The following is a 72,089-nucleotide window of genomic DNA, read 5'->3' on the forward strand; positions in this document are numbered from 1 at the left end:
ATAGCCAATTTTTCCTATCTGTAACTCGGTAAATTTTTAGGTTATCTTCATTAATTGTAGCTAAAAATACCTAATTCGTTTTAAATACTTTGTGACATGAATTAGGTATTTTGTGGAGCGAACAATAATAGTAATAATACTACAAATAAAACGACTATTACGATAATGGTGCTGGTGGCTAAATTTACGATACTAGGACATTATTTTAGGTCAGAAATAGATATATAGTTGTGTACAAGTTTATTCTGCATTGGTTACTAAAAGTATATATGACTGTATTTTGTTTATTCCGCATCCTGATGTGTGTCACTCTTTTATCAATAGCCGGCCGTGAACCCGACTACAATGGCGTTGTGGTGATCGAAGACACGTTGCTGGTTATAGACGAGAATGAGGGGAATCTCCATCTTTACAGTTGTAATGGCGGTAAACTTCTGTCTAAATCACACAAACTGGAGTCCGATCCCATGGATGTCTGTCTTATTAGCAAGACGGAAGTCGCTGTGTGTCTGGGTTACAGCAGGAATATTGTAATCCTGTCATTTAAATCTGTAGATGACGTAAAACGGGTCAAAACATTAGATGTATGGACAGGATTTAGTGGATGTGATTCAGTGGCAAAATTGAATTCAGACAAACTCGTTGTTAGCGGTTGGAACTGGGACGGCATGTTGTGTTGGGACGTTGTATCGATTACAGATGGACGTCTTGACTCAACTCACAACATCTGTAAAGGGGACATTGGTAGTCGTACTCACTTGGCCATTAAAGAGAACACAATCTACATGTCGTGTCGGACTGGTGACTCCACAACTAGAGGTGTGTATGCATATGATATGTTTAATCCACACACACACAAGTTTCTGTATCAACACCAGGAATTAAAATATCCCGGGTCGATAATGGCTGACAAGGATTGTGTGTACGTGTGTGACAGGTACTCTAACATAATTCATCAGCTGACAGACTGCGGTCAACTAGTGACCATACACACAGTGTCATCAATGCCACATGGAATATTCTATGATGACCAGCATGGAGTTCTTTACACCACAAGCAGGGAAAGTAATGTGATTACTGTTTACAGACTGAAATATTCACATAAATCAGGTAATTACATTTTATTTTGTATCAGACGAAAAGGAAAACTACGTATGAGTTATAAATGTTTCAGTTACAAATTTATTATCAAGTCAAACAAGTTTTAAATATGTCAGCTAAAATAAAATACACAAATTAATTCAGAGTGGAAGAGCAGCAGAGGGCCAACCGGCTCTAATTGGTTCACTTGTATTTCGTCAAATTAAGCCTTCCTACAAAAACACAAAAAATCGTAAAAAAAAGTGCATATCAAGCATAAAACAACTTCGTTTACCGTTATCGCCGTTTTTTTTTTATCTTTGTATGCGCGATTGTCGGTGACATTTTGGAGGCATGCCCTCCCTGCCGCTTCCTGCGTCCCTTTTCGAAACCCAAGGTCTTTATCTATGTACGAAAAGGATCAACATTTGCGTGTCTGTTGTCATAAATTAAAAATTTAAGTTGACAATAATGACTAACATTGGAGAAGCACATTCCGCTGGATTAGCTCAAGAGCGACTAACGGCGATTAAGAAATATCTTCCCGTGAGAGATTCTGTAAAACAAAAACTTCAAGAACGTCAGCAAGCACAAGTTGAATTTGCAACAGGTGCAGAACAATTATTTAAACCTGTTACAACAGCTACTGAAAAAGCTGCGGTGGTCACTGAAAGAGCTTTATTGGGAGATATTAAGGATGAGGAGGAACGAAGAAAAGGTATTGTTCCAGTGCTAAAACAACCCGCTGAGCAGACTGAAAAAATTGCGAGAAGAACCAAACAAAAAAGATTTTACGAGAACTTCCAACTGATATAGCTGCAGCTCAACCTCCACCGGTCGGCGAAAAAATACTTAAAGGCATTGGACAAATTCGTACTGAAATCGGTGATATAAAAGATCGCACACCAGAAACAGAAACAGAACAATCCAGGGTTAAGGTTGATATAAAGGATAAATTTGTCGAAAAGGGTATTAAAACCATAAATGCGGTTCCAACCATAGATGGTTTAGCTGAGTTTGCCGCGCGAAGTTATGATCAACGAGGCAGAGTTTTAAAATCCGAATATGCCAATGATGCTATAGGTCGTGAAAATTGGTACAAGTGGATATTTCGTATATACTATGATGTTGATCAGGCTAGAAATAGTGATACTAGATATATTACATTTTCTAAAGCAATAGATAATTATTTTACACTACTACAACAATCTCCTCCCCAGCAAGAGGGAAAACAACAACCACAATCTCAAAAGGATGTTTCTGGTGCTACTGGCAGTGGTCTAGGTGGTGGTCTTACTTCTCCTAGCAATATCATCAATGACGTGCAACGGTTAGAAGTTCTCATAGGAGGAAAGCGAGCTGGGAATAACTCACCAGAAATAATTAATGAAGCAGCTGATATTTGTCAGCGATTATTTCAAGACGGTATCATGGATACTAGCATCTACCGAGAACTTATTGATGAACTTGTTGACAGCGATTAGATAGATAACTAATTAAATAAAATGATCGTACACAATTCTCATCGTAGACCAGTCATGGTCAGAGTTGTAAATTCACGAGTACCCGTATACAGGGTGACTTATGGAAAGTAATAAACGAAGCTGCAAATCAAAAGCTAGCAGCGCTGATAAATCAAGGGGCTGAACAAATAAACACAAGTCTGGTGGCGGAAAGCGGTCTTCGTTTTAGACGATAACTTTTATAATAAAGTGTTTAAACGTCAATCCGACACAGCATTCAACACAGACGAACCGGTTCTTAAAAATGAATCAGTGCGCGATTTTCAGTATTATTCTTATGACGCACGAAACCCAAATCAACGAGGACGAATTGAATTACAGGTTCAAGATACAAGTAGATATTTCTTGCCCGCTGAGGCTTTCATTGAAGTAGAAGGTGAAATTAAAAAAATAGATAACACAGACTACGCCGCGGGGGATACAATCGGTTTTGAAAATAACGGAATTATGGCCTTGTTTAGTAGCGCCATATATATGACTGACGGAAGGAATATCGAATCGATTCAGAATGATGTTGATGTTGCCACAACAATAATTGGTCTAGCGAGATATTCTGACGACTTTACAAGATCATCTGGTCCATCAATGATGTTTGCCAAGGACGCTTCTGATCATCCTAACAGTGATCAGTTCATTATTTGACGACCAAAAAATCGCGCCCACCTAATCCTGCTGATATCGACGTGGAAGACATGATCATTAATACTAGTCCCGGATTTAATTTAGGTTTCCATACGCGTAAATTAATGTTGAAAGGGGATAGTAGAACATTTTCTTGTGCGATTCCGCTGTCGCATATCTTTGGATTTTGCAGAGATGTCAGAACGGTAATTTTTCGGAACAAAACATACGGTTGTGCTTGTTAGAAAAAATGATGACAATGATGCTTTATGGAGACCTGCTGGTGACGCTGTTAAAGTATTAATAACAAAACTATCACTGTGGATGCAGGTAATGACTCCGGCAATTACTTAAGAACCACGTCTGCTTTCTTTTATGGATCAAGGTGGTAAATTATTGTTATCGTGGCTTACAACAACCACAGATAGTATTCAAAGTAATAATAATGGTTTATTTACATGACATATAGCATCACAGCAGGGGGTTTCCGCGCCGCGACATATTTTTATTGCTCTTCAGGATGCTACACGAATAAACTCACAAACACGGAGTCATATGATATTTGACAAACTCGGTGTCTCAGAAATTTCCTTAAAAATAAACGGACATCAAGAACCATCTGAGAACATACTGATAATTTGATTTTGATAATAATCATGTTGCACGTGCATGTCAACGCTTGACGAAATATCTAGCGCGTGATATAAATATTGATACTGGTTTGCAAATATCACAATTGGATTTTATATCTCATTATCCAATCTATTACTTTTCACTAGAACTTCTTGATTTAACTAGACAGTCTCTCGTTCATATTCACTTTCGGGCCAATGTAACAAGAGCAGCTATAGCTAATTACAGCGCAATTTCTGTTATACTCAGCGATAAAGCAATGTTACTTGAAGGTGCTGGCGGCCGAATGAGATTCGTTGATGCACCAGTAGAAAGCATGTAATATTTTCCGAAGACAAGTAGAAAATTAGATCAATCTCATATTAAATAAAATGTCATACAGTCACGTTAATGTCACTCTGACTCCTGGTCAGGCAAAACAATTATAATCGAAAAACGCGAGTGCATGTGGTGCAACGATAACACTTAAAAACGATCAAATCGCTAATGGTGGTCCAAACAAGTTATCGCTGACTAAAACCCAACTAAAACATTTCAATAAAGCGAAGCAAGCGAAAACTGGAACTCAACTTGATTTCGCTCCAAAAGCCATCAAGGATATGGTTAAAACCGGTGGTATATTTCCTCTTCTCGCAGCAATACCAGCACTGATAGCTGCTGCCGCCCCAGCTGTAGCTAAGGCCGCCGCGTTAGGAGCTGTTGGAACCGCTGCTGAAATGGCATTAAAGAAAGCCACAGGGAAAGGATACAAAAAAAGGACGCGGGTTAAGACTTCCAGGAACTCCACTATCATGGTACCAAAACGGTTCTAGATTTTCTAACCATGTCAAATTTTGATTTACTCGATGCCGCTAAACAATTAAATATAAAAAATTTCAGAGGCGTCTTCATGCGAGATCAATTACCAGCAAAACCGAATAATCCAGAAACCGGAATTATTAATCTCGATAACAGTAACGGTTCAGGAACTCATTAGGTTGCTTACGCGATACATCCACGTGGAATTATCTATTTTGATTCGTATGGGTTAGCGCCGCCAGTTGAATTTCTCAAATATACAAAAGACATTCCATCAAAAGTTTCATTTCCAAGTACATGACTTCATTTCTAGGTATTTACTTCCTTGACTTCACTGGTAACTTCGTTACTCATACAAATTGTCTTACAAGTATTAAATTTATCACCTTTCTTGTTTCATATTCTTGGGCTAATTCCAACCTATTTTTTTTCAATTGCACGAGACAACGAAACAAATTCATATATTTGTGCTTCTTCTACTGTAACCAGCGATTTATATAATTTCTGGATCATCTTTATAAATCTCTACTGAGCAGGCAAAATATAGTATTTCAAAATCAGACATGATTTTTTCATGATTTAGTTCATCAGATATATTAAATCCGCGCTCTTCTAATTTTTTAATAGCAACAATCACATCAATTATATTTTCGTAATTCATTTATATAATATATATTTAAAAGAAAAAGAAATAAACAGTGACATGATGAGCAGTTATCAATGGGCACCTGCACTGACCTATGTGTTTCCACGGGGTCCTTTCAGACTTTTTCAAGATTTTATCTTGGAGATTTTTTATCTCAGAGATTTTTTTATGTCAGTCTTACAGAGACCTTTCTTGTGGCTTCTCGGCAATCCCCGTGATCGTATCTTTTTGGTCGCATTCTTTCTCAATGTTTTATTTTTACCCATATGACTTACAGCTTACATCCGCCACTACTTTGGGGGGCTCCACACAACGAAATGTTAAAGCTGTCTGTTGTACATACCCCCAAGATCAAAATCCCAGGGGTGAAAAACACAACCCCACGATTCGACGTGGATTAGTTATGTACACGAGGGCCCTGCTGGAGGCTCCCAATTTTATTATAAAGCCCCTAAATTGGGACCGTCGACAGTATGTCCGTGACGAGACTCGAACCGCTGGCATTTGATAGAGTCGGGACGAGAGTCAAACGCTTTACAACTGATCCACGGATTTGTCTAATAATACAGGATTTAAAAATTACAGTTAACAAGTTCTGAACTGGATTTTAAATATTACTGCTAAATTTAAGTTCTGAACTGGATTTTAAACATTACTGCTAAATTTAAGTTCTGAACTGGTTTTGTGAAAAATAACACTTACCTGTACTGACAATATCAGACGCGGAAGTGTTAATGCGAAAATAGACTGTGGCGCAGAAGTGTATACATTTAGCTGTAAAAAAAACAACTGTGTACAGTTCTGTCGCGCTGGATAAATTTAACCGTAATGACATATAATGCACAATCTCAAGGAGTGTTGCAAATCTCCCTAACAAAGTCACCTTGACGAAATCACCTTGACAAAGTCAAGGGGAGATAATTGTATCATTGACTTTTACACAGTCGCTGTAGAGTTATCTCCGTTATCTGCATCTACATAAGAAATATATGATCCAGCTTTCAAACTTGTATGAAAACGATGATTTGATTACATTTTCTGCAACACGTTGGACCGAACGCGGGTTAATACCGAAATACTTGCCAGCCACGGCCATTGACTGAAATATTTTCTCTTCACGGGTACTTATATTGAAAGATTTGACAGCTTTCCTTGCAGCGCTCTTAAATTTACCGGTACTACCTCGTGCAGAATTCTCGCCCGGCGTGATGGCTTGTAGATTAGATAATTTATTATTAAGTGTTTGCCCATCAATGTGATCGATCACAAGACCGTCTTTGATCTTCCCAAAGAAACATTCAAATGCCAATCTGTGATTGAGATAACATTCCCCTCCAGCAGTAAACCTTAGATGACCAGCTTTAGTAACAACACCAACTGGTTTTTTCAACCTGCAATGTCTGACTATTCCCTCACGATTCGCTTCGTAATTCTTGACGATGGGGTGTGGGACAAATTCTTGATTCATTTTATATAATAATGTATTTGTCTAATTTATAATTTGCCTGAAAACTTAGTTATATAATCGCGCTCACATTTTAGCGCATCATTGTTAATTTTTTTGTTATAATATCTTTTAAGTTCCCGGTATCTTTTTCCCCCGCAGCTTGTACATAACTGTATTTTACTCCTGACCCCAACACCACATCGCAGACACGGTATTTGTCCTAAACTCCCCTTTCGGATTCTTTGGGAATGTTCCCCGCAGAATTCTTTTCTGCAGGATTTATTACAGGCGGTTATAGATCCAAGTTTAAACCACTTACACTGATTTAAATGTTTGTCTTAAATATAATATGGAGGAGTTTGAAAGATTATCTACAATCAAGCCCTGGAAAGCTTCTAGAGTTGATCTTGACAGACTAACCCCTGACTCGCGGAGACGAGCCCTGGCTGATCTGTTTGATATTATCAGGAATGCCAAAAAGGAATTTCGTAATGATAGAGCATCTCACGTATGGTCCACTTTCAAAATTATACGCGACGTTGACGAAGTCAGCATTGACGAAGTCATTGATGCTGTAATGAATGACGCACAAGCGAAAACGACTATCGATTATCTCCCCCTTGATAATCAGAAATATCATTTCAGAATAAAGTTTATTGTGAGTTCGGATGATGATCGGTGGATTATCCTTGACAAACGTGACCCTGTCCTTGCTAATGGAAAAACCGCTTTGTTAAGTAAAGATTCCAAACCAGGAATGTTAACTGGGATTGATAAACCATATTACGCTCGAGCGTATCCTGTAACAGCGGTCATTTATGGAATCTATCCGATAAAAAAACCAAATATCAATAAACTTGCCCCAATGAGATTCTCAAAGCTGAATTGTGTAGCCGAGCGAGTAATGGAACATTTCAAAAACGCAAAACGTGGAAACGGTTTAACAGATCTGCGACGTGAAAAAATAAACAAATGGGCTGAATCGGTTAAGGATGCAGGAGCGTCAATAAACGATGTCGCTGAATTATCAAGTAAATTAAAGTTTCCAATGATAGTAAAAACATTAACCGGAGAGGTATTATATGAATTAGCGAATAAGTCAATGGGAGCGCCTATTGAAATTATTGACCATAACGCTCACGCTTGGACTAAGGCAGTAACAATGTTTCCACGAGATCGTGTTGTAAAATATTATTCGTCGGAATGGAACCTTGCCCGTGGAATGTTTGATGTTATCAGTCAAATAAGTAAAAACGAAGCAGTGTCAGTGTGGTTATTTAAAAGTTCCGAAGATGGTGAGTATGATCAATTTGTAAGACCTAACGGCGAATTATACCGGACGGAATCTCTGCATGAAGAAATGAAAAAACTCGCAGAAAAATATTCAAAAAACACTGATCAGTTATTAACTAATTGTTGTACAGTTCCATTAGTTGCTGCCCACGCCGCCAGAGAAGTAAATTAGTGGTCGCCGACACGCGCTGAGTTCCTTGAAGATGTTCAGTTAAGTTGTATCGAATACGGACACGGCGGTTTGTGGAATACTAAATATGACTACAACGATATGATATCAGTGGACATGACTGCATGTTATCCTGGAAGCTTTCTCGGGATGGGCCAATGTAATAAATATTTTGTGAGATTTGGCCATCCTGGACATGAGATGACCCGAGTATCAATTAATGGTCCTTTGCCTGATTTTTACCTGACAGGATTTGCTCGCGTAACGTCGTTTGAACTCGCTAAAGGTCTTCATCCGTGTTGTTATGTTTGGTTTGGTAGAAACTTCTCGGAGAAACTTTGGGCACCAATAGTGTTATTACGATATATGCTTGACAGCCGAATACTGATATCGTTGACGGTCAGTGAAGCGATTATATCATATCGGAAACAGATTGAGGTTTGGTTACCAACACGGGATAATATCATTCGCGAAAAAGTCATCGAAGAATATAAACGAGATTATCCAAATACTCCTGCTGATGTCATTATTAATAACGCTCCTAATATTCTTAAGATTAAACTCAGCACAGTGAAGACGCAGCAAAATATCTAGGCAGAAGAATAATCGGTAAATTTACTCAAGGTGGTGCGTATGATCATAAACGACATCACTCCCGATTGATTATCGACGACGCTGAAATAAAATTTATAATTGCTGATGCAGCTGAGAAAAATATACTTGTAAATCGGAAAGGCGCATACTTGTTGTCTGACGGAACACGGTTGGGCACAGTTGTTAGTGACATCAGTGGTGAGTCACCTCAGTACACACATCTAAGATCTTCGATGCTGGCTTATGTTTCTATAAATTTGCTATCAATGATAAATCGATTTCCTGATACTGCAGTTAGAGTTGCAAGGGATTCATGTTATATCGATATTCAGAATTACTGGCTCGTTTTACAAGCAATGATGAATTATGGAGTTCATGGAGAATAAAAAATGAAATGTTACATTATTATTGTGAATCCGCTGATGTCGAGATCAAAGATAATTATCATTATGGATCAATATCGGAAATGTCGTTGGCACCGTCTGTGTATGATCCAGTATGCAGACATAAGACTGTTTATTTGAACGGACCGGGTGAATCTGGTAAGACAACTCGAGCAATATAATTATTTCGAAATTCAGATTTAATTGTGCTAACACCAACACACAGACTCGCCAGGGAGATGAAACAACGAGGAGTCAATTCTTGTACTTAACACAGCTTTTTCAAATACAGCGGTGGTGTGTGGACTCCAGATCGAATGGGAGAGAAATATATTCCGCGGAATATTGTTTGGGATGAAATAGGCACTGTGTCATTAGATATATTAAAAATATTTCTTGATTGGCTGCTAACAAAAAATACTGCAGTGGTTATGTGTGGTGATCACGATCAGCCACCTCCGTTTGTTGGACCATCTCCGCATTTGTTGTTAAACGATTTTGTTGATTGTTATGAAGAAGTGTCTGATGATTACAGATCTCTTGATGCAACGTTGAAGGAATTTAAAACATTAATCAGACTACAACCGAATAAATTTCAATGTGAAATTATGCGCAAGGTGATTTCAGAGACTTCAATGAGCGACTTTCTGCAAACGTGGAAACCAAATGATTTGATGGTGGCAAGTAGAAAGATAGAGACACACTTCAACAAAGGTTGCTTCAGTTACAGCGGGAGAAGTTTCCAGTGTTGCCAGTGCCGTTGTGTTATAGACCAACTGATACACGGTTGCAGAATATCTACGTTGATATTCCTGGGAAAACAGAGAAACAGAATTTAGTATTAAATGATTTTGTCACAGGTGATGTTAATGTTGTTGAAGATGCACTAAAAATGAACAAATCCCCGTGGACGCTAGGATACGCAATGACGATTCATTCATCTCAAGGACTAACTATTTCTGATACAGTTGTTTGGATCGTTGATGATCGCATCGAGTGGTCAAACTTAGTTTATTTACCAGTGTCCAGAGTCAGAAGAATATCTCAGCTGCGGAGAATTGTTTAGGACGAGTCAATGGCTGATGAAATTAATAATGAAAACAACAGTGATATAATAAGAAAAAAAATTAGCCGGTTACAAACAGAATGACAAAAAAAAAATATTCCAGAATTTGACCTCGATGTTGAATTTATCATGACCCTGAAGCAACAGCAGAATAATCACTGTGCGAGCTGTAATTGTATTATGTTGTGGCAGTATTCGAGTACTAATCCAAGACAATTCACCGTAGATAGAAAAGATAATAATCGCGGTCACACACGAGAAAATGTGATGCTGACATGTTTTAAGTGTAATCGACTTCGTGGTGCTGGCACCCTTGGTGCTAGTTAAGTGATCTGGGCGGTAATTGTGTATCTTCGGGAATTACTTGTAATTGTTCACGTGTGAATCCACGTTGAGGAGCAGTTGAATCCAGCCTGTAGATTTCTGGTCTACCAGTGGATATAGTTATGTTAGATATCTTGTGTGTGGTGATGTTCTTTTTTTACCACCTTCAAGTTCACCTGGTTCATATAAATATCTCACAGTGACATTGTCCAGTATTGGTTGTGCTGAAAAATCACGTCGTACGGGTATATTTTTTTTGGGGGGTAATTGCATTAATAGGTTTCATGTTGGTTGTTCGAATTATTTCATTATTTAATGCAGTTATCATGCTTGGTAATCTTGCAACCCATTCGCGAGATCTTATGTCCTGAACGAATTCCTTCGCGTATTGATATCCAAATAACCGCTCAGCAAGTGTTCGATTAAATCGTTCAAAAATTGCCTGATCACGATGAATCTCAGTATGCCCTCTTCTGATGTTGACATTATGTTGCTTCATCAGCGATGATACTAGACCCTGAAATTCTTTGCCAGGATCAACTTGTAAGAGATGTGGCCATCGCAGCCCACCCCGTTGATAAATTCGGTCAAAAGCAGAAGCAACCTGAGACGCTGTTTTAGTCATTAACGGTTCTGCTTCTTTATATCGACTTGCAATATCAACGACAGTTAACGCGTATTTATATGTTCGAAGACGAACCGTATCATGTGGAAGAAATAATATATCAGCTTGGTGAACTTCATTAGGGACACTAACATCAAAATGTGCAAAATTAATTTTCTTAGGACGCGGTAGATAAATTTGCCATATTGCCTGTTTGGATAACCAATTCTTAGCAGTATCACGTGTGACTTTTGCTGCACTGGCAAGTTTTCTAATTGCTGCGCTACCCCTCCAGTATCCTCTTGGGGAATAATAAATCGACTCCATTATAATTAATTACCAGCACCTAATACAAGCTTAGATTTCATCGCAGATTTTATTAACCAACTAGCTAACCTTTCCTTGAAAGATTTATCAGTGATGGAATTTAGCGCGAGAATTAATTTCACATCCGCGAGATGTCGCTGTTGCAAATCCTTACTTCGGTAAGCTACATCATGAACATGACATGCTTTATCTATATCATTTATTGGTTCTTCTGCAGGTTTTGGTCGCTCTTGGTTATCAAATCTGATATCAAGTCGGGTCCCAGGACCACAATAATTATATCATGGAAGATGTTTTCCTCCTGGATATTTCGCCCACGGAGCTCCGGGTAGTTTTCCTAACTTGGCTGCGATATCACCTCCTTTATTTTTACTTGGAGCTGACTTTGGTTTTGACTTTGGCGCTGACTTTGGTTTTGGCGCTGACTTTGGATTTGGCGCTGGCTGTGTTGACTTGCCACCTGACGACGTCAGGGAAATAAATTTAAATTTCTTTGTACCGCATCGTTCACACTTACCCGTAACCGCAGATCTATTATTTTTTGTTGTAATGGTTGTTAGATCACTTGTTGGAGTGCGCGCCCTGCATTTCACACAATATAAATCCATATTTATTTATATATTACTTTAATGGAAATCACCGACTTTTCTGCAACAAGGAAACGAGAACCAGTTAAGCATCACGCAGCGCTACCAAATTCTGTTCGTATGATTATAATTGGACTATCTGGGAGCGGTAAGACACAGTTGTTACTTAATTTAATAATGAAGTGGATAAAGTGGGACAAGTTGAATTTGGTAGCTCCATCTGTGGACGATCAACGATGCTACGAAGTGTTAAAAGATTTTAATGAAAGTGCAAAATCGTTAAATGAAAACGATGATGATGTTGTTGAATTTATAACTGACATTAATGAGGAGCCAAGTATTGATGATATTGATGGATTTATTAATAATTTAGTCGTGTATGATGATGTGATGTTGGATAAACTATCAAATCCTGCCAGGATATTTTCCAGAGGCAGGCACAAAAACACAGATGTGATTTATGTAACCCAAAGATACACCCAAATACCAAAAGTGATCAGAGATAACTGTAATATTCTTGCTGTGTTTAACGGAGTTGATACACACACGTTACGAAATATTCATCAGACTTGGTGCAGTGGCGATATGGATATAGATAAGTTTAGAAATTTATTTAGTCAGGCTCAGTCAAAACCGCACGGATTTATAACAATAAATTTACATGAATCTCGAACACGGTATCGAGTCGGGTTAGATACAATTTTTGGATAATAGCAGCAAGTAGGGCATGCCTCCAAATTGTCACCGACAATAGAGCATACTTTCCTTTTTGCGACAAGGAAAAAACAATATACCGGCGATAACGGTAAACTAAGTTGTTTTACGCTAGATACGCACTTTTTTTACGATTTTTTGTGTTTTTGTAGGAAGGCTTAATTTGCCGAAATACAGCTGAACCAATTAAAGCCGGTTGGCCCTCTCTGCTGCTGGAAGAAAAATTGAAATTTTAATTTCTGTGTATATAGTCATGTATTGACTTTAAATAGTATTTGTTTAATTTTAAAATTTAATACTGATGTATTTTAAAATTTCACACTAATGTAGTTGTACCCAAGTCCTTTCATTACCGATTGTTAATTGATTTATGTATTAGTTGTCATCAGAAAACTTTGACACGAAATTTGTCATTTGTGATGGACTTTCACAATGGCGGCTGACTACAAAACTTAGGTAAGTGTAGCGTGATACACTTTTTCCTAGTAGGCGGGGCTTTCATAGTGACGTCATAGCACGCGACATTCCTCAATCCAGTTTACACTACAGGTGCTCGAATCGAGCTTGATGTTAAGAAAAAAAGAATCATCTAAAGGAAAAAATCATACAGAGTGACAAAAATACCTTAGATTACCCCGATGACCCGTTCTGACATAGGACCCTCTCTATCATAATATATAAGAGAGAAGGTACGGAACTTCCAAATGCTTCGCTCCACCCATGACCCTCAATTTCCTTCTGCTATTTCCGTCTTTAAAGGCACACGACCATATTATATGGCTTGTTTTAATTCTGAGATATTTTTCCATCCATCAAGCCATCATTTAGGTATTTTTGTCACTCTGTATGATTTTTTCCTTTAGATGATTCTTTTTTTTTAAAATCAAGCTCGCGTCGAGCACCTGTGGTTTACACTAGATCACACCACTTAATTCGTAGAGTCAAAAGCTGTCAGGAAATTTTTAAAACTGATTTTTGTGCATCACACCTCGATTGTCACCATCTTCAAATTTCTACGTTATTTATTATTTCTTAGACCGGTTTAATAATGATACTACAAGAGATATTTACCGAGGAACAATCACAATAAATTGCATAATCAACGTGTAAAAATATGTGTAATCAAACAAAAAACAAATTATATGATAGTAAGCCAAACCTTGGACAGGCATTTGTATATACTTCAGCTAGACATCGGTACAAAATTTATTATCAAATTATTTATTAACATAGCTTTGGGACTTAAACCAGACATACTGGTTAGATACCAATTCTCCCCGCATACCAATTGTCGCCATAGTAATAATAACTCGTAACCGCACACGAAGATTTCGTTCCTATTTAGAAAATAAGAAGATTGAATTAATCCGACAAGCTCGGGAAAAAAATAAACATTCGGTAAATCCATTTAGTAAAGAAAATAACCAAAATCCCCACTTTGTCCCCTTACTCCTCCATTTACTGACATGGGGAGTCACGTGGTACAATTAGCATACATGGGTCAACAATAACTATGTCATAAAACAATACCTTAATGTAGGCTCCCGCTTTCATAGCAGACGCTGTAAAGGAGAATTACAACATTTCCAAAATAAAGCATCCTCAATTAAGAAGTAGACATTAATGTAACCTTTACATGTTACATAATGTGTTAAAAAGTCCCGGTTTGTTCAACCGGTGATTAAGTAAAATTTCATGCATTCCTATCATAAATCATAACTGGTAAATAATATTAATTTGAATTACAAAGCAACACAAATTAAAAATTAATTAATCAGAAATAACGAAATTTTCTTTTAATGAAAGAAAAAATATAATCCAATAACCATGTGTGAGAAGATCATTAATTTTCAACATGTGGCGATAAATGGTACTGTCTCTCCCGTAAAGTTCAGAGGTATAATAGCAACTCATTTCTGGCGATCAGCCTAGAGCGATCAGCCTTAGCTAGATTTGTCTCGCGAGTTCTCGTTTTGGCTGAGGGACCGATCATTCTAGCTTAGTAATCTGCATAGATAAGAAGCTTCTTTTGAGATAACTAATATACACAATGCACCGGCGAACGTACTAAGGAAACGGAAGTATAATAAGAAGAAGAATGCATTTGTAACAATGAGTAAACAATTATTTACAACTATCCCAACATGATACAACAAGAAACATATACTGAATTACCACTTAACATTACTTTTTTTCTTGTAACGTTACATCAGTATCACTATGTATCATGATATCACTTTCTTTCTTTAAATTTAATTAGTAAACTAAAATAATTATATGACATTAATAATTAATATGCAGACATATATCAAGAATCAAGTTAAAAATTATTTGCAATCAACTTGAAATTAAATATTTACATTCATTTAAACATGCACAATTTTAATAATTTTAAATTGTAGACTGATATAAAATAAGTTGACTTACTTGTGTGCGATTTGTCTCACAAGATAACATTCAATGATAACAAAAGAGTAAGTATTAACATTGCATTACTCATTAAAAAGTCCTAAAGCAATATTTATTATTTTGTACATGATGAGGTTACTGTACTTAAAAGGTTGCATGAAGAAACAACATGGGAATTTCATAAGGTGCACACATGTAACATGTCTAATTAATATGAGTGAAGACATTTATATAATCTTTATTATCACTTGTTTATAAATAAAATTATCATGCTTTAAACATGAAACAATTATTCCTCTTTTTAATCCACTTTAATTGAATTTGTTTGCTTTTGATGTCAGGACAAGTAGGATTAATTATGAAATATATAACTAAAATCACTGGTTATGAATAAATACCCATAACGTATTTGTAGTATAAATTATATATTTTTTTAATGAAATTCTGTTATTATTAATTAATTAATTAATTAATTAATTAATTAATTAATTAATTAATTAATTAACTAAAACATATGAGATTAGTTAGGATTGGATTAATTAAATCTAGAATGAATTGCCCACTGAACTTAGACACAAAGTCACTGTGATCCCATTCAAGAGTGCTCTTAAAACTCACTTGTTTCGACTGCAAGAACGAACTTAAAGACCTAATAATGTTTCCTACTTTAAATATTCTCAGCATGGTTTTTTAATATTTTCTAATTTCACAGTGTTTGTTTTTGTGATCATATCATTATATGTTTTTTATCTTATAGTTGTTGTCTAATGTTGTAAAGCGCTTACAGCTTCTAAAGATTATGCGCTATACAAAGTCCTCATTATTATTATTATTATTATTATTATTATTATTATTATTATTACTGAATATAATCACTTGGGATAATGGAGAAATTCAGTCATTAAATATTCATTTATACAAATATGCAAATGAATTTGGTTGAAACTTTTGTTTTAATTGGACATTGTGGTTTTTCAAAAATAACGTTGACATTGAGACTTGTGCATCTAGAAATTTAGTATTATGTTATCAGACCGGTAGTGTATATACTTTAACCGTTACTAATAATTCCATTGTAGGTTTCATTTCAACGCTGGTTATTACATTTTATTTTGTTTACTGTTACAATTTTTAAAGTACTATTTGAAATTAGACCGTCATTGGTGGCGTTATCAATTTTCGTGGATTGGTTGAATTGCAAGGTTATTTCGCTAGTAGTTTTATTATAATTATTATATATTATTATAACCGTATCTATGAATTCTTTGTATGTTTATATTTTTTAATAGACACGTTTTTAAATTAGAATTGAAATTAAACGATACATCATTATACGCCTCATACCCATTTATTACCGTTATCAGTTTTCGTGGTTTATTAATAAGATCGCATTATTTTATCTGCACGGCAGTACTCGTAATAGTATCTATACTGACACCGTTCCTAAGATATAAGTTACATTTTATTTGGGTGCTAGCAATTACATTTCTTTCCGATTAATCCACTTTAATTTTATTACCGTTATTAGTTTTCGAGGACTGGTATAAAAAAAGAAGTCATTGAAAAACTCGCAGGGGCTCGTATCATTACTTACAATTGACCTGTCATACATGTGCTATATAGTAGTTATTATATAGTACATTAGTCCGAATTTCCTCTAACCATTGCCACCCCATTTTTGATATTTGGACAATTATATTGGAGTGTAAGGTCCCTACACCCCATCATAAATATCCAAATATCAAAAATGGGGTGACTAGGGTCAGAGTTAATTCTGACTAATAGTACATGTATGACAGGTCAGTTGTAAGCAGCGATACGACCCCCTGTGGAAAAACCAATATGGTGTGGCCTAGCTTCCGACGATATTGGTTCTATGGTATCTCGATATTTGAACTTTTCGGTAGGTATTTATTTCATCTATTGCACCACATAGCATGTACTTATATATACTACGTGACCATAGCCTAGGTTACTAGTTCTGCATCACCAGTTTATTTTGGAAAAATGTCAGGATTGCTGACGAGTACACTATTTTATAAATACATCCATGAATTTTATTGTTTCTAAATGATATCCTTAACCTATGTTTTTAGATAGAATCAAAATCTTCTTAAAATTGATATCACTGTAACAAATTGTTTAGCCAGTTTGTTGTCTGATAATGTCCAATGATGTTATGCAAGAGTTAGATCACTTGATTACTGTGATGGTCAAGGACTAGGAGATCGAATCTATGGTAGCATATAAAAGTCAAAATGTGAACCACGTTATTGTCGTATTTTGGTGGCTTTCGCAGTTAACAGGTGTTGACTTGAAAGCTGCATTGTACACGATTTATTACTTTTCACTGGAACACCGGTTGTTGTTCAAACAGTCTTTGGTTGATATGTACTTTCATGCTCATGTTGAATGTTCGTTCTCAGCAACAATCCCAGAGCAACTCCAATCATCATGGGTGGTTATTTGCAAATGCATTTCTTTAATTCTTTTTTATAAGTTTATGTTGCTGTATGGCACAGGTGGCATAATGAGTGCCATATAATTAGCATCCATATATATGCGATATCCCCTTTCATAACTTAGGATTGTACATAACATCTGTTTATTGTTTGTTTCCCACAGTTATCTGATTTATAGTGGAAAATAAGTTCATTTTGATACAAACAACAACAAACAGACTTAAATTCTATCTTGAGGGTCATTGTTTTTATTAACTTATTTGCTGATTGCAGACTTCATGACCTGAAATATCATAGCATTCATGATAGTAGTTAACAGAAAATCAAAACAAAATGAAAGAAATAATTCAAATTTTGAATCATTTAAATCAAAAACAATTGACTGATTCTCATAAATTCTGTGACATAACTACACAAGTTTTAAGACCTGTTTTGGTCGGCTTAAATGGCAAATAATAAAAAAAATATGCATTATTCATCTACATCACTCAACTGTGTGTTACGGTAGTAGTTGTAAAAACTTTGCAAGATCTATATAGAGGTCCAAATCTTCCCATATCCTATATGTACCAAAATCCATCAAAACATCTCCTAAAACAAATATTTTACAACCTTGATGGTAACTGTATTGATATTTTACAGTCAGCTGATCATTCTCATCAGAAGTCTGTTCAGCGGATCCATTAAGTTGAATGATAACTTTATCAGTGCTCATCCATATCTGGTGACAGTAACAATCAGTACTGTTCTAGTTTTACGAATAACAAGTAAATATAAATGTACATTTGCCTGTATATTATAGTATGTGTTTTAGATTTTTAACATAGCTTTAACAATTTTTAAGTCATATCGCTACGATGTCTGCAGTGGCAGTTTATAGTGATGTCTAACACTGGTGCATCATTCCCCAGACATGTAGCATCATCTCCCACCAAGTCACATTATCCTGACACCAGGCTGACCAGTTCTAACACTAACCTCTTGATGTTGAGCGCCAAGCGAGGCTGCTGTTAGTACCATATTTTAAAGTCTTTGGTATGACTCAGTCGGGGTTTGAAGCCACGACCTTCCACATCCGATGCGGACGCTCTAATCACTAGGTCAACAGAGTGGTCACCTGTATAATATATAATAATGTATGCACTGGTAAATCTTGTGATAATGACATGATTAGTCGCATTATTTTTTTCTGTGTCACTAATAGGTCGTGCATAAAGTATGTATTCATTGAGTGGAGGTGGGGGTTGTTGAAAAAATTCAAAAAGCATTAGCCTGTGTATGTGGCAGTGTGACTGCCTAGTATGTTCTGCAGCGGAAGGGGTCAATATTACTTGATAACTGTGATGTTTATGAAGGGTAGTCAAGTCAGAAACATAACTAGCAGATGAGTTAGATGCAAAGTGGCTGGTATACCATGTCAGGCAGAGACAGTATCTGCTTAAAATTATGAAGTGTGATATGTTGTAGCTTTATTACCCATGGTGCACTTTGTGGAAGACATATTTTCTTCTTCATTTTCTGCATGACAAGTTATTTTATCTCATGATTCCGACAGATTATGCATTCCAGACCCTGATGCCTCATGCGAATTTGTGAAGCCATACCTTACCAGACTGGGACAGTATTGTACTTGGATAGACACATGGATTGCCTTTTTGACACCTATTGTCCTTTACTTTTATAAGAGTGAGATTCAGAAGCATGTCTTAAATTTATTACTCATCCTAGGCCAATATGAAATGTCACGTGATCGCACACACCTTACAAAAATTGTCACCTGAGAAAAGAACTGTTATTTTTCCTGATTTGGATGATATTGAAGCTGATGATAAAAATTTTAGGTCCAATCATTCCAAATGATGATAAGGTTGATAATATTCTAATTTTCCACTGTTGATATCAAAATTTTAGTTACCGGCCGATACTTGACTATTAAAGTTAAGGTCTACTAAATATTAGCTGTTGTCACTTGTTTAAAACTATTATTAGAGATATATATTTACATTTTCCTTAGAAAAGCATTGGTTATGATTTCTGTAAAATTCAAGCTATGTATCACTATTATTGTTGATGTTAATACTTTCCTACTTTCATTTTCAAAGTTTGTTTTACATGGTATTAATTTAAACCTCTGCTTATTTTTAATGACTGTACTAATAACTTCATCTGTTAAAATTCAATTGTCCCAGCTATTCTTGGAAAGGGGGTGGTGACTCAGCAGTGTACATACACAAGGGTGGGATACAAAAATGTGTGCTTTGCAATTAATTAACGGGAAATGGGGTAAAAAATCACCGATTGTTTGCATATGTGCTTTATGGACAAACCATAACATCATTATCAGAATATTATTACTGCTAGTGTAACTGTTCTTGGGTAAAGTTATTGGATCGATTAAATGTTTTAACAGCTGACCATAATGTCATTATATTTCATTTGTGCATGAAATATCATTCTACATTATAACTATTTTCTCTTCTTTTTGTTAACTTTGTTTGCAGATTAGTGTAGATTTCTGCTGATTTTGGTAATTATATGGAATTTTACAAATGGGCCTTGTTACCTGATAGTCAAAAAGATGTTAACATGACCATTCCTCTGATAAAGGTGTGTAGATGAGTCAGCGGCTAAGGACAAGCTGAAAAATGTGATGCTGCAAAGGTATATTTTCCATTTGATATATCATAGATGACTCATATCAGCATCCATACTAGAAGTATGTGTGTGACTGACAATCCCATATTCTGCATGAAACAGAAAAAGCTATCTAACGTTGTCTGCCATATCTCGTAACATATATGCTATACAATAGAGTGGGAACATTTTAATTTGTCATAAAAAATGGTACATTTTCCTTAAGCTATGGATCGGCATTTTGAATTATGTATTATTTTCAACATTAACATGAAACATTTGCAACATTTTTATGATTGCTCCAATATACTAAATCGTTTAACCTTCTATAAGCAACAGTTATTAATTTTCCTACAAACACTAAAGGCATCATTGTTGGCATCCGTTAGTCTCGAGAGACAATGGAACTGCGCCCATCAGAGATGTCCCGGTTGGTGGTTGTGCAGCGTCTGCTGTGGCTAAGTAGTCCAATGCGGGAGTGGCAGTCCCTGCTGCACTTGCTGCACTTGAAGGTTGTGTTAGGTGTTGGTTGAAGCTGCTTCTTCTTCCTCTGCGATCGTCTTTCATCAGCTAGCAAGCGTTGCTTGTCCTCTCCGGTTTTCAGACCAGTGATCAGAGCACGTCTCCAGCCTGATCTGTCTAGAGCGAGCTCTTCCCAGGTGTTGACATCAATATCAAGGACTTTCATGTCATGCTTACAGACATCCTTGAAGCGGAGATGTGGCCGTCCTATCGACCTTTTGCCAGAGGCGAGTTCCGAATAAAGAATGTCTTTGGGCATCCGTCCGTCAACCATCCGACGTACATGGCCCAGCCATCTTATGCGGCTTTGGCGGAGGAGTGTGATCATGCTGAGAATCTTTGGCACGCTCGAGCACCTCGTTGTTTGTTACTCGATCGCTCCAGGTGATCCCGAGTATGCGTCGGAGGCATCGAATGTGAAAGGCGCTCAGTCTTTTCTCTTGTGAGGCGTACAGAGTCCAGGTTTCAATGGCATACACGAGAGTGCTTAGCACGCATGCAAGTACACGGTGATCTTAGTGTTCATGGTCAGCATGCTGTTGTTCCACACTCTCTGCGACAACCTGGAGAGAGTTTTTGATGCCTTTCCGATCCGCTTGTTGAGCTCAGCATCGAGCGAGAGGTTGTTGGTGATGGTAGAGCCGAGATACATGAACTGACTCACCACCTCAAGTTCATAGTTGTTGATGACGGTGCTTGGGGGGTCCGCGTCCTGAACCATAACGTTTGTTTTCTTTAGGCTTATGGTTAACCCAAACTCATCACATGCTTTAGCAAAGCGGGCCATCAGGCGCTGAAGCTCAGCTTCTTTGTGGGTTGCTAGAGCAGCATCGTCTGCGAAGAGCATGTCCCTGATGGTTACTTCACGCACTTTGCTCTTTGCCTTCAGTCGTGCCAGGTTAAACAGTCTGCCGTCTGATTGTGTGTGCAGGTAAATCCCTTCTGTGGACGTCCCAAAGGCATGCTTGAGCAGGACTGCGAAGAAGATGCCAAAGAGCGTGGGGGCAAGGCCTGTTTAACTCCACTGCGGATGTCAAAGGGGTCGGATGTTTAGCCATCGTACTGCACTGTGCCTTTCATGTCATCGTGGAAGGACTGGATCATGCTTAGCAGCTTTGCAGGACAATCAATTTTCGCCAGGATTGTGAAGAGCCCGTCTCTGCTGACCTGATCGAATGCCTTGGTGAGGTCTATAATGGCCAGGAAGAGGGGTCTGTGTTGTCCTGCATTTTTGCTGCAGTTGCCTGACAGAGAAGATCATGTCGATTGTGGACCTCTCTGCGCGGAACCCGCACTGCGACTCTGGGTAAACTCTGTCAGCAAGCGTCTGCAGTCTGTTCAGGATGACGCGTGCGAAAACTTTACCCACGATGCTGAGAAGTGATATGCCCCTGTAGTTGTTGCAGTCGCTTCTGTCGCCCTTGTTCTTGTACAGGGTTATGATGTTAGCATCTCTCATGTCCTGAGGCACTGCCCCTTCGTCCCAGCACTGGCAGAGGAGGTCGTGCAGGTGTGTGAGAAGCACGCTACATCCACACTTGATGAGTTCTGCTATGATTCCATCCTTCCCTGGGGCTTTACCTAAGGACAGTTTCTCTAAGGCCTTCTTTAGTTCGTTTACAGTGGGTTTCTCGTCCAGTTCGGCCATGAGAGGGAGGTTTTCAATGGCGTTGAGGGCATCATTGTTCACGTGATTCTCTTTGGAGCTCAGTTCGGAGTAGTATTCCACCCAACGCTTCACCTGCTTGAACTTGTTGTGGATGGTATCGCCTGTGGCAGACTTCACTGGTGCTGTCAGTTTCTTCGTGGGACGCATTGCTTTCTTTATGCCATCGTACATGCCTCTGATGTTTCCAATATCTGCTGCTGACTCGATACTATGACAAAGCTGAAGCAAGTATTCATTGGCACACTGTCGTGCTAATCTCTGCACTTTGCTTCTGGTAGACCTGTATGCCTGTAGTGTCTTCTGACAGGGGAATCGTTTGTATTGCAGCTGAGCACTGCGACGCTCTTCTATGGCTGGCATGAGTGTGGCAGAGTTAGCCTCAAACCAGTCATTGTTCTTTGATTGCTTCTTACCAAAGATCCGTGTGGCTGTGCTGTATACAGTCTCTCTGATGTAATCCCATCTTTCTTTGGCACTGCCGTTATGGGTTCTGAGTCAAACTTCTTGGAAAGAGCATATGTGAATTCCTCAGCCTTGTCTGGGTATGATGTCTTGCTCACATCAATGCGTGGTTGACCCTCTTGACTAGAGCGGTGGATCTTCTTTGGCTGAAGCTTCATTTTTCAGCACACCAGCGAGTGGTCGCTGTCTCAGTCAGCACTGTGGAAGGTACGGGTAAGAAGCACACTCTTCATGGCTGACCGTCTTGTAATGATCAAGTCCAGCTGGTGCCAGTGTTTAGACCGGGGATGCCTCCAAGACACTTTGTGCTGTGGCTTTGTCTGAAAGAATGAATTGGTGATGCTGAGTTCGTGGTACGAGCACATCTCTAGAAGGCGCTGCCCATTCTTATTCATCTTCCCAACGCCAAACTTGCCAAGACAAGAGGGCCAAGAGTCATGATCGGCACCCACCCTAGCATTAAAGTCGCCCAGCAAAATCAAGTTCTCTTCTTGGGAATTTTGTCAATGAGCGACTTTAACTGATCATAAAACTCATCCTTGGTATCTGTGGCGGATCTTAGTGTGGGAGGGTAAACACTGATCAGGTTGACAGGCCCGTTTGTGGCGTGGATGCGGAGGGATAGCAGTCTTTCATTTCCTCGTTGGTAGGGTTCTATCATTCAGAGCAGAGTGTTCCTGACAACGAATCCATCACCAAACTCTCTGGCTTCATCTGCACTCTTTCCTTGCCAGAAGAATGTGTAGTTCTTTTCTCTGAGGGACCCAGAATCTGGTAGTCGTGTCTCCTGTAGTGAGGCGATGTCGACCTGGAGCCTTGCAAGTTCGTCGTTGATGACTGAAGTCTTACGAACATAACTGATTGTCTGGAGATCATCTGAAAGCCCAGTCAGCATGGTTCAGACATTCCAGGTACCTAGCTTGAGGATTGAAGTCTTCTTTTTTATTTTTATTCTGTTATTTCTTGGTGCAGTAGTTGCAGTCCGCTTGTCAGTTACTCGCGTACCTTAAGCCTTACGCACCCAGCAAGGCAGGCGAACTGTGGCGGGACGGCACCTTATTGGCTGGGGGCTGCCCAGTTTGAGGCCGGCGGTAGCTGTCCAGTGAAACATGTTAGTCTCTCCCACCGTCGGAAGCAACCCCTGGCGTCTGGCTCTACGCCAATCGAGCGGTGACTTATAACCGGTAAACTGCTGCTTCCCATGTTGAGTCGACGCTATGGAGCGAAGCTGGAGTGTCCTCTCCACGACGCAAGCCTTGGCAGGGTGATATGGAGAATCAACTGTTGCCCATGCAGCTGATCCCCCCTCTCCACGCAGCTGATGGATCCAAGGGAAAGGACAAGCCGATACGTCATGGCACCAGCTGCGTCGCAGGAGTTGCCGAGATGACACTGAAATCAATGCCATGTCGCCTTAGGGACTCCGACTTCGGATTTTCTATTGTGGTTTACTCCCTTAGCCTTTCCCCTGAGAGGGTATAGTCGCAAGGCAGCGAAGGTGTGAAATCGGAGTTTACCTTCTCCTAGATGGGCGACCACCCAAGGTTAACGAGCCCCATCTGCCCGAAAAATCTGGTTTTGAGGTTCCAGAAGCTCGCCTGTCATCCCTTCTCCACTCAGTTTAAACAGGTTCCGCCACTCGTGAAGGCCTGGAGCTGGATTTGGTTGTCAGAGGCTCTATCAGACGCAAGCCATTGAAAGATTTCCAAGGGAAGTGGGTGCTTATCTCCCACAACCGCCCCCGGCGATGACAACCCTTGAAACCCAACTAAAGGCAAACTAAAGGCATCACATGCTGCATTTCTGGATTAAACACATTAATTCCATTTTGTCTTATATATTTCACTTTGAATTGTTTACATGTAAATATAAGTTATTGCACACTTATTGTATTATTATGTGCAGTATTAATTTTAATCTTTATTGGGGGCGTATTCATAGTGATGATTTAGTATCATTTAATGTTGAGCTTTACATGCTGGATATGCAGATGAGTTTGAATGTTTATAAACCGCTGTTGTTTTTAATTACTGGTGTTTTAGTATGTTGATAGCCTCTGTATCACAAGTAGAGCAAACGTTTACCTAAGGTTTGGAGTGAAAGCAATTTTTTATTGTAGGTAATAAGTACAGAGAGAGAGAGAGAGAGAGAGAGAGAGAGAGAGAGAGAGAGATAGTTCACAGGCACTTTACTGAGAAAAAAACTTAGTATCATGTATCCCAAAAGATTACAGTCTACCAAAGAATCTTACAATTGCCAGTCACGAAAATATATCATGTGTTAATTCTACCAGAGACAAAGAACTATTTCGTCCTGTGTCCAAAAAGCTTAGAAATAGACAGTATTATAATAAGTCCCAAATGAAATCAAAGCACAAAGTCCTGTGATAAAACTTCATGTAGCAACAGTTTTGATTCAAAAAGATGATATGTCACTGACTGTGCACAGCATCTAACTTACAGACAACTGTACCAAAGTGACACTGTTAGGAAGAGTAACTAAAATATCTTCCAATCAATAAACAAACAATATGAGTACTCTATTGGGTCAGCAGGAGGGGGTATTTGTTAAGAAAGGTAGGGACTAAATTCTGAGTACTGACTTAATGTTAACTCAGATGTAAATATTAATCACCTAAATTTTCTGATAGTTACAAATAGACTTGGTACCTCTTTATGCAATTAAATGTGACCTCTGCTTTATGTTGGTGAAATAAATTATGTAAGATGGGTATGTTTTGATTCCTTTTTGTTTCCACCAACGGTATGCAAGGTGTTCAGACATATACACACATTCAGCGCACATAGGGAAACTAGTTTGCTTCCATTTGACCAGTATTCACAGAAAGTTTGGAAATAAAATGAAAAAAGTGACATAATGTAGTACTTCGTGCATGGGCATCGATGATTCATGGTCACTTAGATGATTTGGAGAAAATAAAATCATTTGATGAATTTGTGAAGGCCAGAAGAGAAGATGATTTTGCGAACAATAAGATCATTAACATGGATGAAATTCCAGTGTGCTTTGATCTCATTCCGAGATGGACTGTCAATAAAATGGTGGTTGAAAGTGTGAGAATTAGCATGATTGGTGCAGATCTTAAATACAATGACTTTAGTCCATGCAGTTTCTGCTTAAGGAGATGTGTTGCCTCAAACAATAAATTTTCACTGTATGACAAAGCTAAAAAGATATTCATGCACTGAAAGAATGGATCATATATGTGCAGGAGAAGGGTTAGGTTAATGAGATGATGCTGCAATGGATTTAAAAAAGTACACAGATTTATATTCTTTTAAATAAAAATTAAAGTTCGAGTGCATTTTCCTTCATGTAATTTTCAAATGATTTAAAATGTGCTCACAGCTTAAGACTGGAAAAGAAACTATGTGTCCCAGAATATAATATACATTCAGAATTGAATTATGTTGTCTCAGCATAAACAGTATATATAACCTTTAATGAATAACAAATTTTTGATTGAGTTGCATAGCTAAATGTAAGTGAAATTGCCATAATGCTTCCATGCTCTTACTTTCAAATATCAATACTATTGCCACTGTATGAATTGTTTGCTAGTCATTTAAAGAGTGATATATTTATTTCATGATCTTTATATTATTATTTTGCAGCATAAAATTGATTTTTCAACACACTTTGATGCAGTTCACTAGGCTCTATAACTGTTAAAAATTTCACCAAAATGTTTCCAAAAGTGAAGAAAAAAAGTTGCTGCAATTATACTGCAGAAAAAGTGTTTTTCCTTTTCTTGATGAAATCCACACTAAAATCTATTAACATACAAATTCCTAATAGTAACATTTCATCTGAAATGTTAATTGTCATAACTTTTTCCATTTATTATGATATTTTTAAAAAGAAAACTGTTCAGGAATGATTTGAAAAAGTCTTTTAAATTGATTCATTCCTTCATAGAAATTCAGGAAAAAGAAATTCATTTTCTGTTTGCTGAATAAAATAATTCTTACTTCGATCACATTAGTTTCACCCATCTGTTCCTCTTTTCTGGGAAATAGATATAAAATATATGTTATGGTTTTAACCGTGACAAGTAAATCCCAGTCCAGGGGTTACATTATTTGTCTCCCCACACGGCTTGCTGAGTGGGGAGACATATAATGTAACCCCGCAACTGGGATTTCCTTGTCTCGGTCCAAACCCCAATGTAGATTATTTTTCTCACCCAATATTTTCTTTTAAAAAGAACTCTTCATTAGTGTAATATAGTTCATGTGCAAATGTTTACATGTGGCTCATTAATATAAATATGTTAATGAAGGGTGTGGTGTGACCAATGCATCCAAAGTACAGTTCATGCGGATGTTATGTGAAATTGACAATAAATAATTAATATTTCTTACAAGAAACTTTCATTTTCATCAGTTTCAACTTTGAAAAGTTATATTGTAAATAATGAAAGGATATTGGCTTCTCAGCTCGACTGTAGTTATACTTAGTACAAGCTGTAATGAAGAGTAACATCTTGCTTTAGATTATTCATGGGCAATTAGAGATCTGTGTCACTATCGTATATAACTCTCCTTTTCTTTGGAGGAGGTGAAACTGTTTGCGACATGTGTTCTGCTTAGTATTGATTGTATAATTACCCCAGGTGAAACTGTTTGACATGTGTTGTTCTTAGTATTGATTGTAAAATTACCCCATGTATAAAAAACCCTCCAAAACTTTCAAGTTCACAGATTCTTTGAAAATTTATTCTTGTCTTGGAAATATGGCAAGTGATACAGTAAATCTGCTTATGAATTAATGATTTCTTCTGGCTGCTAAGTGCATTATTTGTCATCAAATATTTAGGTTTATCTTTCAGATCCAGTGCTGAATGTCATTCTCATGGTTGAGAGGAACAAAGTTATTCTCCATTGAAATCCATGTACCTGCTACAGATTGCAGATTTACACAGAGAATGTGACCTCTACTTTGTCTGTCAGAGCACAAGCAGAATTCTAAAGTCTTCAACAGCACAGATTTCCAAGAATCACCCATTATTGGTACTAAACATGTTATTTGTATTGCTAATTCAATATACAGTAATACTGAAAGGAATGTACATTTCTGACCACACTTTCTGTTGTTCCCATGATTTCACTCTTCACAAAGCAGTACTGGTTTTTACTCATGTTATAATGTTGCTCTTTTGCAAGAGCAATTAATAGAGCTCCATTTTTCATTATTGTTTACCTTTCTTGTTTAGCAAAGGCATCTGCTCCAACTGTATTTGACATGATTGTGTTATTGAATAATGGTTAAGATGTTGCTCATTATTTCAGCTTGGTAAAGAAAGTAAAGGAAATATAAAAACATATTACAGATTGCTTTTGATTGCTGATTAAACTTAAATGATGGCAGCCAGATTAACAACTATTCCATTAAAACATACATGGGACCCAGAAAGGCACTTTCAAAGTGGGATTCTCACCCATTGATGCAGTTTAGAATTTTCTTATCATTTAAATATGAAGTCTGTGAAATCAATGTACATATATTTTGTTTTAAACTGCCTTTCCTGTGTACGATGTATGTTTAAATGGAACAGCCCTAAAAGCAAACCTTACAAATATGGAACAAATAGTGAATAAGCTAAATTTGAAAGAATCTGGGGGGAGCTCCATTATTTAAATAATTAGATTATTTTATGTGCATGCTTTATATCTTGTACTTGTGTCAGTAATTGGTTTAAAGCACTAAATATGTATATATGTTCATAGATATATGAAACATGAACAGGCATCAAACCACGGGCAATAATTGTTTGTCCAAAGAGTATTCAGATAAAATATTTTGGTGGCTATCTGGGTAGAAAGTAGTTGCCTATGGGCACAAAACAGTGGGTAGTGGATGTGTTCCTCCTGTCAAGTAACAAAGTGAACAATATGTACATGCATGATAGAATGTTGCCTTTGCAACAGTAAACCACTTTTGGATACCATAAATTTCATTTATTGATTTTATAGAAAAATGCATGACATATCTGTCCTTTAGGTCTACAACAGTGATCTATATGAATGGCAAGTTGTACTGTGTTCTTCATAATTTCCTACCATTTCATTCAGTATATGCTTTAATAATGTTTTCAAGGAGATAAGATGCTGTACATGAAAGATGTCCTAATTTTCAAAAACTTTTTACCAGTCTTCCACCTCCATTGACCGCCATTGTGTCCCAAATCTTATTCAATAATTTACACACCTGGACAGCCTCTGACGAGCGTATGAGTTATATTGTGATTTGTAAACACCATTTTTTTCATTGTAACCATAATTAAAATGTATATACTAAGAAGTTGCATTTTTGGTGCTTGAGCTTTTGCATTTAAATAAAGACTTGTTTCACATGCTACGAGGTCTTGTAATAAGTATTAAGAAAAAAAATGAAAAAATAGCAAATAGCTATGTCTGTCTTAGTTATATTTGAAATCTTTTTAATTGCATGATATCAAATTCATTTTGTATTCTGATGTTGTGGTCTTTAATGTTTCTGTAGGAAATTAAAAAAAAATTTAGTAAAACATTTAACATCATACTATATTTCTTTATTACTTGCTTGTTCATACGACCATACTTATAAGCCACACATTGTCATAAATCTAAGCATCCACAATATGTTTCTTCAGATAGGGAAATAACTGAATCAAAAGAAATTATTTTCTTTGAATTATCTGTTTCCATTCTAGCTTGTATATCTACTATCTTCTTACAATTACCTTCTCACTATTATCAAATGTATTTTTATCATCAGAATTAAAATAAGTATTAGTCATTATAGTGCACAGGCCAAGAAATAAAATTACTAATGGGAAATGATAATTAAGGCAAAATAATTTACTTTCGTTAAATTATTTTCCATTTCAGGAGATGTGTGTATGTATGAATGTATGTATGTATATGTATGTATGTATGTATGTATGTATGTATGTATGTATGTATGTATGTATGTATGTATGTATGTATGTTTGTGTTTGTGTGTGTGTGTGTGTGTAACAGGACTGCTATTTTCTCAGTGTCAGGATAATGTGACTGTGATGCCCCAGTGCTTGAGACCACTATAAACAGGTCCCTGGTGGCTGATTGCTTGAAGACGTCACCATACAAGTTTATACACTCTCATTAATATTACCAACACGTAAAGCCTATAAAGCTACAGAAACCCTAATAACTCACAAAAACCCGGGTAACTCTGTAATTATATTCCATCAGTATTCAATTCCTACCTTTGTATCATAGGAATTACGGTAAATAAAGGGTTCTGAATTATTGGAGTGAGATCCTCCTCTGATTTCTTGACCTTCTCGCATATCATTCTACCATTATTGTTTCTATTCCCGAACCCACCCCAACTGGCACTTCATAGAAAGCCTTTTGACAAAATAATTTCTTGCATTATGTTGGATTGGTAATCGGCATGCATGACTATAAAAAAAAATTCTCATGCTAAATTCAAAGACAATAACTGGATTTGTTTTTACCTCGCCAGTTACAAATGTAGAAATGGCTACAAGAACAGCACACTCCTTTCCCAACCACAACCCCCAAGCTGTAACTTCAAAACCTTAACTGTCTAATCTCCCAAGTGCAGGTCATGTATTGAGGAAAATACGTTGTCTATTTCAGCAGCTTCATACAATGTATATATGCTGTCTTACTTTCATGGTGAGAACAGGAGAATTGACTAAGTGAATGACATTAATATCAGTCAAATAGAACAAACAATTGTGGTTATTTGTTAACTGAAAAAGGCTTGACGATTTATTCAACAAACTAAATGTTTCATAGAACTAACGCCATGTTTTTTTGTAACACTCAAGTTTGGCTTATATATACTTATGTATGTATATATATATATATATATATATATATATATATATATATATATATATATATATATATATATATATATATATATATATTTATATATATATCCTGAATTTTAAGTTCAACTCCATGCGTATTTTGATGTAACACATCTAATGGAAAAAAGTTGCCATAAACGCATAAACGTCCACATGATTCGGGGACGACAGATTCTTTAATATTTCTTACAACATCTGCGTAAAACGTTAATATTTAACTGGGACACATGCGGCCAAAGTTCAGTCCCATCCGTGTTTACATTGACTTAAAGAAGAAGGCTTACATCTTTCTTTCAAAACACGTAATACACTAAATGGTGAGCTACCTTTGTACTAATAATGACATTAGTGGTTAAGCAGAGGAGAGGTTTTGAAAGGATACATAAATCATCTTCCAATTATAAAGATCTCTTTTAATCTAAATAGACTTTTAACATAACCAAGATGACATTTAGTTCCATTAAGATCTTGTTAAATAAGCACAAAATATTACATTATACACAAAATAAGATAACAGTGTAACATGTAAAAGACACGTACACTGCAAAGCAGAAAGGTAAGTATTATACACAATTACTACTACTACTACTAATAATAAAAATATAATAATAATTGAAATCCAAGTATTAGTATAGTCTGGATAAATGTATCAATGGAAAATTCCACATACTGAGACAGAAATGCTTAAGAAAAGAATACAGGTGAAAAATAGCTCAAGTTAATTCATTGCAGAAAAGGTGAGTTTTCTGAGCTTTCATGAATCGTGTTGCAGTTACATTATGATTAAGCTCAAGAGGCAGACTATTCCAGAATGCTGGGCCCTGGTAATCTAAAGGATGCTTTCCGATGTATTTTAATCTAACATTGGGAATAATGATGATATGAATACAGGAGATGAGTGCAATTGTCTGGAAAGTTTGTATACACGATGAACTCAACAATGTACTTGGGGTTTGACATATTAAAAATGTTGTAACAAAGAAGTCACTTTTTATTTAATCCTTGATATAACCAGAAGCCTGTCAAGGATTCTACACATATAAAATAAGTACTCGCTGATAGAAATTCATTGACAAAACAAGGATCATTTTACACCTTTTCATATTTATTTTTTTACTATGTACAGGGGTAAAAGCAGAGAGACTGGAATCGAAATAATCAAGTATAGAATTTATAATGTAAAGATGCATCTTGTGGAGACAAATCTAATGATACCTCGTTGATAAAAATCAGTTGAGGCATTTGTGAGAAAATTGTGTTCTTGTGCAGGGTTAGGGTTATGGTTCTCCGAACAGGTAGTGCCATTTTGGATACCGTATTCACTGAAATACTTGTCTCATGGAGTCCGATAGAAAGGTATTTCGTTCATGAAAATTGGTCTAGTGGCTTATGAGAAACTGAATTCTTGTGATTTCCCCTACATTTATATAGGTTATTGTTAGGGTTACGGTTTACTGGTATAACGTACGAATGGACCCGGCAATTCTGATGCGCTTTTTGCTGCAGTACGTGTGTCATAGAGCCCAATAGATAGGTATTTCTTTCATGAAAATCGGTCAAGTGCTTTGGGAGAAAACTGGATTCTAATGATTTCCTTATGTTTATCATAGGTTAGGGTTAGTGTTGCAGTTTTATGGTAATACGTAAGAATGGACCCTGAGATTTTTATGGTCTTTTCACTGCAACGTGTCTTATGGAGCCCGATAGATAGGTTCTTGGTTCATGAAAATCGGTCGAGAGATTTTGAAGCAAAATTTTTTTTTGTCATGTTGTGTTAGGAATTAGGGTTACCCATGAAGTAACTATTTTCTCAAGATCTTGGGAATTTTTCATGCGGTGTGCTTTGCTTGATCTGCCTTGGGTAAACCTATGTAAAGATGGTGCGTATGTCTTTCTGCGACCTGCAGCACCCATTATAATGCGAAATGAGTGTTTGGTATTATAGTGAGCAGACGGATCATCGGAGTTTTATGATACCTGTATCCAAATACGGATCTTAAGGAGATAAATCTATTGATACTTTGTTGAGATAGAGAGCTTGATTTTTTTGCTAAGTTACAGCCTTTCTAATAAAATTTTGACTGAGTCGTTTTAAGATGAATTTGGTCTTTTTCGGTGAATATCTTGGTAACCCCTTTGAATTGCTTGCTGACATTGACCCTACCAAATGAGCCCTGTAAAGACGCATTCTGAGACACCTTTGCCTATGAAGGTAGCTTGAGGGTTTATGGAGTTACTTGGATTCGAGTGACAAACAGACCCTGTACGACATAAATTTGAATAAAGCCCGTCTTCCAAATTAGCACCATAAGAGTCTGCTTGACGTAAATTGGTCAAGTTGCCACATCACTATTTTCTGAATATCTCGATACCGCCTTGGAATATTGACATGCGGTTTGCTTTGATAGATCGGCCTTGGTGAGACAAACATAAGGATGGTTCGTACGCCTGTCTGCGACCTACAATGCCCCCATAATAAAAAATGAGTGTTTTTTACTAAGGTACCGGACGGATTGTCAAAATTCTATAATACTTACGTCCAAAGATGCGTCTTCATGAGAGTAACAAAAAATACCTCGTTGGTGAGAACCGGTCGATGCATTCGTTAGAAAATCGGATTCTTGTGACTTAGGGTTAGGGTTTAGGGTTAGGGTTATGTGCTTCTGGTAATAACACAAGAACAGACACTACGATTTGAATACGCTTTTTACAGCAATACGTGTCTCATGGAGCCCGAAAGATCAGTACATTGTTCACTACAATTGGTTTTAGTAGTTTGGGAGATATTCAGATTGCTTTGATTTCCCACAGATGTAGCATTTTTCTGTTGCATGGGTGAGAAAAATAAATAATAGCCGTTTGAAACTTTTATTATGTATTCCCAACCATGGGGAGACAAATAATATAACCCCTTGAATGGGACTTCCTTATCTCGGTGCAAAACCCACCATAGATTCTATATGTCTTTTTCTCACTCTGTCTCCATATGTAACATCAATAGAGCTGTTCAAATACAAATATTGAAAATAAAGTTTTACAAATGTTCATCTCATGAAGACGTTTGATGAGTTTCACTGAAAACCGATACAATAGATGACAGCTGATAACATGAAAAAGAAACAGTGGGTCAATATTTGAAGGGCAAATAGCTCTGGTCAATTTCACGTGGACATCATATAACATAGCAAAATCAAGACCCATTTATTGATGTGATTGAAATGTACATAATAGTTTGAGGTTAACAAAAGAATTACTATATATCATGATGAAAGGAGGGGAATAAAACCTAATACTGTGTAGACTACCTGCAGTTTAAGGAGCCGAGCAGTGAGACCCATTAACTATGTCATCATGTCCAGTAGGAACTGACATGCAGTCACTCTAGAGTTAGTACTGAAGACAATAATAAATAAAAGGAAATCAAACTGTCCAATATACGGAAATATTCTGAACTGGAACAACTATCAAATCTATTACATCATAAGAAATGAAAAGATTTCCGACTCTCTATTAAGATTTTTGTTGATTAATACCACAACTGTTGTGTCAGTTAACAATCATGAAAATAAATGAAAACAAGATATTAAGTGTAAGTGTTTTAGATTTTTAGCGCATCATTAACAATTTTTCAGTCATATCGCTATAATATCTGCAGTGTGATATTTTCTAGCGATATCAAGCACTGGGGCATGATGCCGCAGATATGAAGCATCATGCCCCACCCAGTCACATTATCCTGTCACCAGGCCGATCAGTCCTAACACTAACCTCTTAATACTAAGCGCCAAGCGAGGCAGCTGCTAGTACCATTTTTATAAGTCTCTGATATGACTTGGTCAAATGTCATTCGTTCTTACCAGCATGTACAATAACAGAGCATTGTCTATTTACTGAAATGTATTGATTAGGGCTGAAAGCAGCCACATGTTTTGCAGATACAAACAATGGAAGCAGACAGTGCTGTTTTACACAAGAACAAATTTCACTGACTGGAGGATAGGGTTTCCCCCAAGGAATCTGCTGTTTTGAACCAGTCAATTGATTCCTTGAAACCATTTTATGTGCGACTATGATGGCTTTTCCACAGAATGCATCTGGATGGATTGTTTTCTTATAAAGCCTGTGCAAGATGAAGAAAAGTTGAATAAAATGTTATATTAAAAAAGGCTTGAAACTAAACCTGACTTTAACATGGAATATGATAAATAAAGAAATGGAACTCCAAAGATTCTTGGCTGCAGAAGTTTCTGTGGGACGATGCCAACAAAGATCAAACAATTGCACCTTGTAATGCATATAAGAGATGGCCCTGATACCAACAAAAACCAGTGTATTATTTGCAGGACAGGTTATCACAAGGAAATATGCACTGTTTACAAATCAAAAAGTGCAAAGCACAATACATGTCAATTAAAATGTTTCAGCGAAAAGGTCAAATCTGATAAAGATGTTGTGGGAGATTTTTAGATTGAGTGATCAATAAATACAATGTGAGCCAAACTGAGTTTTAAAAGAATCTGTTCAATTAATTAAAAAAAATGCACAAATGAATTAGTTAAGTAGGGTTTTCAGTAAAAATAGGAAAGTAGTGAAGTAGTACAAGTTTTCCTCATTCAAAACTGGTGATGACAGTCATAACCCAAGGACCCAAAATAAATATTTTGAGTTCACATTTTTATGTAACACATATATATAATACATAATACATTGATATTGTATTGTTTCAAAATTAATAATTCACATTTTCACATTCTATTCAAAAAAGTTTATATGGAGGAAACAAAGAGCTGATTAGTTCTTTAAGAAAAAAAAATACATTTGTACTTATACTCAAAAATGCAACCAATAAAACTTTGTATCACAGAAAACACCAAATGTATAATACAATAAAATTCTAATGCATTTATGGTGCCCAGAAGAAGAAAATTAATTGGGCTAATTTTGAACAGTTACAGACTTGTTTACCCATACATTTTCTTGTCAGTATTTTAAGCAGTGTCTGTCAGTATTTTCATTCAGTGTTTCTAGCATCTTAGCATATATCACCTATGAAACAGGGCACACACTGTAGACACTATAAATACACTATAATTACCATTATGTAGTATTGTACGACATACTGATGATACACTATGTTGTTGTTGTTGTAGGGTTTAACGCCATTTTTCAACACACGATAGGCTATACATGGTGGCCAGTATATATGGTGGAGGAAGAACCCGGAAAAACCCAGGAAAGAACCACCGACCCACGAGAAGCTACTGGCAAGCTTTCTCGCATACACACATTGGCTGAATCCGAGACTCAAACCCACGCAGACACAGGTAAGATGGCAGTGATCCTTAACGGAGTTCGCTTTAGACCACTCGGCGCCCCACACTATTCTGTAAATAACTCCTAGTTTGTAAAGACATTGATATTCAAGCACCCCTGTGTTCTAAGCAAAATCTGCAGATATTGACCACTGACTTAATCATGTTTATATTACAGTCATAAAAACCCACAAAGGAATACCTCCACACACCCAAATTCATGGTGTTTTTTTTACCTCTGTTACATTCTCTAGAAAATCTTTATTCTCAGCTTTATACATATCCATAACAATTAAAATAAAGCCAAATCTCTAGATTTTACATGGTTAAGGAAGACTTAATACAAAACATTATGACATAAATTGTTGCCACCACCCATCCTCTCTGAAAATAATAAGTTCATCTAGATATGTAAAGGCAATCTTATTTATTTCATAAAATCTGATATCAGCTTTGTTAACATTTACAGTACTGGATTGCTCCTAAATACCTTGTGCAATTTTGGAATTTGGAAACATATTTGTCATTGCTTCTGTTAACTTGTCAGCTGTGCTCAATGACAAATTCATATTTATGATCAACTCACAGAGAATCTCATCAGCCCGTGTTATTTGCTTTTAAAATATGTGATGATCACTGACTTCCTTTCCCTTCATCATTGACAAATGATTCCAATTTTGCATGATTTTCTGATTCAACATGCCGTGAACAGTCATTCCATCCACCATGTGCACATGAAAAGTCTAAGTTCTCTTTCAGACGATGGTTTAAGGCATGGCCACAGAGTATTATATACTGGTAAAAAATGCTGCTTTCTATTTTTAGACTTTCTAATTTCATGCTAAAACTTTCTTATCATCAACAATTTTCTTTGTTTAAAAAATCGGATGCGGAGAATGTTAAAATCAATGATGTGGCACAAACTTCAGACACAGACGCGGATTGAAGAGATGATATAACAAAACAAAATGGAATAAAACCATTTACAAATTAATTCAAAAATATTAATAATAAATGCATCCTCAAATCGTATTTTCCGATCAATGACCATACCGAGGGACTTTATTCTGTACAAATACGATAAAATATGGACGGGTAAACAGGTCTGCAGTTATTTCAGATTTTGCAATAAATGCTTGAAGAAACATACAAATCATCTCCATTTTCATTCTATAAGGAACATGTCTGCGCAATTAATGGTTCAAAATAAAGTCTTCCTCAGTGAATTTCACAGGACAACCAGGACAGCAGAATACCTACAATGAAAGAACAGTTTCAACAGTTATAATGTTACTGCAAAAGGAAAAGTGTATACATGTTACCCATGCTGCATTTAAAAAATATAATAGCTTATTATTTATAATAATTCTAGCATAGTGATGGAAAAATTGATCAAATCTAAATATCAGATTTTACATTCACTGGTCAACTGTAAAAGCAGTAGTTACAAACATGGTTCCCATGCTTTTCAAAAGATAAATGTTCAGGTCATTTCCAGGACGAAATTACTTTGTTCAAGATTCACATATGACGATTAATGAATGGAATTAAAGAACATTTTGGATTATAAAACATGCATTTTCTAAATCTAAAGCTGTTTATCATTCAAGACGCTCCAAATAGTCAGAAAAGATGAGCATGTGCAAAACCATGAAATGTATCACAGAGAACAAGTTTGACTATTCTCGTATAAATTGGCATGTAAAGTCATTTCAACGTACAGAATACAAATTCTAATTTTACCATGCTGACCTGCACAATGTTATGTGGAAACAACATGATGAACATATGCATGTTATACAATATAAAAATTTCCTATCACAGTAGGAAAATAAAAGCTAAGTATTAGAATGTTTTCTTGAAACGAAAACAGTTTAACTTTAAATTTACCTGTGCCAAAAACCCAAACAAAATTTTTCAAAGGACCTAAACTCATTAAGATGATCTAGTATAACATCAGTCATTTAAAACATTTACGAAAAGCCTTGATTTAAATTTTGAAAAAAAAGCTTTTAGAATGACAACTGCTGGTTAAACAACTGAATTTCTTTAAAATCAAATTGTCTTCTTGTGATTGATAAACCAGTCCCCAAACCTGTACTGATACAGTGGCTCGCATTGTTTTTGAATATATAATATAAGGGATGACAATTTTCCATTTCTCCTGTGTTTTATTTAAGATCTGAAACCAATGCTTCAAGCTACATGTCACTGTGTAATAGTTTCGCACCAAAGTTCAGATAAGCAATTCAAAATTTTGGACAACAAAGTTTGGCTTAGAATGAAAAGCAGTCCGTTTTCTAATCCGAATTTCCTATGAATATACAAATCCTATTTTTTACATTTGGTTTTCTAGGTTCAGGTGTGAGGTCCGAGCAATTGCATAAAAAATATAGGAATTTGCTGCCACTGTGTGGTAGCGGCACATGGTAGCCACTTACCAGCAGGCCTAGCAAATTTAAACTATGTTATATAATCGATAAGAAAATGATTTATTTTCTTAAAAATGGCAAATATAGCAAGTATTATAATCATTATGTCTTTAATCCGCTGACAGACTAGACAAAACTACACCATAGATGAAACATGACCCGGTACTTGCCATTTGTGTTACTAGTCAGATGAATTCAGCCATTTGAGTTACTTGTTAGATGACTTCACAACTCCACCAACGATATCAGAAGTCCAATAATCATCTGATATCAACAACAAACTTCTTTTTAATGTTGTTGTACAAGTATTAAATAATATTAAATGAAAGACAGATACAGAAAGAACATATAATTCTCAACATATTTAATTCAAGAACAATGACAAGAAACCCATCAGCAATCAGGCCAGTCTTAAAAGTGAAAATTTTCATGAATTGCGCAGAAAAAACGTCTTACTTTAGTCTTTGCTGTTTCCACTTCAGGAGATGAGTTGTCACCAGTGGTAATTTTCAACAGCATGAGGAAGCTAAAAAACATTCATGCATCGAAAGCATGGATCGAATGTGTACAGGAGAATGGTTGGGTTGATGAGAAGATGCTGCAGTGGATAAAAGTGTTTTATCTCAAGAACACACTTTAATACATTTTAAATTTGAGTGCGTTCACTGACATGTACTTTTTGAATGATTTAAAAGTTGTCCCACAACCTAAAACTCATAAAAACAAACAGTTCACCAAAACATTATTTTAAAAATTAATTTAAGTTGTCCCAATGTATACTGTAAATATGTTATATTCAATGTTTTTAAAAAGAATAAGAAAAGGAAATAAAACTATCATTTTAATAAAGTGAGATCCATCAGCATCAAAATAAAATTGTTGTTGATAGGTTTTTCACTAACCTGCCATGACAGATCTTTAAATCCACTTGCAGATTCAGCACAATGGTGGACACTGTCAGCCCAGGGGATATTCTCCCAAAACAAACTGCCAGTGTTCATCTAAATAAAAACAAATTGTAATACATAAACATCGTGATCATTAATGGAGACAAAAGATACATACATTGTCCATCTTATAGTTAAATCAATGTATGGCCACAATATTGAAGCCATGACTGATATCTGGATAGGTTGACAAAGGAATGTAGAACTAATATTGTTTTATTATATATATATATATATATATATATATATATATATATATATATATATATATATATATATATATATATATATATATATATATATATATATATATATATATATATATATATATTTACTCACCAAGGCTATTCAATAGTTCCTTTTCAATTTAATTGGAAAAGACAATTCACGCCTCATTTAGAAAGTCTATTGAACTGGCCACCAAGTATATAACTTACGTAAAGCTATCTGTATGGCTACCACATACCTGAACTGCGAAATATACTAATTGTTGCAAATGATTACATTTTACAGCAACTCTTTTCCTTATCTGAGAAATCCCTTTTTATAATCATAATATACAAGAGTTCTGTTTCTATCTCTAAATGTTTGCACAAAGACGTACAGTAATACTGCAGGACACACACTTTGAAGTTTAACAGGAAACATGATTATCATATCTATAATTAACATTAGATTTTGTATAAATAAAAAGAACATGCATTAAAATGGCCAACTGATTTGAAAGAACAGAGACCTCTGGTAAGACAATGCTGTTACACCTTGCTAATGAAAAAAGGCAGGCTTAATAAGTAGTTTTTCTAGCATGATTATTTAAGTAATGTGATTATCCAAATGCTAAATGCTAAATTCGGACCTATCTTAGCTTTTGCCCACTACATCTGGATGATCATGAAACCGGCTTAATTGCTTAAGCATGTTAGTCTTTCAGGTTTATGCAGGTAACTGTTTTTAAAACTTGCACAATGTTACAGGCCTTTATCTCCTCCAGAAACAGACATTTTAAAATAGATATTGAGTAAATATAATTGGTAACAAATCCAGTCGATGATCTTTTTCTGTTCTTCACTCAAAACAAACAAATCTTTTTACGTTATGTTCAAACTAGTTGGCAAAAAACTATTAGAAGTTTGAAAGTGGATTTCTTACATAATGTTACCTGTTTACTGTTTATTTCCTGCATTGTTTTGTGTACATCTGCACAGTATCATCGACTGTATTAACTTGCACCAGCTTTTGATTTGTTACCCATGTCTCTCGCAACCTTACATCCCTGTTTCAAAATCATTATGTCACCAACTGAATCAACACCTTTTTTAATACTTATAGCAAGTGCTGATTAAGAAATATTTGACAAAATAAAATATAAATATGTACCACGATTACAATAATAGAAACGAAAATGGAAATGTCCAGTTTAACTAATGCCAAATTTGCAACTAGTTTGTTATTTGGAGCGAATATTAAAAGGCATCAAAAATAAAAAAAATGCACAGAACGTAGTCATTTCATTCATTGATTTATAATTTTAATCTGATCGTCAATAGGGGTTCCCAAAAAGTCAACTTATTGGCATTTTCAATCACCGCTCTGGTGGCCTAGTGGTTATAGCGTCCGCCTCCGATGCAGGAGGTCGTGGGTTCGATTCCCGGCGAGTCATACCAAAGACTTAAAAAATGGTACCAACAGTTGCCTCGCTTGGCGCTCAGAATTAAGAGGTTTGTGTTTGGACTGGTCGGCCTGGTGTCAGGATAAAGTGACTGGGTGCGATATCATGCTACATGTCTGCGGCATGATGCCCCAGTGCTAGACATCACTATAAACTGTCACACTGCAGATATCGTAGCGATATGACTGAAAAACTGTTAAAGCTACGTTAAAAATCCAAATCACACGCATTTTGATTTTGAATCTATAGCAACATGGTCACCATATCTCCATAGGCCAGTCAATGTTCACAAGCAATGTATGTGATGTAGTTCATCCTCTTTGAAATCAAATAATTCCGTAAATTTTGGATTTACATCTCTTTGAACAAATGTATACAAGAGTTCTTCCTATTTATGTGTTCAATTTGTTTTAGAGATATTAAGACTGGAAATTGCAAATATTGGATATAGACAGTTTTGGCTGAAATAGAATATTCTAGAAATAGAAATGGACACCGAGCAGTCTGCTTGTTTACATCAGAAGCTCCTGTTTGCATTGAAATACCGATAATCGGACAGTGTTAGGGGACCCCTTGGTGTCAATCAGGTTAGAAATTATAAAACATTGAATGAAATGACAAACTTCTGTGAATTTTTTATATTCTTGATGCTTTTTGTTTTTAAAATTGGTAGAAGTTACAAACAAATGGGTAAAGATGCTAACAGGCACACAGGTATTCACCCATTGATAATAATCCAGGTAAAATAATGTACAACCGGGTAACCATTAAAAAAGAAAGTTTTCCAAGTTCAAATCGTGACACAGAAACATGATTTCAGTTTGAAGATTGTGTTGTGTGCTCATTTATTCATCATCAAAGGGGCTCGTATGGTTCCTTACAATTTACTTATGATACATGTATTATATAACAATACACTTCTCTCCTTTCTCATGCGACCTATTTAAGAATCAACGCTGATATTTCAGATTGTGTGCCATTTTTCTCACGACCTAAATGCACCTGTTTTGAGTTCCAGATGATATCAACTCGTCAATACCTCTCGTCAACAGCAACAGTAAGTACTGATTAAGAAATATTTGATGAAATAAATTAAAATACATTAGTACTATGCAAATAAAAGGAAGCACAATAGATATGCCCAGTTTAACTAAATGCCATTATTGCTTCAAGTTTGTGGCCCTGGAGTGAGTGTTAGCTGTTCAAGTCAGGGACACTGCTCATATGTTTACTGTGGGTTTTTTTAATACCAGGAAACCTAAGTCAGATTGTTTTTTGTCACGGCAAATGTAACACAAAAATGTGGTTACCATAACATACACTTATTATATCATGGTAGGAAAAATTGAACAAACTATACAGAATGAAATTTTTCACTGAAATGTTTAAAATTAAGGGTAAAAAATTCTGTTATCTTATAACACTGAGAAAAAAATTCAAATAAAAATTCACATGTGTAAATGCGTAATTTTGCGTGATTTTTTAAATATGAAACAGTTCCAAGAAAACAGACGGGTTTCTCATATCGAAACAACTTGTCAGATTCATTCTATTTTTATACTACATACATAGTGAACCAGTCTAGATTGAAAATAAATGGTGCCAGACATTAATAATAATAATAATAATAATAATAATAATAATAATCTAATCTTTAGAAGCTCTAAGCGCTTTACAACATTAGACAACACCTATAAGATAACAAAAACATACAATAATATTATTACAAAAACAAATACCATGAAATTAGAAAAAAATAAAAAATAAAAAACATGCTGAAAATATTTCAGGTAGGAAACATTATTAGGTCTTTAAGATTGTTCTTGCAGTGAAAATAGGTGAGTTTTGAGAGCCCTCTTGCATGTGATCACTGTGTCTTTGTGTCTAAAGTTCAGTGGGCAATTCATTCCACGTTGCTGGGCCCTGGTATGCAAAAGAACGCTATCCATATGACTTTATTTTCATAGTGGGAATAATGAGTATATGATTATCAGAAGAGGAGCATAAGTATCTTGCTGGTGTGTACACATGGGTGAGATCGGATAGGTATGTTGGACTAGAGTCAGACAGTGAAACGTAGCACAGAGAACAAATTTTGTGTTTGATTCTGGATCGAATGGATAGCCAATGTAGGGTACAGAGCAGCGGGGAGGTGTGCTCTGATCGGGGTACTCTAAGTATGATCCAAGCAGCTGTGGTTTGAAGTCTCTGGAGTAGATATTGAGATGAACCAGACAGAACTGAGTTACAATAGTCCAGTCTTGAAAGTACTAATGAACACACAAGTGTTTTAGTGGCAATAAAATAAAGCCCCAAACTGGGATGACTAGATGTGACTGATGGATGTTATACGACTGAAAAATGTTAGGAGAGGGATTTTATTAAACTTAAAAACATGTTGCACTGGACTGCCGTTGAGGGACGAACCATGGCAGGTCGAGTATAATACAACAGTCATCATTTGGACTTTACAACTATTTACGAAAGTTATTGTAGACATGTAGACTAGTTAAAGTGAGTGTTACGCATAAATAATCTATCAATTTCTTTTGTCCCTACTATTCTACTACGGTATTTACAGTATGTTTTCAGACGGCAACAAATAATTACATTTTTTTTGTCGTCCAAAGACATTAAATTGTTTAATTAGGTGTCTCAAAACATACAGTGGAATATAAATTTGTGCCCCCCCCCCCCCACATCCATAACGAAATTACCGTTAGCTCACATGATGACATGCTGCCATAAAGAAAAATAAGTATTTTGTCCAAAACCATGGAAAGGATAATGAATGAAAAACAGATGTGTGTGTGTGTGTGTGTGATTTAGCTTTTTAACGCAGCTTTAAACAAATATTAAGTCATATCATTACGATGTCTGCAGTGTGACAGTTTAATAGCAATGTCTAGCAAAGGGGCATCATGCCACTGACAGGTAGCATGATGTCCCAACCAGTCACATTATCCTGACACCAGGCCGACCAGTCCTAACACTAACCTCTTAATTCTGAGCGCCAAGCGAGGTAGCTGTTAGCATAAGACGTAGAAAAAATTATACTGGAGCAAGATCCGAAAATTGCAAAGCATATAAATGCTATATTTGCCCCCCCCCCCCGTCCGAAATGGTATCCAAAAACAAACTGTAAATACAGTGTAACTACTAATCCAAATGAATTTAGACGATATGAGACAAACTTTTAACCGCTGATCCAGGTAAGTAGCAGACCCGCTTATGACATGGGGTCAGTTGTAGAGCCCATTTTATTTTACTAGAAAGTACCAAAAAATCTGACCTGTATTTGTTGAACAGAGGAAATCGTGATCAAAGTTGTTAATTGAAATCTGTTGGAATTGTTATCGATCTCTCAGTAGTTGGGCATCTTGACTATAAAGGTCATTTTTACATCAAAGCAGATAACTTAATTAGACAAAGCACTTTATTGACAGTTATTGCCAATTAGATTTTAAAATGAGTATTCAGCCATTAAACAGACCAGCTAGCCCTACCCCCTTAGAGGCTTTCACAGTGTCAAGCAAGGATGGCATCATTTCATATAGTTATGTAGGTCCCTTGATAATTACACCCTTTCCTATAGCGCAGTCTGTTTTTGGACCTGTGGTGAACGAGTCATCAAGGGAGTGGTGTATATTGCTCTTTTTATGCTCAGATTATGCTTTTTGCTGCTTATATTAGTAATAATTATGCTTATACCTTTATGGGGGTTAGCACATGTGAACCTACAACAAGGCAGTTCAGGTTAACATTTAATACAATTTTCATTTGATTGGGTACCCAGGTAACTGATTGTTAGGACTGACAGGTACGTGGTAGAAATTTCCCAAAATTTTGACATCTCTACATTTGGGCGGAGATGCAAATAGTTTTGGAATACTTACTCTAATTGAAAACCATACATAATGAAATCTTTCATTTAAATATTTTAATCTAAGGGGAAAACAGCTCTGTTGTAACATAAAAAAATCTGTAAAAAACTTCTTTAAGTATTGTATTGTAATTTTTTGGGGATAATTTTTGTAATTATAAGTGTATTATTGCAGATAATATGTGTTTGAAAGAAATAAAATATATTAAAGATGCTAATATTAATACTACAGGGACATCAAAAACGATCCATTTATATACCCTGGACTAAATGTCGCATCTTATGTCATGTGGCATGTATTTGGCGAAAGAAGAACACTTGCCAATGGAGAACTCGCTTAGGGAAAACTAGCCCTAGGTTGGTTGATGAATTCACTCCAGGCTGACTGAAGAGAGAGAGGTAGAGTTAGAGAGCTTCTCTGGAGAAGTGAGAGATCTTACTTGTATACTGATTAAGACCGTAAAATGTATACCTTAAGTGTTCACAAAGAAATCAATCAGTTATCATTAATAATATCGATTCTCAAAGAAGATGAAATTGTTAACAAATGCTGGCATAGTTATCACCAATTTGCTTCATGTACCAGTTGCATAAGCTCCAGCAGGTGAAGCTTAAAACGTAGGTAACATTGCATGTAGAAATAAAAAAGCGCTGCATTTTACACCTCAAAAGCATCTTACATAGTTGATTGAGGGGGTAGGGGTGCTGATGCACATCTGTGAAGTTAGTGGACAAACAGATGGAGTGAAGCTTTCAAATACTTATATTCTAAGCCAGGTTTGTTCTACAAAAAAGGGTATTTGGTGATATAATTTCGTTATTACTAAAAATATGAGGCAAATATTAAATTCCAATGAAAATATTTGGGATCATTTAAAATAAATAGTTAAAGAGACAGTTACAATGTTTTTTGGGGATGGAGACAAAGCTTATGAGGTTAATTATCAGATATATACTGAAATAAATGAGGCTGCACTTAAGTTGTTACTAACTAGGATACCACAAAGATTATTATGTTATCTTGTTTTTGGTAAGTTTCAAACAAACAAGTCAGATATGATGATATAACACCACACAATGGTGGCATCACTATAGTACAAGTCACATGGGTGAAACATGCGCATTTACTCATTTTTAATTAAATATAAATTCTTTTAAAATTTAACACTAATTTTATTTAACCAAAGTCTATTCTATCCTAATTACTGAATGCTCTGCACCTTAACTGTCTCCATGAATCTTCCAGACACATATCTATCGCAATGGACTTTTACAATGGTGGCCATGTACTGAACTTGGGTCAAAATAAGAGCATGTCCAGTGTAATCATCACAATCGAGGGTAGTACGAATTTGTTTATCAATATGTGTAGCTTTCATTGTGACATCATAGTGCGCACCTTTCAATCCAGATTATACTGGATCACACCTTTAAGTTCATTTTGTCAAAATATATACGTACTTTAATATTGATTTTTCCGCTGGGACCTCTTGGGGCATCGAAATAATGTCCTTCCAAAGGAATATGGATGTATAAGAATCTAAATGAAGTGAATACTTGCTACTCAAAGGTATGTAGAATCAAAGTATAAAAAATGGCACCAATTACTGAAATAGTTGGTGCTGAATGCCTACATGTCCTATGTGACTTGTACTAAATAAACAAAATCAACAACTGCAAAAGGTTATTCTGGAATGACCGGCAATAGTAGTCCAACATAAACAGGGCATAAGTAAACACTTGCTATAGAAATGAACAGGTGTGTGTGTGTGTGTGTGTGTGTGTGTGTGGGTATATCTGAATTTAATCGTGATTAAGTCCTAAATTATGTATGTATGTGTATATGATATGTCTGCATGTGGCAGTTTATAGTGATGTCTAGCACTGGAGCATCATGCCTCAGACATGTAGCATGATGTATCTCGGTTATTCGGTAACTGAACAATTCAAGAGGCGATCATATAAAGCGGTATCCATCATTGGGCGATACCTCTAAATTAGTATCTATGATCTTCGGGGCGACTTTTCCTGACACCTGGAATGATGATTTCTCCAAGGGACAGGTTCTCCATGGAGCTAGTCCTACATGTAAGACCATGACGCTGATATTTATGTTTGGGGCGTCAGCACTAGCACTAAAACAAAACCAACTTGTACAGTGTCTTACATTGTAGGACTATTCATAGGGCGAGTAATCCCAAGGCGAGTTCTCGACTATTCCAGTAGCACGAACCATTTAAAGTTGAAACTCGGGTCAAAGCTAGGATTTGAACTCAGCCTATCAATTATTGCTTCAAAATACGATACGTTCATACACCATGCTCCTGAATATGCGCTCTATTTGGTTAAATTCGAATGTCTTCTCTTGTCGTCTAAGCCCCAGCAAGTAACAATATTTATCTTATAAGTTACTATCTATCTTATTCGGTAATACATTCAAATTCTACAATTGATCATAGACGACAGACGCTTATAAAACATGACATTACAATGACAGGCCCCTAGCTGGAGAACCTGATAATAAATTTGATAAATAGCTTTTACATTTGATTAAAAAAAAATATTTTTATCATTAATCCTTTTATGTGACTTATTTACATCAGTTTGTACATACTAGTTGTCGTATTCAATGGATTTTTTGAGTTTAATTAAGCAAGGCTGATAACCAAGGATGATCGCCGTTTTCTGAATGCTATTGTACGTGAAGTTCAACACCGTTTTAATTAACGGTTCCCACTTAACCGTTAATGTTGCTGATTTCACATTTAACACGACGAAAAAAATTGTTAAAGGCCCTGCTTTTATGTATTCTACTGCCAAGGAGCATGTTCATGTCGGTAGTGGATGATTGAAAAAAAAAAAAAAAAAAAACAGGAAAAAGTGGCGAGAATTGGTCTCCAACCAGTAGGTTTTATTGGTACAACTAATGGAAGTAGACAGTACTGTTTAAGCAATAGCTTTCGTGACGAATTGCATTGCCTGGATGACACGGATTCCCCGAGGAATCAGTTGTTTTGAACCAAATTACTTCAAACCACTATGAGATATTTCGATGAATTTTTCCGGTAATGCATCTGTTCATATCGGTTTCTTACAACACTTGGGTCGAACGATGGAAAGTTGAATGAAAAGTCAACAAAACTGGCTAAAACAAAATTTGACTAAGACAGGAAAAACGATAGAACAAGAAAAAGTGAGTTTACAGATTTTAGATGCAGGAGATTCTTTGATTGGATGTCAACGAAGATCGAACAATCCACACAGCATGGCCAATTTCGTCTTTCAGATACCATGGGATAGTGTTTGCAACTCGGTAAATTTGCCGGTCAACAAAATTTAAATGTAGAAAAGTATTTTAAACTAATTAGGTATTTTTAGCTATATATAATGAGACTGACTGGAAAATTAGCTGAATTACACTGCAGTCTGGCATTTCTGCGCACCTAGGGTTTTCGTTTCCAATATTGAGGCAAAGCGCATACCGAATTCGAGCGATTGACAAAACTAAAATACAGCAATGCTAGCCATTTGAAAAGATGCAATTGTCACCAGAATATTCTGTTCAAAATAATTTTAATTTTGGACACAGAGGATACCACCCCACCCCCACCCCCACCCCCCGTTTTCCTGACTCGCAATATGTCGGCCTATTCTGCGCATAGCTTCGAAAAGATGTAATGTTTATCCATCGGGCTACGGCGATCTGATATATTACATTGGACTGTTTCTGTCAGCAGTTCAGTCGAGTAATTAGGTCAGGTTTATAGCTAGTTTGACAAAATTCAACGTAAAAATGCTAATAAATGGCAAGAAATATTAAGCAAACTAAACCGATCTTGTAAAAAAGTTAGTAAAGTTAACATTTCATGAAAAATAAGCTATTACTGGAAGAGAAACAACAATGAATAGGATGTAATGTGTTTACAACGTCTTGTTGATGGGAAAAATTACTACAGAAGTTAGAAACAGACTATACTGGGGAATTTGTTGAGAATATATGTTCTAGCGGCAAGTATACACGTGGGGTAGCAGACGATTTTGTACGTGTGGGACAACTTCTTGCAAAATTGGAAACTTGGATTAAAATACAGTTTTGTTTTAAGGTACACGTTTCCATCTTTTATATAATGGATTTATTTGTAGGATTCTAAAAGATGCATAGCAAATCGAATTTTATGCGTTACAGGTTCAAGAAGGTCATGAAGCAGGTCTTTACGTTGTCATTTAGAAATCACATTTTTATGTGCATTTCGAGTCTAAATGTGGGATATTTTTGTACACTTTATGAATATCACTTTTCTTAATTAATGTACGATTGTTCTTTCCGGATACAAAATGGATTTTTGACCCAAAATAGCACGTGATCCAATGTTTACAGAAATGTTGTATCATTGCTCAGAATTGGCCGACATGGCGGTACATTTGTGATAAATGTCGCGATATTGTGTGGAATGAACCATAAAATAAGATACTCAACAGCCGACAAAACCAGCGGATTAAGGAAGGACGGAAGGACATACTGTTACCACACGCACATATACACACACAGCAAAGCACGTCAGTTAAAATGCGATGATGAAATGTACAAATCTGATGACAAAGTTGTGGGTGATTTAGATAAAGTAATCAGTATAATATAGTGCGAGTCAAAATGTGCATTACAAGAAACTGCTTAACAAAGCATATGCCAAAGCAATGCAAAGAATTTTTGTCTGAACATGAATTTCTTTGTGAGATTCAGATGAAAAAATGGAATTGTTCTTACTGATCACATCAGCAGAAATGTATGCATTTATTTCATCAACAGTATAAATAACTTTATACTAAAAATGTCCAGAGTAAAAAATGATGAGCCAAGTCCATACTTATCCTTTTAGATGCTGATACTGAATCATTAGCAACAGACCAAGAATGCATTCTTGCTAGATTTGTAAACCCTGACTATAAACGGACAAAAATAAGACAATTTGAAATATACAGTATATTTTACATGTCACATAGCCACACTGCATGCATTTACATGGTACAAGCTTAATAAAAGTAAAAACATTTGAATAATGCTGACCTCCACTATTCTTTTCAACTACGAAAATTGGGACAAATGGGTCTTTTGTACAGATAAGTAAACTTTTAATAGGCTGTGGACAACGTGATTTTGACAAAATGTATGCACCCCTTATATGTATATATATATATATATATATATATATATATATATATATATATATATATATATATATATATATATCTGTGTGTGCGTGTGTTTGTGTGTGTTCTGAGGATAGTGTAATAAAATCATATGTCTTCAATGAATACATAGTGATTCTGCTTTAAACAGATGAAAATAACGCTTTGAAATATTTTGTAAATCTGCTAATTTGACCATGTTATATGTATGAATTAATACGTTGTCTTCATTAAAACTTATTAGCATTTGATTTCAAATTCAGTCATCCCTGCAGATGTTCTGAAAATGGATACAAGATCCCTTCAAATGTACAAGGAGGCTCTTACTGAGGGAAAGAAAAAGGTTTACAACATCAGGGTCGTGGTGGTAGGGCAATATGGGGTGGGAAAAACAACGTTGACCCAGCGTCTTTTGGGAAACAATGTAAACATATCGGAGAGACATAGCACTGAAGGGATAGATGTTCATGTAGATTGCTGTAAAGTTTCCTTGCCAGCTGGAGAGTGGGCAACAGAACAAAAAATTGGGTCACTTTTTTGTTTGATGGTTCTTGTTCTCATACAGGCACATGTTTTAAATACCATTCATCAAAATATAATTATTCAATCTCTCTTTGAAGTTTTCTGATTCTTTAGGCAGCAGAAAAGTTGCATAATTTATCTATTAGGAATCAACCATTTAGAAATTTAATTACACACGTATGCATACTCTTCATAAACTTGGATAAATGATTTCTCAGTGGTTAGTATGCCAGACTCATGGCCCAATAAACTGCATGTTTGAACACGATCAGACAAGCCTGGCTCAACTAATGGGGGGGGGATGTACTTTGGCAGGTACTTTTTCCAATTGTCTCAGCACTAAATAACCTAATTGTGTTGATGTGCCATAAAATACCAAACACAACCGAAGCCTCACCATTGCTTTTTATTGCTCAATGATTGTGAACAATGTTTCATACATAAATCAATTATCATATATCCTATTATATGACTTTATACAGCTTTACAGTGCTGGTTTGTCATAAAATCCCAATCAATCAACATATCTGCAAGCATACATAATATACATACATACATACATACTTACATACATACATATTTAACTAGGATATTGTTACAGTGTTTGCCTTTATGCACATTTGTGCATCAGGGATGCACGCTGGAGAAAATTAACACACACATTTTTTGCCATGCGTTTATTTTTTTACGCAAAGGATTTGCATAATGCGATCGGGATATATTTAATATTCAATGCATTGGACAAGGGTGGCATCGTGTATACTTCCAGCATAGGCATTAACTGGTTCCCCGCTTTGTTTACTGCCTGCATTGCGCTCCTCTATTCGTAAAGCTTAGTGCAACGCAGGGCAGATACAAAATAAGGAACCAGACTAGTACAGGCAATGTTATGACCGAGTAGTTTCCCCATCTTTCGCGAGCTCTCTCATGATTTCCATCGAGATCAGCAAAATGTTGTCCTTATGTTTAACCTCAATGCTTGTTGCCCTAGAAAGTGACGTCCAGATTAAAACGTCGTGCACTAAGAATCAATAGCAAAGAAGTGAAAGAAGCAGAACACAAAGAGTAACTGTGAATCTGACTTTAATGAAAATGGAGAAAATAATTCCCTTGACTGGAATATGGCACATCCATTAGGATTACCGTTGTGACTTATGATCACATCATTGCAAGGACTGTAAAAGTAAATAATCCTTTTACGACAAGGTTTAAGAATTTTTAAAAATCTGCCTTCATTCACCACAAGATAACTGGAGAACACATTATAACCCAAGACATTCTTTCACAACAAAAGAAATCAGTAAACTTGCCGAGAAAAATGCGTTTATTTGGATTACAAAGTCAGGGGTCAGTGCAGATTTTGTTGGTTTTTAACTTTGCTGCAATAAAATAGAGATCTTAAAGTTCAAGTGTAATTTATTAAGAACAAGATGAATCATTAGCCTCCTTGATTTTTGGATAAACCTGTTCTAAGTCGATGTACAATGAAACCGATGATAGTATACATTTTATGACAGGCAGTAAATCAACTGACATCTGGTTACAAAAGATTTATTAGGCTTTTTGTATTGCCTTGTATGTAATGTGTTGGTCAATAATATTGCTTCAAAAAGATTATAAAGAGACTTTTAAAAGTATAACTTTAGAAGAAAAATGAACTAATAAAATGATTCTTTCAATGGACAATGCATTTGTTTGTTAATTGTGCGTGTTGGTTTATTTGTATGTTTAGAGAGAGAGAGAGAGAGAGAGTATGCTGCGCAAGTTGCATTTTCCTATTTCAAGGTTAAAATAATACGAGTCAGAGGAACATTTGTCAGTACATTTTTGCCCCCCACATTTTTTATTTGACCCCCAGTTCTGACACCAAGTCTTTTTTACCCTCAGTTTTACCCTCTCTGAGGGATACACTGTTGTTAGCTTACATATACTGTCTTTGTCAACCTGGATAATTCTGGCCATAGGGTTAATTTTACTAAGAGCAGTTCCAGGCAGTGGATTAGCCAAATAAAATTGGGATTACTGGATTACTTACCAAAAGTCATTTCATGCATAAGGTTAGTTAATTAAATGTGTGTCAGCAACATCATGTCTAGTGAAGTAACTTGATTTTCCTCCACAAAGGCCATATTACACATGGAATTACTCAACCAAGGCCGTGCTAGGCACAAAGTTTGCTAACAAAAATGTTGATTTAGTTGCTTAAAGGAGTCCATTCTCTGTAATAGTCAACTGAGGTAGTGGAAGGCTAGTGTTCACAGACTTTTTTAAATATAGGCCCAATTCTGGTGACTTTAAAACAATCACATGCCCTGGCTTAAATTCCCATTATCATATGCCCAAATTTGCCCCGTTTTGTTTCTACTAATGTTTGTATTACAACGTTGCAATTGCTGTATTTCAAATATGAAAAGATTAAAGCAAAATCAAAACTGACATATATGCTTAATCAACTCTCAGGCTGTTTCACATAAGACAATGTTTACCTCCAGGTGTTGGGGCAAGATATTGTCGAGTTGCTCTATAGGCGTCCTCACTCATTGGATCACTAGTGTTTTATGTTCAGTTGTATCTCGAGTATGTTTTACTTTATAGTTTTTCTTTTACGTTTGATGTTCTTAGGTACTTCTTAATATGTTTAGCTAGTATTGCATTATTAGTGTAAGTGTGAGCAAGTAACAGCTTAATTATTATGCATTAAACTTTAACTTGGAACATCTTGAAATTGAATAAACCAATAGCAATTAAACAAGACCATAAAAAAATCAAAATTCTTATCCAGTTCTTTCTGCTGAATCATTTTATATTGCCTTTACTTTTTATCAAACTTTTGCCAAAGGATGACTGCATTTTAAGTAAAAACTCAAAAACCACCTCGGACCACTTTTGCTCCTATATTACTTAAAATATCTGAAAAAAATCTAACATTTCTCCTGAATGTTTTAGATAATAAAAGTAAATCAGTTAACAATTTGTTATGTACACACACATGGTAGTTGTAATCACCTTACTTAGCCACACATCATTGCACTGATTGCAATGACTGCTTGAACAGTGTTAGTTCCCACTTGACTAGGTCTGTAATGTACATAAATATCCAGAATGGTAGTTTGTCCTACTTCTGGTTAATCATGTCTATGTCAAAGCCAAGTGAGATCTAATAGTAATGAAGGCAATCTGTTCCCAATTCATAGGCCACATGATTCACTTTGTACAGAATTTATAGCTTTGATAGCAGTGTGATACCTAGATGATCTTCATACATTGGGAGTAATATTAATAATTTACTACTCTTTGAACATCTTAAAAATAAATTTCTTGTTTTTATCAGCATAATCTAAGTTTTCTCATTAAATTAAAAATTGTTCCACAAGACTGAAGGGTATCTTGACTTGGAATTCAGGTGCCCCCTGATCTGAATAGAGGGCCATGGCAATGGGCTTAATTGGATATTTTGTAACACTGAAGGCACATGGTTAGTGAAATTTGCTGCTGTCAGGGGATTGATACCACTATTCAGTACATGATAGGCTATACATGTTTGCCAGTATGACTGTTGGAGGAAGAAAGTGTTAAGTCGCTGGCATGAACCACCAATACCTGGGAAGCTACTGGCAAACTTTCTCATATACATGTACCTACTTGGGCTGATTCTGAGAATGAACGTTTTGGACAGAAGTGAGATGGCAGTGATCAGTAGAACTGAGTGCTTTAGACCACTCAGCAACTGATGGTGCCAGTTATTGAAGTTTGATGTGCTGGGCAATGAAATTTTTGTCGGTGTCAGCTTTGAACTGTGCCAGCCAACTGAATTAGTTCAAATAGTGTTAATCAATTATCTCCAATGAAAAAGCTTATAAAATTAAAATTAAATTTTTCAGTAATTCAAGAAATCATTATATTAAGTGCATTGTTATCTTTGAGCTTAGAATTCAGTAATAGCCACAGAGGTGTCCGGTTTTGTTTCATCGATGTAATTTAAATGGTCTGGGGCTCAATAAACGTTTCTTTGTGTTCTGAGATATTTAGTGTAATGAAATAGTTTTATACAAGTCCAATGTTTGAATGAAACTAAATCAAACCTTAAGATAATAATAATGCCATTGAGTAACCACAGTTTTAGTTATTATTATCTCAAATCAGGAAAGACTTCTTTTTTAATTACTTGTATCATTCAGTTATTGAATTCTTAGAATTTAGATCAACACTTTATTATTTAATATTTGATAGAACAAAAAAGGATTTTGTTGATTTTATTATGTATTCTATAGCAGTATCATTTTTTTGATCTCGTGCAGTCAGTTTGTTGCCTTTAGTATTTTACCATGAACATATCTATAGGAAATGTTCTACAGGTCATGTAATAACATTTGCTCATATTAAATTATAATTTAACTATTCTAAACTTTAAAACAGTTTAATCAAAGCCTATTCAGTCCGGAATGTTAAATGTTCTTTGTCTTAAATGTCATGATCAAAACCAAAAAATTACTGATTGCTATGGACTTTCATAAATATAGCCAGTTACTAAGTGGTGACAAGAAAAGATAATTCCAGATCTATCAAAGTAAATAACAGGGTGGCATAAATTTGTTTTAAATGCTTGCTGCTTTAACTGTGACAGCACAATGTGTAGGATTCAATCTGGTTTGTATTGGATCACAACTTTAAGGCAATCTCCTTCAAAAATGTCCACCTGGCATAGCTTTTGACAACATAATTTATTGGGGTGTGTGCATGTAAATAATGACCTTCCAAAGGAATATGGATATAAACGGATCCAAATAAAGTGAATAATAGCCATGTAAAGGTTTGTGTAATCAAATTCTAACAAATGACACCCATTACCAAAGTAGTCAGTTCTGAACGCTGATATGACCTGCATGACTTTTACTTTATTTAGTCAAGGTTTTTACTATTACTATGAATTCTGTGCAAGATGTACAGCAAATAGCACATGCTGTAGGCGTGGTTGTTGGCTTTCTAGCCTACCTAGGTAATGTAAATATTGTTTTGTAACTGCCTTGTATTTATTTTCATCTCAAGTCTGGCTCTTTTACTTGCTTGTAACCTTTATTCACCTTTTGGCTTTTAGTCACCCTCTGTTGCATGCTAACCTGCTACATAGCGGCATGGTGAGTGGTAGCTGCACTAACACCATATAGGTCATTAACCAGGTAATCTCTGTACAGGAGAGCTTGGAGGTTCAGGTTAGACGGTTTTATATGTGTGTGTTTGGAATTATTTACTTTTTTCTGTATTTCTCATTATCCATATTTGCATTTAACATTTAAACAGCAGTTTATATTCAAGCATAAAATTCTCTTTGTTTTATGTATAATAAATTGAAACCCCTCCAACCCTAAAATGCTTGGGACCAAATTTAATTTTTGATTTTGAGCTGTTTTCCGTTATTGAGTTTTGCAGAAGTGAAAACAATGTCTTTTTATCAGTGCTAATATGATGAGACTGAGAATGAGAGGAAGAGAGAAAATTTAGGTATGAGAAAACATGTGTATATGTGCAAGAGTGCACAAATTAAGAATTCAAAGCTATTTGTTTGTTTTAACATTTAACGAAAAATTAGCCAAGCTGAATAATTGGATGATCCTTCAAAAATCACATCTGGTGCCATAAATAAACTTGGTTTGTTGAATATAGAAATACATACCTCATCTAAAAAAATTTACGGAGGGACATACTTTGATAACTTTACTGTCAAGTCCGTTCAAATTAGAAACAATAAACCATAATGTTCAAATACCCTGTACAGTTTATAATGTTCTGATGACAAAGTTTACTCCAAAGTTCTTCAGCGTAGTCTATGGTAGAGTTTGGTACTCTTTCATGAGACTAATTCTATCCTGTAATTATAGTTCAATCCTATTACTAAGTTGGTTGTTCTGACACTTTGACATGCAAGTAAAGAACAAGACGTTCATACATGCCCTCCAAGCCTACTGAATGATTGATTTTACCCTCTCAATATATTATTAACATTCAATATCACACCTTTCAGTGGTCATTGGCAACTGTTGCATGCACTCATGATTTATTTATGCTTGACTGCATACTGCACTGACCAAGCAAATTAGTGACCAATCAAAACGTATGAAACAAAGGAAAATGGATATGATTAATTGTAGTTTTAAAACCGCACTTGTGGCCTAGTGGTTATAGCGCCCATCTTGGAAGTGGGAGGTCGTGGGTTCAATCCCTGGCAGAGTCATACCAAAGAGTTACAAAATGATACTAGCAGCTGTCTAGCATGGCGCTCAGCATTAAGAGGTTAGTGTTAGGACTGGTCGGTCTGATGTCAGGATAATGTGACTGGGTGGGACATCATGTTACATGTCTGTGGCATGATGCCCCAGTGCTGCACATCACTATAAACTGCCACACTGCAGACATCTTAGCGATATGACTGAAAAATTGTTAAAGCTACTTTAAAAATCCTAATCACCTGCTAGTCCAATATGGGAGGGCACCCACATGAACTCTATAACATATTTGTTATTTAGCAGTTGTTTAATTAAGTGGTTGGTGTCCTTCAGGAAGTAGATTCTTGTGATAGAGTGGTTTGATTTAATCGAGTTGATCACACTAAGGGAGTCGCTAATGACAACTGCTTGTCTAGTGTTTGTTAGTTGGATCCATTTTAGAGCTTCAGTAATGGCCCAGAATTCGGCTGTGTAAATGGAACAGGTGTCGGTTAATCTAGCTCCGAATTCTGTGTTGGTTTCAGTGATTACTATTGCCACAGCGGTTTTGTACGGTTTTGTAATTTTTGTGCCATCGCTGTTTATCTTGGTGTACCCGATGTATTTTTCTTCTAGCTCGGCTATTATTTTTGTCCTTATATCATGTGCCTGGTCTTGTTTGTTGCCATAAGTAAGGGCTATATTGTTACAATTAGGGTTACCTCCCATCCATGGTGTTGGGTCACGGTAACTGCATTGTTCAGCTTGTAGGTAGGGTACGATAAGATCTTTAGTTAGTTCATGAAAGGGATATTACTTTGTTGGATAATTTTATTGCTGGAGTGGCTTGTTTTGTGGATCGAAACTCATGCGGCATATCTTAATATGCTTTCGTTTCTTCTTAGTTGCAGTGGTAGCTCTCCTGTCAGTATTTAGAGCTCTTCTAGGAAGGTTGAGTTTAGTGCTCCAGTGCAAATGATTAGTGCCTTATGTTGTATGGAATCTAGTTTATTAAGTGATGTTTGGTTAGCTGATACATAGACCTGGCATCCGTAATCTATTTTTGCTCTTATAAGTGCCTTATATAGTGTTAAAAGCGTTTCTTGGTTGGGCTCCCCCCATGTAGTAGTTTCCTTGAGGTTTCTTAATAGACTTACATCAGCTGTACATTTTGGGTGAGCTCTTTAATGCGGTGTTTCTATGTTAAGTATTCATCAAGAAACATTCCTAGGAATTTGGATATTTTGGCAAATTTTATTAATTTCCCTTGTATGTGCAGTTTAGGGTATTCTATGGTATTTCTATTGTGCGGCGAGAACATACTGGCTTCTGTTTTAGTGTTGGATATTTTAAAACCACATTTGTCTGCCCACCGACCTATTTGGTTAAGACTATCTTGTATTTGCCCTATGACTGTTTTGGTGTTTGGATTGCGTGCTTTCCAAATCCCACTATCGTTAGCAAATTGGGATAGATCTACCTTATTTTTGTTAATTATTGTGTCAGGGTCGTTTGCCATGATGTTGAATAAAGTGTGGCTAAGCAGGCTACCTTGTGGCGTGCCATTTTGTAGGTTATATACATCTGAGTATTGATCCCCATCTTTTGTCAGTATCTTCCGATCTGTTAGGAAGTCTGCTATCCAGTTATGTATGCGGCCAGTTTTTTTCGTATATATTAAGTTTCGCAATAGAACCTTTTTTCCAGACCAAATCGAATGCTTTTTCTTGATCGAGAAATACTGCGATTAGATATCTGTTGCATTTGCGTTTTGTTTTAAATGCTAGCTTGATGCTTGCTTCGAGTCTGAACAATTGGTCCAGGGTGGATGTTTTGTTGCGAAAGCAGCTTTGTGTTTCTGCAATGTGGTTGTTGCTTTCTAGATGGTATTTTATTCTGTCATTAAGCATTGATTCCATTATTTTGTTATCAGGTAGAGATATGGGTCTATATGCATTCATGTCATTTGGGTATTTTCAGGTTTGGGTATTTTAATGACGAAAGCTTTTTTCCAACTTTTGTGTAGTTGGCCCTTCCGCCAGTTAAAATTAATAAGCAGATTTATTATGATTTCGGTTATGTTTTCCGGGATATGTTTGTATATTTCCTAGACAAGTTGGTCTTCTCTGTGTGAGGTTGCCTTTTTCTTAGCAAATGCAGCTATTGATTCTGCTATTGTGAAGTCCATTAATTTAGATTGTTTGGATACTTGGCTGGAGTAGAGGTTTTGATACTTTTGTTTTACATTGTGGCGGTGCTTTTGGAATTTGAGGGTATGGTTGGAGTTGCTGCTCATGCTTGCAAAGTGTGATGCCAAGCAGTTTGCTTTTTCTTTGTTGGTTGGATTTCCAGTCAATATGGGAGTTTGTTGCTTTCTTTACCCCTTTATTGCTTTTATCTTGTCCCATACCAGTTTTTCGTTGTTTTTGAAGTTTATGTTAGAGCAGAAGGCTTGCCAGTATTTTTCTTTTGCATTTTAGATTATTGTTTTCATTTCTTTTTCCCTATTGTTGTTGTTGTAGGGTTTAATGCCATTTTTCAGCACATGATAGGCTATTCATGGTGGCCAGCATTAATGGTTGAGGAAGAACCCGGGAAAAACCAGGAAAGAACCACCGATCTTCGAGAAGCTACTGGCAAGCATTCTCACATATCCACATTGGCCGAATCCGAGCCCTTGTTTTGTAAATCCTAAAGTGTGTTTGAATCGATTAAGGGCCTTCTTTTACTTTTTTGAGCTACTTTACATTCTTCGTTCCAGGTCCATGGGACAGTGGGTTTAAGTTGTTGTCCTCCTGTTCTGGGTATACTTATTTTAGCTGCCTCATTTAGGGCGTTCATTACATTTAGATTGTATTGATCGATGCTATCATTATAAAGATCTGCTAGATTTATAGTAGAGATGGCGATTTTAAATTTATCACAGTCGGCTTTGTCACACCTCCACCTTGGGTGTGTTTGTGTCATTATATTGAGGATGAGTAGGATAGGGAAGTGATCGCTTCCAAGGGTGCTGCTTTGATCAGCTTCCCAATCTGAGATTTGGGCCAATTTAGGAGTCACTATGCTGAGGTCAATTGCTGATAGTGCACCTTTGATGGGGTCTAATCTTATTCCTGCTCCATTGTTAAGGATAACTGAGTGGATTCAGTTGCTCATTTTTCAAGTAGTTTTCCCCTTAGGTTTTGCGTTATTTCTCCATATCTTACGTTATGGGTGTTTAAATCCTCACATATAAGAATTTCCTCTTTGTCAGTGGTCATTTTCATATAGTGATTGGTTGCTATTAGATTATCTTCTCCTGGGTCATATACATTTAGCAGTTTTATAGGATGCAGGCCAATGTTAATCATGTTTGTTTGAATTTCTGTTTGTTCAGGTGCGTCTTGGTTTTGATCTGGGATAATTTCTGAGGTGTTTGGAAGTGAGTCAGCAATATGTTTCTAGCCACCCTTTTAATTTACTGTTTTTTCTATTTTTAATATATGCAGTAGTTGGTGGTGGTCTTAGAGGCTCGAGTTAGATGGGTTTCTTGTAAGCAGATAATATCAGGTTTAGGTTTGATGGAGTTTATTTTTTGGATTACCTCGGGGAATTCTTAATGATCCCAGGGCAGTTCCCAAAGTATCAAGCATTTACGTAGAGTGGGATACATATTGATTATTGATTTTAGTATTGTTATGATTTGGGTATGGTTTACTCTGATCTCGAGTTTTGATTGGGAAAGAATTTGTTTATTAGTTTGGTTAGCACTTGATGAGTCATGTCAATTGGGACATGATCATTCTTTGTATTTTGTACAATGCTATTAACAAATTCACTAATGAACCGGAGGACAACATTTATAGAGTACCTGTTTGATTTGGTGGCTTGATTATTCCTTTCCTCTGGTGTGCTAGTGGATTTGGGTAATTGGTTTGTTTGATATCTGGGTGCCTGGTTATTATTATAATGCCTAGTAGAATTTATTGTAGGGGGGTGTTTGGTTTGGGTGGTGCTGTTTTGCTTATGTTAGTTTTCCTGATTTCTTCATAATTTCTCATTTTGGCTAGTGGTTTGTTGGGGGTGGGATGGGGGTGGGTCTGTTTTGTTTGATTGGTGGTAATGTTCAGTTCTGAATTAGTGTTTTTTTTTTTTGGGGGGGGGGTTATGATTTTTAATGATTTTTAGTCTTGCTTATTTATATGGTGTGTGGGTTCGAATCCATATGTTGTACTATAGCAAATTCATGAGCAGTTAGGGGGCATTCATATCATTTAGGGTAGTGAATGTCCTGTACAGTTAGCGCATTTGATTTCTTTCCTCCTGCACTGCCTCTTACATGTGCCCCTCAGTGGTCATATCTTGAATTGTTTTTGCAAGAGCTAGTGAAGTGGCCCCACTGTTGCAGTTTCTGCAAAAGCATGGTTTGTTTTTATAGTTTTCCAGTTTGTGTTGCTTTCTGTAGGGACCTAATCGTACCATTGGTTTGGGGGAGGTATCGAATTCGATTATAGCAATTGGTGCTTCCTGTTTTGGGGAATTCTTGAGTTTGTACAGTATACCCTATTTATATTAAACCCATGATATGCAAGGTCTTCTTCGATGTGTTTGATTGTTTTGAGACCTTGTTCTCTGGGCAGCCTAAGGACGTTTTTGTATACTGTTACTGTACTGTTTTGGGTTGTGTTTTGTACTAGTGTTTGCAGTTAGTGTATGTTTCCTGCTTCCCATGTTTTCCTTTAGTGCTGCATGTCGAGTTATAGGAACTCTAATTTTTGTGATTTGTTCAATTTCCATATACTTGTTTACTTGTTGGATAGTGCTTCATCTGATTATCATATAGTTTGTGTTGGGTCTGATGATTGAGAACTCTGTCCTGTGGGCCTTTATGAGTTCGCTTGTTATGTTATTGTGCCTTAAGTTGAAAAATTTTGAGTTTTTGCTAGAGATAATGATTGTGAGATTGATGGCTTGAAATTTTTTCCTATGACTTGGGTTTTGCTCTCTTTCATGGATAGGTTTTGGATCTGGTTTGGTGTTTGATTTTGTCCCCTGTTTGTATGTTTGGTGGTTTGGTAATTTATGGTTTGGTTTTTGTGGTTTCTGATTTTGGGTTTGCCTGTTTAATTCTTTTTGTTTGTGTTGTTTATGGTTATTTTGGTTTGATTTTTCTCATAAGCTAGCATTTTCTTAGTTCAAAGATTTTATATTAGCCTATTGCTGGAACTAGTCTGTGCAGGCACATCAATTATCAATCATTGTTTTAACCTTGAATCCCCTTAGGGTGTTTTCTCACAGATAAGCCTGCTACAGTATTTGCACACCATACATTAGATCAGCATGTGTCATAATTTTAACTAAACTGTGTTTAAAGTAAGTTACATGGGTATAATCCAAGCATACTTTTGACATTCAAGTTGATCGCTGGCGTGAATCATACCCAAAACATTTTGATCATGAGTTCAGGGCCTTAACTTCTTAGCTAAAATTGTGTACAAGAAATCTTATAGAGTACACATGTAATTGAAAATGGAAAAGACATCCAATTGATTCCTGGGTTTTTGTTTCAGTGTATGTCCATTTGAGAGACTCTTGTTTGTGTACTTGGCTGTCAGATCAATGGAGCTTATTTAGGTTATGACCTTTTTCTCATCATGTGAAACATTTTTTCACAATTCCTATTGACACCTAAAAAACTACTGAACAGAATTTGATGCAGGTCATAGTAGTATAAATGCATAGCTGATTTAGGTCATTGTAGTGTACATGCATAGCTGATTTAGGTCATAGTAGTATACATGCATAGCTGATTTAGGTCTTAGTAGTATACATGCATAGCTAATTCAGGTCCTATTACTAAGTGTACATGCATAGCTGATTCAGGTCATAGGGTATGCATGCATAGCTAATTCAGGTCATAGTAGTGTACATGCATAGCTGATTCAGGTCACAGTATTACACATGAATAACTGATTCATGTCCTAGTAGTACACATGCATAGCTGATTCAGAATGACAAGGGTGCACATCTGACTGCCAACATGGCACCAGTCACCATTTTAAATATTTTGTTAACTCTTCTTATGCATAAATTGTGGCATTGACATGGGGTTGTCAGTAAAACAATTGGTGTACTATTGAAATGGTTTTTAATGAAATAGTATATATAATCACACCTTTTGTTTCTGAGTTTTTAAACCAGAAGCCTGGGGTGAAGTCAAAAAGCATTGCTTGCATATTGTACTTCAATGAACTTAAAAGTTTAGGGACAGATACATAATGACCAGACTTTGTATTTAGTGGCATGTCAGGGAACTGTTTGATAGTCAGCACTCTGATATGGATTTTACTCTCCAAGGTCATGTGCGTATCGCTTATGTCATAATAACATATCGCAAATGAGATGAGACCATCACCCAGTTGCTTGAAGGAGCCTGACATTCATGCAATATATGTTATAAGGTGCAAAATGATCAAGACTGTATAATGTATCCAGGTTAACGCTATAATGGTATGTTGCAAATAAAAATCATTATTTGAAAATTCATTCACTGTGAGAACAAATGATAATCTTATAGATAGCACAGGTTACAAAACTATTATTAAAGCAATTTATAATAGTTATTGCTTTCTATACTATATACCCCACAAAAATCAATTACGATCGATTACATCAGGCAAATAAATATAAATCCGGGTGATGAATACACACAACTGGCAGCGAGAAATAAACTCATTCCTTAAATTTAGCGACAAGATATCAAATACAAAGGATATGTTATTACAAAGCAAGTCAACCCCGGAAACTGACATTGCATTCTTTTAAGTGTGCCGATTGATTTAAAAGTTGGCCGACATAAGGAACCCAACTTTGGTTCCTTTGGATTCCTTTAAGTGTGCCGATTTCTTTTTTATCACAAAGTCGGCAGACATAGATAAGCTAGCATTGATTCCTTTTTACCTGTATTAACAAAAATTTTAAAAGTAATTTGAAACAATGGAACAGTTTTGAAAGTGACACTATCTATGCAGGCATATCAATATATGGCTGAATAGTAAATTAGCTTTCAATACTTTCATCTACATATTCCCTTTCCATTGTTTACAGTGTTTAATTTTTCGACAACAAGAAGCATGTACTTTCTCTAGTGTGGATAAATGTACGTCATTTCCGGTTGGTATCCTCTATAGGTGGGAATTCGTAGCTGAGGGGAGATAACAGCGTTTTTATAATTCTATTTTGAGTAATCAAATGATTATTTCTTCTTTACCCTTGAAAATTTTTGTATTCTTTTTGTGCGAGTATAACTATTTTTTTAATAATGTAACGCAGATCTGATGTAAACAGAAAATTTTAGAGTATGGCCGATGATTTTTAAGGTATCTTGCGCAGAATTTTACTTAGACAAATATGAAAATAATTTTCTAAAAAAATATAGGATGTTGTTTTTTGTTTGTATTTTTAGAATAAGTCATTTTTTTCATTATTTTTTTGGCTATGAAAATGGGAGCAAAGAAACCATTGTCTTGGATTCCTGGAAATCCATTTTTAAATTACTCTGTGTACAATACAGCCAGCCGCATTAAGGGACTGTGCTCAAATTTATGTAGTTAATTATCCTCCTTTCAGATGCAGAACAATACTACAGACTTCAGCGCCTTGTAAAGCTTTTAAATAAGCATGCTCAGAAGCAGGTGTCTAAAAGTAAACAAGAGACACAAAGTAAGTTGGATGACCAAGTCACCAGAGAAAAACATGATAATGGACACTCCCAACACGATCAGCCCATCAGCGAAGAATACGATAAAGGGCATCCCCATCATGATCAACACGTCAGTGCCGAGCCAGACAGCATTCAAGAAGACAAATCAGCACCTTCCCAGCCAGAAGAATCACCTGTTGCAAGAGTGGGTCGAGAAGAAAACAGTAGGATAGATTTCAGAGAAAATGAGAAAGATACAGTGTTGGAAATCCTCCACTTGGTCAATGAAAATTCAGGCAAACTAGAGAAGAGTTCGATGGAATATGCTGCCTTGGCATTGTGGGACTTTGCAGGGCAATATGTATTCTACACTACCCACCAGACATTCTTGACCAGTCGTGCAATATATCTCTTGGTTATAGACCTCCGTCAACAAATCACAGACCTCATAAAAGATGACGAGTGTTTTCTTGATACAGAGGGGATAAAACAGTGTAAAGTTCATGGTAAGTAAAGCATTTTTAGCTGTAAAGGGGGAGGGTGTAGGGGACCGACAAAGAATCATGTACCTAAAATATCAGAGTCAAAGCATTTTGAAGTTCATTTGTAGAAGAAAAAGAACCATTAGCTGTGAGGTGCTATTCTGCTCTCTTGAGAAATTACATATTGGAGCAAGTTGAAAGAAAGGCATGAAGTATTTACAGCCACCAGTCGACTGATTTGCTACCAGGTAATTTCTTGGCAGACAGCAGTAGAAAATGTTTACTGAGCCCATCCGACCAGTTGGATATTTTGGCATATCAAGTAAATTTATCACATTTTATCATATTAAAAGATGTAATATAATCCATGTGAAAAATTAATGCAAATTTTGTATATGTTGACCGTTTGCTTCACTAGAGCATATGATCTGTGCTACAATTATTATGAACTTCAGAGAGAGGGTAAGTTATCAGGTGGAGTTGTTTGCAGGTTCAAAATTTAATTCATGTTTTCCAGCTTGACAATAGCAATACATGATATTTTGTTAAACCTTACTGAAAACTAGTCCAACAGACCAGGAACAGGGGATGATCTTATTCAGGAATTTACTGTTAAAAAAATGTTTTATGCTTAATTAGATTGTGCTGAGTTAAAAAATGAACTCATCATCATGATGTATGTTTTGAAATAAATTCGAAGTAAGCATGCAACCTCATGCACTGTTCACCATTAATAATATTAATCTTTAGTCCTTCTTAAAAAATAGTGACATCATACTATTTCAAGCTGAAATTTGCATATTTCTTACAGATGGTTGAATAGAAATGTTTGGTGAACATTCAGCTTCAATATAAAGTTTACTTTTCCTTTTTGTCAGGTACTTTTGAAGCACTTTATTTTTGCCTTTTTCTAAGTCCCCGATCACAAACATTTTTGCATAAAATACCATAATGATGAGTCATACACATGTTGAAATTATGTTACTCTTAAAACTAATAGTGTATATTAATTACATTGTTCATATATATATATATATATATATATATATATATATATATATATATATATATATATATATATATAATCTCTCATTAGACCAAAGTCCTAGTTAAACTTAGTAACTCTAAGAGGTCTCTGTAATACTCCTACGTAGTGGGTGGGTGGGTGGAAATCCTTACAGTAAGAATAGGACTTGGGATGAAATGCAGACTCAAAAGTTCAAGACTCAGATATCATGTGCATCACTTCCAAGTAATAATGCATTGATATGGTATCACAGTGGTAGTGTTTGGTCAGACAAATCTAGGTAATTCAATTAATAGGTGTTATGATAAAAGTAGATATTATCATTTATAAATGTCACAAAGTTGAATGTTAAGATATGTTATATTAAAATTGTTTAGTGACAGACTTTTAAACATTGGATAACATTTCATTAAAGTCATATTGGTTAATTTGAAATAGAGCCTTGAGAAACACTCACTGGCTCTATATTCAAACCTGCATTTATTATTATTATTATTATTATTATTATTATCATTATTATTATTATATTTCCTATTTCTATTGAATTGTAATAAACATTATTTGAACAAGGTCTGCAAGAAATATTTGATTTTACATAGTTATTTCGTGATATCTAGATGAATAAATGCTAAGAAAATAACTTTTTAGTATAATAAATAAATTTTGGAAAATTCTAAAACTATGTTTTAAACACTACATCTGTCTATGAAAACCGTTCTGGATATGTAATCATTCATTTTTAGCTTAATATTAGATTTATCAGTGAAATAGTATTCAGGCAGTATTTTCTAGATCCTGTGAAGTAAAATCAAATATTTCTTGGAAAATAATAAACAAAAGAGTTATCTGTTCTTTGCAAACTGCGTTAGTAGTAAAAAGTAGTAAATATTTTCCCACTCTCTGTTTAAACATACAGAGCTCTTAACACATACCTTGGAAACCCGAACAGGTCCCAGCAGAGATGTTAACAAGTCTTTTATACCTCCTGCAGAACTCCCAATAATTCTGTTCTTGGCAGGGAAAATTGTGCTGTTCATTGGGTAGGAGCCGCAAGGAAAACTTCTTTGTGCTGAGACATGTAGGGAGATGACAACGGGACTGTCCCAAATGTGCCAAATTTGGAAATGAGGCTAATATCTAGGATAGTTACACATGCTTTCCTGGCATAATAACATCATGAAACTAAGGAGTTCAGAGGATGGATTATGATCAATTTGTGTGATAATTTGAAATATACCCTAGAGTCAAAGCAATCATTGTTTGGTGTTGAATAACAGTATGTATTAATGAATAAATTAATATTGAATGTCAATGTTGACAACACCACAGGTGCTTGTATTATTGCTTACAATTTACCTCTAATACATGTGCTATACAATAACTGTAGGACAGGTAAATTGTTACCAATAATACAAGCCCATGTGGACAAAACCCACACACCTAGCTATGATGTCCTAACCCCATCTACAGTGTAGAGGCATCAGTATTAGTACTACCACTCATGCTGCTTTAACACTGAAAGCTTTACAAGTAATGAACTTACTTTGAAACTTTTTTTCAAATTAGGAGCAAGACTTTCTGCCAATTATTTACTTAAAAGATAAAAAAAAATATCTAATTCAGATTATCATATTGTACAGGTTCTCAGAAACATTGTCATTACAGTAAACCCATATTTCTATGATGTAAATTGTGGATGTTGAAACATTAAATTTTGTGTACGCCAAATTTTGTTTTAAATTTTCTTAATAATTCTCACCAGTTTGGAGCAATATTATAAGTTCATGGATTGTTTTAAAGTGTGAAATGAGAAGAAAGGAACAGCCACTGAATTTGTTGTCAAGGAATATATATGACTTTGTTTTGTTTTACCTATTTAACTAGAGAATTACCACAGATGGATTTTGTTTTCTTTATGATGGCACTATTTGTACAGATTAATATTCTCAAGGAATGACATGAAATGGCTATCTTTTCTTCAAAATTATTCAAAATATTGTCGGTTTTACCCCTTTTGAACTTATACTAAACATGTAAATTTTAATTTTGAGACTTTAAGAATCGTACTTAGAGCTATCTGACAGTTATATTATTTAGGTGATCATGATCACATTTTAACTATCAATAGTGTCAGTGTCACATTTATTAACTTTGAGACTAACCGCTAAAATACATTTCATTCAAAAATTTGTATCAAAATTTTGTAATATACTTAGTTTTATGAATGACAATAATTCCGATTTCTTTGTATAAATGTCCACTTTTTAAAAAAAGGAAGTTTTTGTGTGGTTTTGAACTCAGTTTATGTTGTATTATTGATATGATTAAAATTTTTTGCTTTACCTGAGTTATCTGTTTTGTATTTTTTATATAAATTTGATCATGAAAGTAATTAATACATAGCCAGAGTGTTCTCTATGTGTGGGTTTATTATTGGAATCATTATTGGTCTCTTTGTTTGTGTCTGGGTCTGGGTTGATTCGATTCCCATGCAGTTTGCCTTGTATGCTTGATATTGTCCGGGTTTTATATCATAATTTTAGTAACAGACTGCTAATTAGTCCAGGTAATTTCTTTATAGATATTGGGAGCTTTTGAGAGGGTTGTTTTCCTTTGGATACTGTTTTTCTGGTGGGAAATGTTGTTCGTGACAGGGTCGGGTGTGGACTGTATAGTCTTGTTGATGGAGGGAGTTGTTCATTCATTTTTAAGATATAATAAAACCAATTTGTATTATTGTTGTGTTCAGTATTATTTGGACTGGAATTTATGCTGTATTTATTGTTTTCATTATTATTATTATTATTATTCATTGATTTGCAAAGTTGGTATCTGTTCTTTCTTCAGAGCTGATTGAAATCTGGTTCAACTCTGTACATTCCTGAGCAACATCCTCACACTCTGGCATCCCTACTGTGATTATAGTGGGAACACATGTGGACAAGATTCCAGAGGTTTGTATAGATGGTATATATACTCTGACACAGAGCTCGAAATTCCAATATATATTAAACAACTTATCAACAGTGCAAATTCTTATATGACTACCGCACCGGTGGCCAAGTGGTTAGAGCGTCCCCCTTGGATACTGTTGCAACTTAGTACTCCAGACTATTCACAGTTTCAATAAAATTCACAAGCTAACATGTGTCAATCTATCAGAGGAGCTATATCAGTCCCATTTAAGCCTCTTATTATGTACATGAAAGGAAATAAAGCAAAATTTGAAAAATTGTTTTAGTTCAGTACTTTTGCTTTTATCACACTTGTAATTTAATAATTAGCTCTTGCAGGTTCATTGATATCTTTTGAATTTAATCCATTAACCTTCCTATTTTAGTGAAGTAGACTTTTAATAGAAAAGATGCAAAAGTAGTTGTTCTTTCCATTTAATACAATCAAAATTGAAATCCTGACTTTGGTAATTGAAAAGAAGCAAACCAATTATTAAAAGCAATAAATCCTAAATGTAAAGGAAAAATAATGAGCTGAAAGTTGAAAAACCCCACTGAAATGTTAATGGGATAAAATTGAAATGTTGAAAGGACAAAATTATCTCTACGTTTGGCCTATATATAAATATACACTTAAGGTGCGTTGAATACTGGCAGTACATTCTCTTCACGTCAGGCTTAAATCCTGGTGACAAGGTAGAGACACAGATCCTTGATTTAAAGAAATCTATCTCTGGTCACTGGCCAATTTGAATGGACTACATGTATTCCCATGTTATCATACAAAGGAACCAAACTCTGATCACTGGTCACTTTGAATGGATTATTGCCATATTAACATAGAAAGGAATGAATCTCTGGTGACTGGTCACTTTGAATGGATTATTGCTGTATTAACATTCAGACCTTCAGATGAGAATTGTAGCACATAATTAATTCACATGTGGATGCTGTATGCATTTGTTTGCATTATTTTGGTTTTATTTCAGAAATGCATGATTCTCCATTGAATACATTTCACAATCACATTACATTGCAAATATTAGCCTGTTACCTAGCAAATCCACACCCACTAGATCACGAAAAATGTCCTATCCTGTCTATTTTTAGATAGACAAAGGGCAGTAACTTTTGTCAATTACCTCCCCTAGGTGTAGGCAGTTTTTAGCTTTGCTGTGTGCAGAGCACAATAAGTGCAATAGCTTCCAACAATCCGTTCCTTCTTTGTGTTCCTATAGCCCCATGTAACATCCATTTTGGATATGGTGCAGTAAGTCTTATGATAATGACCATTAAAATACGGACTTACAGAATAAAAGCAGAAAATACAGGAAAATTATTGTTGTCGAAAAATCCATGAATGATTTGGATCCTGGTATCATATTAAAATTAGTGGATTAGTCAGGGAACCATACTAACTTTACAACAGTACCTCAGACGCTTAAAACTTCACATATTTTTTCATACGACACGTCTGCGTGACTAAACTGTTGATTATAGATTTTTTAAAAATGGTGTCCAATTAGCAATGCATGTTATAATAATAATAATAATAATAATAATAATAATAATAATAATAATAATAATAATAATGACCCTATTTAAAGAGGGTAACACAATTAGCTAAGAACTAATGTACCTTGAAGCCCTCATACAAAAGAATTTATTTATTTTAGCTACATCTCTGAAGCCACCAGATATATTGAGTTTGGAAGAAGGAAATAGAGTGGGCATTGCTAATCACAACTGGAATATTATTCCACAGCAGAGTTCCAGAGTATTGGATACTTTTTTAAATAACTCCTTATTTGGTTTGGGAATTTTATACTGTTTGGTAGACATGGATTGCAGCTAGGGAGTATTACCAGGTAGCCTATACTGGAATAGTGATTGTAAATAGTCAGGAGCACAATTATGGGATTTTCTGTACATTAATTTGGCTTTTCTCAAACAGATTCGGTCTTTAATAGGTAATAATTTCAACCTACCAGCTAAATTTTCCTTGCTTTCTTTCTGGATCGATATTATCCCAGATGCTTTTTTTGAAGATGTGCCAGCTTTGCTATGTTTTTATCATTTGAATTACCCCATACTGTATTACTGTAGTCTAAATAGGGTTGTATGTAACTGTTATAAAATAGTTTTCTGTGCCTTTCAGGGAGAAAATGTCGTATCCTACTAAAAAGACATAAACTTGAATTGACTTTTTTACTGATATGTTTGATAAGTTCAGTTCATGATAGGTTATTATCAACCAGAACACCAAGTAGTCTATTATGACAGACCCTTTGCAAACTTGTATCCTTCCATGTCAGACATAGTTCACTATCAAGATTTGTCCTTCTTTGCTGTGTTGAGATAAGTAATATTTTAGATTTACCAGTATTTTACATCCAAGCTAACCTAACAACTTGCTTACCTCTTAACACAGAACAACTCGATAAATGTCTGCGTTCATTGCTTGACAAACATGCCCCAGCTACCAAGTGCAGAGTATCAATTCAAAAGTGTTCTCCATGGTATGGCAGTGTTAGGGACCAGTTTCGCACTACTAAATGAGACCGCTGTAAAGCTGAGAGGCTCTGGCTTTCCACCAGACTCACTATTCATAAGCAAATCTATGTTTTTATAATACCTTCAGGAATGAATAAATATGGTAATATTAAATGTAACTAAAGTGACTTATTGGAAATAAAAAATTGTCTTCATTAATTTAATTGGGGACATTATTAACATAAATTATTTCTTCTACATTTGCTAATTGACGTTGTTTAAAATTTTAGTTTTTGGATACTACTGTTTAAGATAAATTGCATACACTGTGCAGATGGGGTACTTAAACATTAGAATTTTGTCCTTGGGTAATATTGTATTCCAGTGAGATGTCTATTTGACATTAGTCTGGATGTCATGCCAAATGTCCATCATTTGC

General features: G+C 35.7%; 1 protein-coding gene across 1 annotated transcript; it reads left to right on the plus strand.

Moving 5' to 3' along the window:
• Window positions 1-269: 269 nt before the first annotated feature.
• On the plus strand, window positions 270-28,314 carry LOC149775012 (uncharacterized). Its single transcript, XM_089944548.1, has 3 exons — window positions 270-1,110; window positions 20,182-20,341; window positions 27,820-28,314. Exons 1-2 carry the CDS (start codon window positions 270-272, stop codon window positions 20,184-20,186), a joined length of 846 nt encoding a protein of 281 aa, XP_089800674.1. The 3' UTR covers window positions 20,187-20,341; window positions 27,820-28,314.
• The last annotated feature ends 43,775 nt before the right edge of the window (window positions 28,315-72,089 follow it).

The sequence above is a fragment of the Sinohyriopsis cumingii genome, unplaced genomic scaffold (genome assembly GCF_028554795.1).
Source record: "Sinohyriopsis cumingii isolate HCF-2022 unplaced genomic scaffold, ASM2855479v2 utg000036l, whole genome shotgun sequence".
Taxonomy (NCBI): Eukaryota; Metazoa; Mollusca; class Bivalvia; order Unionida; family Unionidae; genus Sinohyriopsis; species Sinohyriopsis cumingii.

Coding starts and splice junctions, on each gene's coding strand:
- LOC149775012 (XM_089944548.1), top strand. CDS start 270: ATGACTGTATTTTGTTTATTCCGCATCCTGATGTGTGTCACTCTTTTA.